The sequence below is a fragment of the Tursiops truncatus genome, chromosome 1, assembly GCF_011762595.2.
Source record: "Tursiops truncatus isolate mTurTru1 chromosome 1, mTurTru1.mat.Y, whole genome shotgun sequence".
In the NCBI taxonomy this organism is placed as follows: Eukaryota; Metazoa; Chordata; class Mammalia; order Artiodactyla; family Delphinidae; genus Tursiops; species Tursiops truncatus.
The window spans coordinates 153,813,744-153,883,916 of record NC_047034.1 but is presented as its reverse complement, the minus strand read 5'-3'; the positions used below and the strand labels follow the sequence as shown (position 1 = coordinate 153,883,916).

General features: G+C 48.9%; 2 protein-coding genes, 1 long non-coding RNA gene and 1 pseudogene across 12 annotated transcripts; 2 read left to right on the top strand and 2 right to left on the bottom strand.

The window, feature by feature from the left end:
* LOC117307713 (histone H3.3A-like) overlaps positions 1 to 294 on the top strand; it is a 412-nt pseudogene extending 118 nt beyond the window's left edge.
* A 6,636-nt stretch (positions 295 to 6,930) lies between these two features.
* On the bottom strand, positions 6,931 to 12,538 carry LOC141276448 (uncharacterized). Its single transcript, XR_012325967.1, has 3 exons — positions 11,799 to 12,538; positions 11,310 to 11,351; positions 6,931 to 10,306 (listed from the first exon to the last, which is right to left on the bottom strand). It is a non-coding gene; the product is annotated as an uncharacterized lncRNA (long non-coding RNA).
* A 13,357-nt stretch (positions 12,539 to 25,895) lies between these two features.
* Positions 25,896 to 37,207, top strand: ZC3H12A (zinc finger CCCH-type containing 12A). Of its 3 annotated transcripts, none has more exons than XM_033837885.2 (6): positions 25,896 to 26,890; positions 28,616 to 29,091; positions 33,428 to 33,567; positions 34,559 to 34,793; positions 35,289 to 35,395; positions 35,589 to 37,207. In XM_033837885.2, the coding sequence occupies exons 2-6, from the start codon at positions 28,697 to 28,699 to the stop codon at positions 36,461 to 36,463; spliced, it is 1,752 nt and encodes a 583-aa protein (XP_033693776.1). In that variant the 5' UTR covers positions 25,896 to 26,890; positions 28,616 to 28,696; the 3' UTR covers positions 36,464 to 37,207. The 3 variants fall into 3 exon arrangements, with proteins under 3 accessions (XP_033693776.1, XP_033693758.1, XP_033693767.1); XM_033837867.2 differs by lacking the exon at positions 25,896 to 26,890 and adding an exon at positions 27,628 to 27,760; XM_033837876.2 differs by lacking the exon at positions 25,896 to 26,890 and adding an exon at positions 27,926 to 28,055.
* Positions 37,208 to 38,015: 808 nt separating this feature from the next.
* Positions 38,016 to 69,721, bottom strand: MEAF6 (MYST/Esa1 associated factor 6). 8 transcript variants are annotated; one of them, XR_004521608.2, is made up of 8 exons: positions 69,573 to 69,720; positions 68,258 to 68,373; positions 64,759 to 64,846; positions 64,535 to 64,580; positions 52,246 to 52,438; positions 48,276 to 48,333; positions 47,615 to 47,648; positions 45,580 to 47,127 (listed from the first exon to the last, which is right to left on the bottom strand). XR_004521608.2 is itself a non-coding variant. In XM_073791881.1 (7 exons), exons 1-6 carry the CDS (start codon positions 69,660 to 69,662, stop codon positions 48,321 to 48,323), a joined length of 546 nt encoding a protein of 181 aa, XP_073647982.1. In that variant the 5' UTR covers positions 69,663 to 69,720; the 3' UTR covers positions 45,580 to 47,648; positions 48,276 to 48,320. The 8 variants fall into 8 exon arrangements, 6 of the variants coding, with proteins under 6 accessions (XP_073647955.1, XP_073647982.1, XP_033693741.1 ...); XR_012325962.1 differs by having other exon boundaries at positions 47,615 to 48,333; XM_073791881.1 differs by having other exon boundaries at positions 45,580 to 47,648.
* Between the last annotated feature and the right edge of the window lie 452 nt (positions 69,722 to 70,173).

Genomic DNA, 70,173 nt, shown 5'->3' with positions numbered 1-70,173 from the left:
ATCGCTACAGGGCCGGGACCATTGCTCTTGGAGAAATCCGTCGTTACCAGAAATCCACCAAGCTTCTGATCCGGAAGCTGCGTTTCCAGAGGTTGGTGAGGGAGATCGCCCAGGATTTCAAAACCGACTTGAGGTTCCAGAGTGCCGCCATCGGTGCGCTTCAGGAGGCTAGTGAAGCGTACCTGGTGGGTTTATTTGAAGATACTAATCTGTGTGCTATCCACACAAAGAGAGTCACCATCATGCCCAGAGACATCCAGTTGGCTCGCCGCCTACGGGGAGAGAGAGCTTAAGTGAAGGAAGTTTTTATGGTGTTTTGTAGTAAATTATGTAAAATACTTTGGTTTACTTTGTGACTCTTCTGTAAGAAATTGTTTATAATATGCCGCATTTGTACTTAAGTCATTCCATCCTTCACTCAGGATGAATGCGAAAAGTGACTGACTGTTCACAGACCTCAGTGATGTGAGCACGTTGCTCAGGAGTGACAAGTTGCTAATATGCAGAAGGGATGGGTGATATTTCTTGCTTCTCATGATGCATGTTTCTGTATGTTAATGACTTGTTGGGTAGCTGTTAAGGTACTAAAATTGATAACTGTGTACAGAGTCCTTTTGCAAAAAAACTGGTTATGACTTGATCCAAGTGTTTAACGATTGGGGCTGTTAAGTCTGACCATACATCACTGTGATAGAATGTGGGCTTTTTCAAGGGTGAAGATACAAGTCTTAACCACAGTGTAACTTACAGTTTCCTTTAAAAAAAAAAAGAAAAAAAAGTAAACCTGGCAGCTATAGAATACACTATGTACATTTATAATAGCTATTTTATATATTGTAGTGTCAACATTTTTAAATTAAATGTTTTACATTCACATGTGGTGGGGAGTCTTGTCATTAAGGTGTGTGTGATATGGAGTCCGGTTGGTTTTCTCCTAATTAGACTGCACTTGTTTTTCATACGTAGTAGAATGCTTTGCACATTATACCTTGCATAAGTCCTCATTCTACCACATGTTAACTAATCCTCGAGCTGATAATGCAGACACTAACGGGGGGGATTTATTTATAAGGGCTCTAGAATACAATACAAGTTATTCACACCAGCATCATCTATTACTAATATAGTAGTTAGTGCAGCTTTTCTTTGTGTTGTGGTTGGTCTCATAACTAGGTTGAGTTTTTCTCTACCAAGAGGGAACAATACCGAACTTCTTTTCCTTGTGGAGTTTGTATTATAATAACCCTTAGGGTAAACTTGCTGTAGGGGAGGGACACACAGCTTCAGCGCATGGAACCTCTGCCAGTTAAAATGGTGTCATCTGGTATAAGGTCCTGGGAAAAATCACTTCATAGAGATGGCTTGCCAAGTGGTTTTAAAATTTATCATTCTATTGAAGTTTTTAGATCAATTATGTACATTGACTAAACTTACAAATACACTTGTTTATCCAAAAACAAAGGAATGAAGTCCTGATATATTACTACAATAGGGATAAACCTTAACATTATGCTAAGTGAAAGAAACCAGTCACAAAAAGACAAATACAGTATGGTTCCACTTATATAAGGTATCTAGAGTATTTGAATTGAGAGAGACGGAAAGTAGAATGGTCATCGCCAGGAAGTAGGAGGAAGGGGTAATGGGGATCTGGTGTTTAACAGGTACAGAGTTTCAGTTTGGGATGATGAAAAAGTTCTGGAGATGGAAGGTGGTGATGGCTGTACAACAATGTAAATATACTTAATGCCACTGACCTGTACACTTTAAAAATATTGAAATGGTAATTTTTATGTTATATAAATATATATGTATATTTTACCACAATAAAAAATTTAGTTAAAAAAACAAAGCAGGAAAAAGCCTCCAGAAAATAAAAAGGTTAGTGTAACTCTGAGTCCAAGGAGAGGTACTTCAAAACATGGCACAGGGGCTTCCCTGGTGGCGCAGTGGTTAAGCATCCGCCTGCCAATGCAGGGGACACGGGTTCGAGCCCTGGTCCGGGAAGATCCCACATGCCGCGGAGCCACTAAACCTGTGCGCCGAAACGATGGAGCCTGCGCTCTAGAGCCCGTGAGCCACAGCTACTGAGCCCACGAGCCGCAACTACTGAAGCCTGTGCGCCTAGAGCCCGTGCTCCGCAACAAGAGAAGCCACTGCAATAAGAAGCCCACGCACCGCAACGAAGAGTAGCCCCCGCTCGCTGCAACTAGAGAAAGCCCGCGCTCAGCAACGAAGACCCAATGCAGGCAAAAAAAAAAAAAAAAACATGGCACAGGGGTGGGTACAACCCATCTTCCCATCCCCACGTGGAGCCCACCAAGCCACTGGCACCAACTGACGCTTCTCTTACTTGCCCCACTTCACCCTAGTGAAAGTTGGGCTCACATTTCTTTTCGGGGTCCATCTATAATGACTCTGAGCCCCCAAAACTCAAATTCCCATTGCACATTCCTCCAGGAGATTCCTTTCCCCCAGTCCTATTCAAAACTTGGAAATCGGCAAAAAGATGGCTGTGAGTTCTCTCCCCATCCTGTGACTTGGCCGACAAGCCCACCTAGAGTCAGGTGACCCTCTAGGGCCTGCAGCTTTGTTTGACGTTCTAATTACTATTGATCAGGGCCCATGCTCTGTAAAGTTAGATGTTCACTTGTAGAAAACTGATAAGGTGCAAGTGATTTCCATCCAGAGGAGAAAATAACCCCAAAGGTTAGGGTTTTATTGCCTTATAGGATATTAACCAATTTTGTAACCAATTTAGTCATCATATTCCATCATTGTTTTTCATACGAGTTTCTCATATCCTCCTTTGAATCAGATTTGCTCAACCCTCATTGAGTTAAATAAAATTTTTTTAACATCTTTATTGGAGTATAATTGCTTTACAATGGTGTGTTAGTTTCTGCTGTATAACAAAGTGAATCAGTTATACATATACATATGTTCCCATATGTCTTCCCCCCTGCGTCTCCCTCCCTCCCACCCTCCCTATCCCACCCCTCCAGGCTGTCACAAACCACCGAGCCAATATCCCTGTGCCATGCGGCTGCTTCCCACTAGCTATCTACCTTACGTTTGTTAGTGTGCATACGTCCATGACTCTCTCTCGCCCTGTCACAGCTCACCCTTCCCCCTCCCCATATCCTCAAGTCCGTTCTCCAGTAGGTCTGCGTCTTTATTCCTGTCTTACCCCTAGGTTCTTCACGACATTTTTTTTTTCTTAAATTCCATATGTATGTGTTAGCATACGGTATTTGTCTTTGTCTTTCTGACTTACTTCACTCTGTATGACAGACTCTAGGTCCATCCATCTCATTACAAATAGCTCAATTTCGTTTCTTTTTAAGGCTGAGTAATATTCCATTGTATATATGTGCCACATCTTCTTTATCCATTCATCCGATGATGGGCACTTAGGTTGTTTCCATCTCCGGGCTATTGTAAATAGAGCTGCAATGAACATTTTGGTACATGACTCTTTTTGAATTTTGGTTTTCTCAGGGTATATGCCCAGTAGTGGGATTGCTGGGTCATATGGTAATTCTATTTGTAGTTTTTTAAGGAACCTCCATACTGTTCTCCATAGTGGCTGAACCAATTCACATTCCCACCAGCAGTGCAAGAGTGTTCCCTTTTCTCCACACCCTCTCCAGCATTTATTGTTTCTAGATTTTTTGATGATGGCCATTCTGACTGGTGTGAGATGATATCTCATTGTAGTTTTGATCTGCATTTCCCTAATGATTAATGATGTCGAGCATTCTTTCATGTGTTTGTTGGCAGTCTGTGTATCTTCTTTGGAGAAATGTCTATTTAGGTCTTCTGCCCATTTTTGGATTGGGTTTTTGTTTTTTTGTTATTGAGCTGCATGAGCTGCTTGTAAATTTTGGAGATTAATCCTTTGTCAGTTGCTTCATTTGCAAATATTTTCTCCCATTCTGAGGGTTGTCTTTTGGTCTTGTTTATGGTTTCCTTTGCTGTGCAAAAGCTTTGACGTTTCATTAGGTCCCATTTGTTTATTTTTGTTTTTATTTCCATTACTCTAGGAGGTGGGTCAGAAAGGATCTTGCTGTGATTTATGTCATAGAGTGTTCTGCCTATGTTTTCCTCTAAGAGTTTGATAGTTTCTGGCCTTACGTTTAGGTCTTTAATCCATTTTGAGCTTATTTTTGTGTATGGTGTTAGGGAGTGATCTAATCTCATACTTTTACATGTAGCTGTCCAGTTTTCCCAGCACCATTTATTGAAGAGGCTGTCCTTTCTCCACTGTACATTCCTGCCACCTTTATCAAAGATAAGGTGTCCATATGTGCGTGGGTTTATCTCTGGGCTTTCTATCCTGTTCCATTGATCTATCTTTCTGTTTTTGTGCCAGTACCATACTGTCTTGATTACTGTAGCTTTGTAGTATAGTCTGAAGTCAGGGAGCCTGATTCCTCCAGCTTCTTTTTTCGTTCTCAAGATTGCTTTGGCTATTCGGGGTCTTTTGTGTTTCCATACAAATTGCGAAATTTTTTGTTCTAGTTCTGTGAAAAATGCCAGTGGTAGTTTGATAGGAATTGCATTGAATCTATCGATTGCTTTGGGTAGTAGAGTCATTTTCACAATGTTGATTCTTCCAATCCAAGAACATGGTATATCTCTCCATCTATTTGTATCATCTTTAATTTCTTTCATCAGTGTCTTATAATTTTCTGCATATAGGTCTTTTGTCTCCTTAGGTAGGTTTATTCCTAGATATTTTATTCTTTTTGTTGCAGTGGTAAATGGGAGTGTTTTCTTGATTTCACTTTCAGATTTTTCATCATTAGTATATAGGAATGCCAGAGATTTCTGTGCATTAATTTTGTATCCTGCTACTTTACCAAATTCATTGATTAGCTCTAGTAGTTTTCTGGTAGCATCTTTAGGATTCTCTATGTATAGTATCATGTCATCTGCAAACAGTGACAGCTTTACTTCTTCTTTTCCGATTTGGATTCCTTTTATTTCCTTTTCATCTCTGATTGAGTTAAATAAAATTTTGATTGTGCTCACTCTCTATTGCCTGAGAGTTATGTTCACAATATTTTAAGAATTGTACCTTGGCACCTGGGGAGGCCAGATAGATGCTCACGTGTTCCACACACAGTCCTGGGGGACTGCTTGTCACCTCACTGGGTCCTCCTTTTCCTGGCTCCCCTCCCCCTCTTTCTTCTTCCTCTTCTTCCCCTTCTTCTCCTCCTCTTTTTTCCCGCTCCCTCTCTCCCTCCCTCTCGCTCTCTCTCCCCCCTCCTCTTCCTCTCTCTCTCTTCCTCTCTCTCTCTCTTTCCCTCTCTCTCTCTCTCCACCTGAAAATCCCTATTCCCCTCTGCTCCTAGCCCAGGCAATAAAACCAGGTCACATCTAGAGCAAACCACTTAAATGCAGTCATTACAAAACAGAATTGGGGCTTCCCTGGTGGCGCAGTGGTTGGGGGTCTGCCTGCCGGTGCAGGAGACGTGGGTTCGTGCCCCAGTCGGGGAAGATCCCACATGCCGCCGAGCGGCTGGGCCCGTGAGCCGTGGCCGCTGAGCCTGCGCGTCCGGAGCCTGTGCTTCTCAACGGGAGAGGCCACAACAGTGAGAGGCCCGCGTACCGCAAAAAAAAAAAAAAAACAGAATAATTACCATCTTGGTTTGCCTTCCTGCACCTAGATTCCTTCTTCCAGGCCTCTTCCTAGAAAAACAGGTGGTATTTGCCTTACTTGTATAAAGGATCCATCCTGGTGATATTCTTAAAAAGGGTGGGGGGAGGGGTCTAATTCAAGGTCATGTGCGTCTCCACCACTAGAAACCAACTTGATTTCCAGAAACCAACTTATCCCCAAGTGTGCTTCCTCACGAAGTTACAGGAAAAAAAAGTAAAAACCCTCTTCTCCAGGTAATCTGCTACAATATTTTTAAACTGATTATTGTTGTTATAGAAAAGAGCTTTTTTCTTATTTTGTTTCCGACATCTCACAAAACTCTTTTATTTGCCATAATTAATTGTTTTGAGCTAATTTTACTGGGTTTTCTAGTGATAAAATTGGGTCTTTGGCAAATGATCATAATTTTCCCATAGCTAAATTTTGTAATCATGCTTCCCATCTCATCACATCGGCTATAATATGTGTTCTTTTCTATGATTAAAGTTTCGGGCAGCTATCAAGAAAAATGTACTGGCAAGCAAAGAGGCTAGGGACTGAGTAAGCAGCTAAAGAAAACCCACAATGGTAGTAATTTAAATGTGGGGTCGGGCTTCCCTGGTGGCGCATTGGTTGAGAGTCCGCCTGCCGATGCAGGGGACACGGGTTCGTGCCCCAGTCCGGGAAGATCCCACATGCCGCAGAGTGGCTGGGCCCGTGAGCCATGGCCGCTGAGCCTGCGTGTCCGGAGCCTGTGCTCCGCAACGGGAGAGGCCACAACAGTGAGAGGCCCACGTACCGCAAAATAAAAATAAATGTGGGGCCATGGGACAAGGCCTGGACCAGTATCACGCCTGCAAAGGAGGAGATACAGGGAAGAGAGAGTTTAGACGCTGAACCAGCAATGAGGGCAGAAACCAACATGACTCCAGGTCTGCACGCCTGAAGCCCCGTGGTCCGCTTGAGTGCCCAGGTATGGTGGGGGTCCATTCTACCTTCTCGTGTCCCACAGTGATTGTTTTAGGGATGGACACTTGATCCAGACCTATGCCAAACAGACCCTGGCATTCCCCATCTACATGACCCAAGTTAGTCCAATCAGACATGAAGCTCAGGAACTCTGTTGGATGGTTGGCTGAAGGGACGCCCCTCTCTCTCTCCCAGCATTTGGAGGAAGAAGCCTAGGAACTGTTGGTACCCAACATGGAGAAACAAGCCTGAGCATCAGGATTAACAAATGCTGGATCAAACCCATCTTGAAGTTCATGCTACCTTTGCACTTTCACATCACATAAAAACTACACCTTCCTTTTACTGGGTAAGCCAGTGTGTGCTGGGTCTTCTGGTACTTGCTATATAAAGAGTCCCAACTGATCTACCAGGAACTTGACAGTGTTTTTAATAGCTACTATAATCCTCTCACAGCGTATTCATCTGAAAAGAGGTGTGACGGAGAAAAGTAATTATAATTCTCAGTTTACAAACATTGCCTCAAATGTGAATTCAAGAGAGAAATTAGCAGATATTTTAATTGTCTACTCCATCTCCACATTCTCACACTTAATTTCTCTGCTCTCTAAATATATTAATTAACATTTTCATGCTTTCCAGTTTACAATGCAACTTCACACACTGACTCATTCGGTTCCCGTGATAAACAAGAGAGATGGGTGGTAAGAGCAAGGCCTCATGTTGTGTAGCACTCAACAGTTTGCAAGGAGCTCTCTCTCAGTTTATTTTGTGTGATACTCGTACGCTAGCTCTTGCAAGTTCTCGACTCCAGGAAAACCGATGTAGTTCTCTTGGCTCACAGAAAACTGTTTCACATTTCCGTGTCTTCACCTGTGTCACTCAGTCGATATGGTCCTTCTCACCTTGCTCACCAGGTGAACCACTATTCATACTTAAAAACCCATTTCAGATAGGGCACATGGTGTCTCTCTCCCCTGGAAGATGGGCAGGTGGTGTGGTCCTCAAGAAGTGTATTGCCTTTGCCAGATGTGTCGAGGTCAGCCAGCTGGTTGTTGGGATAGAACGGGGTCTCTGGCCAACTGTTTTGTGGTTTGGGGTAAACGTCATCCATCACCAAAGGAAAGACAGCCTCTCCACCAGCCCCCTGGCCATAAGAACCCGCTGCAAACTTGGCCAGATTTACTCTGTTATATGGAGGGAGAAGGGTCATATCAGCCTTAGCCTTGGGACATTTTTATTGGTTTCATGCTACTGGCCCTCAGGCCAACCCAGTCCTTAGACCTTCAAACAGGCCTCAAAGATACTTGCAAATAAACCTCAGGCTTCTCAAGTTGGTCTCAAAGAGACTCTCACCTGGATCCTCAGATGCGACCCTTCGATGGGCACAGATCAGAGCACAGACCTGTATCAGGAAGCCCCTTCCTCCAACCTCAGATGTTCCCTCAAAGACACCCTCCCAAGAGAGCCAGGACCCAGCTCCCACTGCCCACATCCCAGCCGGAGGTCTGTCTGGGGCCTGCAGGACTCTGTCCAGGAGTGCATCTGTGGGTCTGAAGCCCTGACTGGGGAAGACTCTAAGGCTGCTGGTGGTGGTCATGGTGACCAGCTAGATTTCCTAACTCAGAGTAGGTGGGACACTCGGTTTTTCCCGTATTATTGCCGCTCTGGTGATCCTAGTAACCAGAGTGGTCCTCTCTGCAGAATCAGGAGTCAGAGGGCAGAAGGGATGGGGAGAAATCTGCCCCATTGTAGGATAGAAAGAGTCACTTAGGGGGTGGGGGCGGGATGGAGATGAAGGAAGCAGAAGAGGTCTCCCAGGCCCTTTCTCTGAAGCTATGAGGCCTGTTTTCCCAGGGCTGTGGCACCAGGCCCAGTACTTACAGGATCAGGTTGTAAATGTCAGTGTGAAATCCACTTCCTGTGTCGTCAGCACAGGCTGGTCCACACCTGCGGGTGAGCTGGCGTTGACACACTGAATACCTCCACTTCCCCAACTTGCTCCTCCTCCAGGGCTCCCTGGCTCACAGGAGGGTCCCACATCCCCTTGACCACCCAGCCTGAGGCCCTCAGCTCAGCCTGGACCAATGCCACCCCAACCAGGCTGGACTCTTCCTTTCCCTCCTACCAGCCTCCAGAACCAGTCTCCCAGAAACCACCTCTGAGCATATCAATCTGCTTTGGAACTTGCCGTGGGTCTCCACTGCCCATGAGATAAAGTCCAACGAAGCTCCTCATCCCACACTTTACAACCTGGCTGCCTCTGACCTCTCCAGAGTCCTCTGCTTGCACACACCGTACTTTCTGGCCAGATTCAGCCACGTCCACCTCTCACCTCCAGGCCTTTACTCCTGCCAGACCCCTGGGCTGGCTGCCTTTTCACTCTGCCTTTGCTGGGTTCACAAAGCCCTTCTCTGATGGTGATCCCACCACGACTGCCCCTCCCTCCTTGGATCCTGTAGCATTTTCACCATTTCTACCAAAAAAAAAAAAAAAAACAGGGTCCTATGGTTGGTGATAAGGACTCTGAGCGATCCACTGCTGAGTTCCCCCGAACGAAGTCATTCGTTGGGTCATCGCGTGTTTGTGGAGCGCCTACCACACTCCTGGTTCTGTCTGAGGCCTGGGGCACAGCCGTGATCAAGACAGGATGGGACTCATACTGTACCGGGGGCGTTAATTCCTGAGTGAATCCTGGCTTTTGCAGAGACCTTAGCTTCTTTCACGGATACCTCTCCAGACTCGGTGTCCAGCACCCCAGGACTCCAAAGCCATTCCCTACCCCTGTTTGCTCATCCACACAATCGCCTGCCATCTGAAGGTACAGAGCAGGTGTGCACACAGGCACCTGGGCATGGGGTCCTGGGGGCAGGGGATGGGGTGGTGAGGGCTGCGTGTAAACGTGTGCAGGGCCGTCCGGGGTGCACAGTGGTGCTGGGCGGCCGCCGCCCTCCACGTCGCCTGTCTGCGCATCTCGCCCAGCCCCCCGGAGCTAGCGGCTCCCAGCACACTGTGCTCCTGCTGCTTCATTTTGCTGAACACCGAGTCCCAACCCCGTGTTAACTGGTTTTGCTCCAGCCTTTTGTGCCTCCCATTAAATGAGGAAATGCCACCCATAAAATTTTAATTTTAAAAGCCAACTTGTTTGTTTTATGTTGAAATTCCCCAGGCAGCTCCAGCAGAGGGAAACAGACACGTTTTCGTTTCATTAAAGCAACTTGAGTGAAGATAAAAAAAGAAGCTGAAAAATTAGATTTAAAAACAGAGCAAGAAGCATTTAAAGAAAATGAATGAAAAATGAGCTGCCGCGGAGGGCGGCAGGAATCAGGCTCCACTTTTGCCCGCCTGCGCCCCTGCAGGGAGATGGCGGAGCGAAAGAGGGAGTCGGACACCCTTGGCTGGCGCCCCCAAGAGGCCAGACCGTGGACTCCCTCGTCCTTGAAAGTTGCAAAGTGCTGCTCACTTGGCTCAGGAGTACCATTAGGAAGTCAGTGACATCTGCTTCAGCCACCAAAGCAGAATTTCCAGGTTCTATGTCCTAGAGGAAGCAGGCTAGAGGGACTCCACCACTGGGCCAGCAGCATCCTCTTCCTCAAGGACAAACTGCACGATGGTGAAGCCAACTGGGTGGCCCTGGCTCTACCACTTACCAGCTGCATAATGGAGGGCAAGTGGCCTCAGTTTTCTCATCTGTAAAATGGGAATCATAATGTTACTTGGGGTTCATAGGGGTGTTGTGAGGATTAAACAGGTTAATACACTGAAAACACTTAAAACAGAGACTGGTATGCAGTAAGTGTTTAATTAATGGTAGCTTTTACTACTCTCATCCTGCCGCTACTCTTCCACTCCCTGCTCCCTTCCTCAACTACACATCCCCTCACCACTCAAAGGTCCTTTTAATGATGTCCCTGAGCTAAAGACAGCTAAGAGAGACTGGGGGGTGGGAGGAGCGGCGGGGGTGGGTGAAGAGATCTGATGAAAGATTGGGAAACCCCATTCCATGGCAATTCTTTTTTTATTTTTTTTTCAATTTATTTAATTTTGCCTGCGTTCGGTCTTCATTGTTGGATGCAGGCTTTCTCTAGTTGCGGCAAGCGGGGGCTGCTCTTCGTTGCGGTGCACGGGCTTCTCATTGCAGTGGCTTTTCTTGTTGCAGAGCACAGGCTCTAGGTGCACAGGCTTCAGTAGTTGTGGTACACAGGCTCAGTAGTTGTGGCTCGCGGGCTCTAGAGCGCAAGCTCAGTAGTTGTGGCATGTGGGCTTAGTTGCTCCACAGCATGTGGGATCTTCTCAGACCAGGACTCAAACCCGTGTCCCCTATATTGGCAGGCAGATTCTTAACCACTGCGCCTCTAGGGAAGCCCCCATGGCAATTCTTGCAGGCCAAACAAATTCATTAAAATGTTATTATAGGGCTTCCCTGGTGGCGCAGTGGTTGACAACCCGCCTGCTGATGCAGGGGATGCGGGTTCGTGCCCCGGTCCGGGAAGATCCCACATGCTGCCGAGCGGCTGGGCCCGTGAGCCATGGCTGCTGAGCCTGCACGTCCGGAGCCTGTGCTCCGCAATGGGAGAGTGGGAGAGGCCACAACAGTGAGAGGCCCGCGTACTGCAAAAAAAAAATGTTATTATAATCCTATCAAGGGAAGCCAGGCTCCCTGGGTTCAAAGAAGTCCAGCTCCACCACTTACCAGCTGTGTGTTCTTGGGCAAGAGTCTTCTGGGCCTCAGTCTCTGTATTAATAAAATGGGAACAATAAGTGGATCAGCCACACGTTGTCATGGAAATCTAATACAACAAGCTCTACGGAGTGTCCAGCACTGCTAAATGCCCAGTAAATGGCCGATGTTCTGCATCAGGTCTGGGGGTCCGAGGCTGTGGAGGTGGAGAAGGGCTGGCAGGTGATATCATAATAGTGACCTCACCTCCCTGTTCACGGCTGTAGCCATGGAGTCATTACTAATAGCGCTCCCTTTCATTCTCTAAAGTGTTCTAATCTGGATGACTAATTATATGGTCATCCTACTCCAAATCCCCCACACCAGTGAGGGGGGCTCAGAGCTTGCCCCCCGGGGTTCTGGGGAAAAAGTCCTGACCCTTGACCTGTTTTCTGCCTGACTACAGAGTCCTATCCTGGAGGCCTAACCTCACACTTGGCTCGGGCTAAAGGAGCTCATTACCTCAATCAGCGAGATGAAGAGTCCGGGTGGGGAGAGGCTGGGGAAAGGCCAAGGGTGCCCGGAAGGCACTGGAAATGGAGTCTGGGACTCCGGCCTCCTCTCGCCGCTGAGGGCAATTTACGCAACTCCTGATGCTCGACTTCCTCTTCTCTCCAGGCAGTTGGGGGTGGAGGGATTAGCCACAGCGCTATCCTTACCAACAGTTGCAAAGATCAAATCAAACCAGGGAATGGATGTGAAACTGCTTTATAAACTGTAAAGTGTTGCTCACTTTTGACCATCGGGAGGTCAGTGACATCTACTTCAGCCACCGAAGCAGAATTTCCAGGTTCTCTTCCTGGAGGTGACCAGAGATTGGGACAGAGAGGGTCACAAAGGGGCACAAATGGGGAAGGGGCGATCTGGCCCAGTGCCTTGGCACGCAGAAGTCCTGTAACTCACAGCACTGTGTCCTGCAGAGCCTGACCTACTACCCACAGGCCCCCAGCACCTGCCCAGGGCCCCCTGGCCCCTCAGAGACCCATCCTCCAGGCAGCAGCAATGGCTGCCAGCAACCTCCATCCCTCTGACTGCAGGAGCTGCCTTCTCAGAAAAGCTCAGAGAGGACATCTTAGTGGCTGCAAAGTGGCACCAAGGAGCACCTCCCTACTCCCACTTGCCACCCCCGGCAGGATTTAATGACGGTTCTGAGAGAGTGGGACCCAGTGGGTGGGGCTCCAGGCTCACTCTTGCCCCCTCCCCTTCCCCTCCTCCCCCCTCCCCTTTCCCCTCCTCCCCCCTCCCCTTCCCCTCCTCCCCGCTTCCCCCTTCTCGCTCTCTTTAACCAGAGTAGCTCTATTTTATATATTCTTTCCAAGGTTTTGCTTGCACAGAAATTTCCACCGTTAAAATACTCTTTCTGCTCCTCCTCTTCTCTTCCTTCCTTCCGGAACCATTCAGTCCTAAAACCATCAGGGGCAGCAGAGCAAGGGAGACATCTGCATGGGGGTAGGGGAACCACGGCAGACAGGAGGGAGGTGTCACAGCAGGGTGAGGAGGGGTCCACGTTGGGGGAGGCAGCCTCGCACAGGGTGTCAGAGCCCCAGCAGGGTGGGGAGAGTGTCTATCCCAAAGGGACAGCCTGGCCTGGAGTGTCAGAACACAAAGGGGTTAAGGGGGCAGCCACACATGGGGGCAGCTCGGGGTGAGTAGGGCAGCCACGTGGGGGGCATGGGCCCAGCGTGGGAAATCAGAGGCCAAGCTGGATGAGGAGAGGGACAGTCTGGGATCCTAAGGCAGTGGGAGGAGGGGGTCTAAATGGAGGGGGCAGTAACCCTCCCTGGGGACTCAGAGTCTGAAACAGGGCAGTTCAGAGAGAGGAGGGACAACCCAGGTCACCACCACTCAAGCCTCCCTCTCCCCCTGTCCAAATCTATTCTAAAGCCAAGGTGGACCTGGAGCCCTTCCCAAATCAACTGAAGTCATCACATATTCACTGAGCACTGGTGATGTGCTGGACAGCATGCTGGGTGCTGGAGGAGAGAGCCGGGATGGAGCACGACAGCCCAGAGGGCAGGATGCCTTGGAGCCCACCATCATAGGACAGGAGTGATGGGAGCACCTGGGGGACAGGGGGGCAGCGGGACCTCTCAGGGGCATCAGGAACTGTCCAGAGAAGAGGCAAGCTGAGCGGTGAAAGAAGATGACTTTGCCAAGTGGGCCGGGATGGGGGCAGCAATGACTCTGGACCTCGATTTCTCCCCCTGCCCATCCTCACCTGCCCAGGTTCACCCCATCCCCAAGGGCCAGAGCCACCAAGAACCTCACAAGAGGTCTTTCCATCCTGGGCCCCCAAGGACTCACCCTAGGCACAGGCCCTTCGGGATAGACAGGGAGCTTCCGGAGCCGCCTCACTTTTGTCCACACCCCATTCACCTGGGGGCTCGTCTCAATGGGAAAGTCCCCCCTCTGCTTTCTTTTCTGAGGTTCAACATCTCTCATCATTGAGACATTCTGCCTGGTGCTTTAACTTGAGTCCCTCTTGCTTTCTTTATTAAGAAAAATGGCTCGCTGAGGCCCTTCCCCGATACTGCTGAAACACTGATAAAATCTGTCCCAGGAGAAGGTCGGGGGAAGCTGACCAGGTCAGTGAGTTGGGGGATACACCAAAACCCTCCCTCAGGCACAGGCTCCGCTCCCAGTCCTTATTTTTTTCTCAAAAACCCTAAGCTACGATCCTTCCTTTGGGGGCCCCTCTGTCCTTCCCACACCTAGGTGAGATCCCCACTCATGCACCCCCAGCACAACAGTCCTTAGCCTGACTCCTCAAAGGGCCCTTTCGGCAGGGAAATGCTGGCAGGGTCCCACTCCAGGTGGTCCCTTCCATTTGGGTCTCAAGGTGGCCCGGCCCAGCCTCGAAAAGGAACGGTTGGACTCCATATGACCTGACTTTCAGGCTTCAAACGGCCCCAGGAGAGGTCGAGGCTGGACCCCATAAAGGACTTCCTTTGGTTGAGATGCGGCAATGACGTTCTCGTGCCCCGCCTCCCTGCGGTCACCACGAGGGGGCGCCACAGCCCTGCCCACGGGCTGTGTTATCAGAGGCCCGGCGCTGTCGCCGAGGAGCCAGGGAGGGTCTGGCGGGCCCCGGGGGCTCTGGGGTGCGGGGCCGTAGAGAAGCTGCTGAAGGAGCCCGAACCACCTGGCCGGAGGTGATACGCCCGCGCCACGCGGCCGGGACTCGGGAAAGGGAGTGGCAACGGGTTTTGCCTAGTCATCGCCTGCGAAGACTCGCGTCACCTCTGATGTCAGGACTTCCAGAGGCTTCGTTCCAGTTCCGGGCTCCAGGAAAGAGCGTCGCGGGGCGCAGAGGTTACACAACTTCCCCCAAGGTCGCGTCGGAAAGGACCCGCAGGGCCGGAATTCGAACCCGCCTCAGCGGGCATGTACCCGCCTGCACGGTCCGCAGGTGGCCGGGCTCCGCGTAGCATCCTTTCCAAACCCACTGCACAGCCCGCGCCGGCCTTGGCCTGGCTTCCTTCTTTCTCGTCTCTCAAATGGTCTTTCATGGTAAGATCTCCTTGGCAGCCTTATAATAAAAAAGAGCCTCCTGAAACCACAAGTGTTTTTAAATGAATTCAGGTCCCAGATTCCTGGAGTACGGCGGGGAGGCGGAAGGTGACGGAAAGTCTTTCAGCGTGAAAGTTAGACGTCAAGGGCGCGGAGCCCTCCCCCAACCTCCAGAGCTGGCGCTGCGGAGACACGAGGGCCCTCATGAGTCTCAGGAAGTGTCTCCTTTTGAGAACGCACCGGTCCTTGTGCTCTGTTTGGAGTCCGGTCCATTATGAGAAATCTCCTTTTGAGGATGGACATAGTCAAATCCAGATGTTGGCCTCGCAGAACAAAAAGCTCCCTCCAAACTCTCCTTATGAAGAAACAGGTTCTCATCCTTTGAAGGAATAACATCTCTTGATAAGTGGAATTTTTTTCCCCCAGCCAACAACCTTCTGCTCTGAATTTGTTAAAACCGCTTTAATAGCCCGTCTCTGTTCCATTTCTGATGCCAGGATGGCAGTGACAAGGTGGAATGTCACCAGCCGCTGGATTCAATAGATTGAGTATGGCTTCACTAAGAAGAGAAGGCTGGATTTTTTTTTTAATATACATCATTTATTTAGATAGATTTCTTTTAGTTCAAGACATACATTCTAATAGGGCAAATGTAAGATGAAATACAGATTGTCAGAACAACTTCCCAAATTGTACACTTCATTTTGCTGATTCAAAAATGCTTGAATAACAACTTTTCAGAAAGAAGGATGCATTATTCACTAAGTGTACACACTGATTGTAAGACAATCCCAGTAATACTCATTTCTTAAAAGTACATCTTAAAATAGAGGAAATATGGACTACAGATTTGTTGACTAAATATGTGTATATATAGCCAACAAGGATGTTTTATCAGTAAGGTCTAGTATTTTTGCTGAAACTGAGAGCTCAAAGCAGGAATCCTTTCCTAATTCTTCTTGCATACAACCAGTGATGGGATGCTCACTAGCTATGAACACAATCCTTTTCATTGTGGGACAGTTCTGTCAGAGTCGGTTCTCAGTGCCTTGTCATCTCCGCGTTCTGCCCTTGGAGCAGGCAGGGTTACTGGTGCTCCCATCTCTGCCCCCTGAGTCTCTCTTCTCTGAAGTCAGGATCCCCGATTCCTCACTATCCTTTGCCCTCCACAAATTGGCCTCTGGTCTCTCCCTGTCCGCTCAAAGGTATGGCAACCAGAATTGAACCCAACCTTCCAGCTATCACCTCCCTCATCCTCAATCTATACCGCCAAAGATGCAGCCTGAGATCACATTCGTTTGGGGGCAGCCATCTTAACATGGGATTACATTGAACCTTCAGCCAAAACCTTTTTCACGAAAAATCTTTTCATTTTACATCCATCCCCATTCCATTTTACTCCAGGGGGTTTAGTCTATCATTTCGTCTGCTTTAGGTGCTTTCGAACCCTGGTTTGCATTTAAAATACCAGCCGCTATACCTAGTTTTAGGTCATCTGCAAATTGAATAAGCATGCTTCCTGCACCTTTACCCCAGGTATTTACATAATGTTGTGTGGTAACCTCACCCAGCCAGCCAGTGTATCTAGGACTGAGTTTCCCCGTCTAATAATGAAAGGTGAAGAGATGAACTCTAGTACTAGAGCTTGTGTACTACGTGTCAGACACTACACCAAGCCCTTTGCAAATACCTCGATGTCAGTCACACCAGTTCTATGAGAGAGGCATTATCCTCCCCATTCTGCAGATGAGGAAAACAAGGCTTTGCAGGATTAGAATCCAGTTCTGTGTGGCACCCAATCCGATGCTTTTAGCCACAGCGGCTCATTGCCTCCCTCAGATATGATCTGGAATAGAGCCGTTGGGCCCCCAACAGCAGTCTTCTTACAAGTTGCTAAACAGCACTCCTGGGGCACCCCTCAAAGATCCCCAAGTGCCACGCATGGGTCACAAACAGTACAGAGCTGCAAGTTGAAGGGGAGTTCAGAAAGGAATACCAGATGCTTCAATTATGACGTGTGTGTGTCTGTGTGTCTGTATAGGTGTCTGTGTGGGTACAGATGATCAAAGACAGATGATGATCACAGAAAAGCGGACCTCTGCCCCCCGCCATGCCTTCAGAGCAAAGTGGATTAAAAACTTCAAGAATGACTGAAGTGAAGGTGTTTGCCAGCTCTGTGGAATTGGGGGTTTGGCGTCAGAACTTCAGGTAGGTTTCTATACATAAAGAAAGTGATGTTTCTTACACACCTGATTAGTAGTCTGGGAGTCAGGCCCACCACACACCAGAGCCAGATGATTCAGCCACATGGCCTCACTCCGTATTCCCAACAGCCCTTGAAAAAGACGCTATTTTCAGAGCTTCGTCTGTGGGAAAGCTAATGAGGTTTAATCTTGCAAGTGAGAGGCTCTCCCCAGATCCTACAGGGATAGTGCTTCACTTCACATTTGTCATTTTTAAGATCCCCCCCCCCCAACAAACTGCAGAAACTTCAGGCCCTACAGAACCTTCTCTTATTGCTTTCCCCATTTTATAGATGAAGAAAAATGCGGCACAGAGATGTCAAGCAAGTTACCCAAGGTGGCAGGGCCAGGAGGTGGTGAAGTTGGGATTCAAACTCTTAACCCCCTCAGATGAACCAACAAGGGCTTGAGGAGTTTTCCCAGGGGATTCATGTCTTTAAATGCAGCACTGGGTTATGTTTCAATTTCTGTATTTTAATCAGTTAAGAAATACTTTGTATTGGGATTCCTCTGGCAGTCCAGTGGTTAGGACTCTGAACTTCCACTGCCGGGGGCACAGGCTGGATCCCTGGTCCAGGTACTAAGATCCCACATGCAATGCAGCCCTGCCCCCCAAAAAAATACATTGTATTAATTGTTTAAAGGGCATTGCTTGATTGACTGAGTGCTTGTCAAACGCAGTTACTCAGCCCTTTTATCACTTAGCTGAACACTGCCAGCCCCTGGCGTAGCTTTGCCTATGAAACAATTTAAAATTATTTTTAGTATAATAACAAATTTTTAGACTATACCCATCATAGATCACTGGTTAAAGACAAAAATCCTTAAAAACAAAATTTGATGCTGAAATACAAGTTAATTGGGAAAAAAGTTAATGAACATATTTCTGTAAATTCCTCCTATCTACACACTGCTTACATCTGATCATAATTTTCACACGTTATTTGATAAATACTGTTGGACCGCCAAGAATCCACCAGGATAACTAAATTGGGTCCCTACCTTATACCTGTGCCAAAATTAATTCCAACCTATTTTATTTTATTTGTTTTTTTTGGCTGTGCCACTCAGCTTACAGGATCTCACTTCCCCGAACCGAGGGACTAAACCCAGGCCATGGCAGTGAAAGCTGGAATCCTAACCACTAGGCCACCAGGGAACTCCTTCCAACAGATTTTTTTTTTTAAACTATACATAAAAAAAAAAAAGAAACCATCGGGCTTCCCTGGTGGCACAGTGGTTGAGAGTCCGCCTGCCGACGCAGGGGACACGGGTTCGTGCCCCGGTCCAGGAAGATCCCACATGCTGCGGAGCGGCTGGGCCTGTGAGCCATGGCCGCTGAGCCTGTGCGTCCGGAGCCTGTGCTCCACAACGGGAGAGGCCACAACAGTAAGAGGCCCGCGTACCGAAAAAAAAAAAAAAAGAAACCATAAATGTGTCAGAAAAAAAATGGGCATATTTGTGTCATAATCTTAAGAATGGAGGCCTTCTTACATATCACAGAAAAACCCCAAACCATATAAGAAAATGACCTGTTTCTCTACATAAAATTGAAACTTTTTCCTGAGTTAAGAAAAAAGAAACACACATACAAAGTCAAATGACAGCTGAATAGGAAAGGAAAATATTTGAAATCTATCACAAAGAGCTAATTTCCCTTATCTTTAAAAAACTCCTATGAATCAGTAAGGATAAAAGGCCAATAATTCGGGGCTTCCCTGGTGGCACAGTGGTTGAGAGTCCGCCTGCCAATACAGGGGAAACAGGTTCGTGCCCCGGTCCGGGAAGATCCCACATGCCGCGGAGCGACTGGGTCCGTGAGCCATGGCCGCTGAGGCTGCGTGACTGGAACCTGTGCTCCGCAACGGGAGAAGCCACAACAGTGAGAGGCCTGCGTACCGCAAAAAAAAAAAAAAAAAAAAAAAAAGACCAATAATTCAATAGAAAAATAGGCAAAGGACGTAAACAACTAGTCAGCCCCCAAAATGGAAATTGGTCTCAAATGTAAGAAGAAAGAAACTTCATCCTCACTTGCAGTAAGTGAAATACAATGAGATACCATTTTGCATCCACTAGGTTGACAAAGATCAAAACGTCTGGTGACCATGGTGGGGCAAGGATATGGTGACATGGGCCGTTTTCATCATTACTGGTGGGAAGGTAATGGTACAATTTCTACGAAGAGCAATTTAGCATATTCTTCTAAAGGTCAGCACTCACAAACCCTTTGTTATGGGTCGAATTGTGTCCCCCCACCAAATTCACATGTTGAAGTCCTAATCCCCAGTACCTCGGAATGTGACCCTATTTGGAAATCAGGACATTACGGATGGAATTAGTTAAGATGAGGTCACACTGGAGTGGAGAGGGGTCCTCATCCAACATGACTGTTATCCTTATAAAAAGGAGAAATGTGGACACAGACACACATACACACAAGGAGAACGCCATGTGAACATCATAGACACACACACACAAGGAGAACGCCATGTGAACATCAAGGCTGAGATGAGGTGATGCAGCTAAAAGCCAAGGGACACCAAAAGTGCCAGCAAAGCACCAGGAGCCACGGAAGAGACCTGGAACAGATCCTCCCCGACAGCTCTCAGAAGGAGCCAACCCGGCCCCACCTGATCTCAGACTTCCAGCCTCCAGAACCGTGACATAATAAATTTCTGTTGCTCAACCATTCAGTTTGTAGTACGTTGTTACAGCAGCCCTAGCAAACTAAGACACTCTTTGACCCAGCAAGATGAAGTCATCCTACTATGTATTTGTGCAGTTGCAAAGTGGTAAGCAGATGGGGGTCTACTTGCAGTGTTGTTTGTAATAGCTAAAGGTCAGAAACAACCTAAATGTCTTGTCAGTCACAAACTGCCTAAATAATGGAATTATCTCAAAGGTCTATTAGGAAGTGAGAAAAGCAAGGTGTAGCTGGTTGTAGAGAGCGCCTCGTTTGTATAAAAACAAAGAGAAACAAAGCAGAATGTATGTAAGCAAATATTTGCTTGTAGCTGCATAGATTCTATCTGGAAAGATACACAAGAAATTGCTAACTTCAGTTGTTCCTGGAGAACAGAAACACTTTAAGGACCATGGAAAGGAGATTTTGGTTCTACTCAAAATACACCTGTACCTTTTGAACCTTTTACATTGTTTATGTAACACCTGTTCAAAAAAAAAAAAATCTGTGTATAACATCAAGATGCCTCTAGTACTTCAAAAACCAACTGGAGAAAGAAAATATAGCCATTATAGCTTTTCATCTTTTGGAAATAACAGCTATTCATACCTGAAATGGGTTATTTGAGGAGATACCTTCTCTCTTACCTCTTCGTTTAGAAACAAAGCACAAAATGTGTTTTGAAAATAACCAAATACATCACAAAAATGAAGCACAAGATGCCAAAATTCTAAACTCCCATGTATTGAAAGCAAATCTATTTTTTAATTCATAGCATGTAGGAAAATTTCAATCTATAACAACAATTTCAGCATACGTTCAGTCTCCAAATCAAGCCTAACAAGATATTTTCAATTCATTTGTCTATAAATCTTAATTTTCCTCATAAAATTAATTTAAATTCTGTTAAACAGTTGGCATCACTTATTAAATAGGAAAGGGTCAAAAGTAGCCTTTAAAATAACAAATCTTACAAAATATACACTTTCTAATACAACCTTTGGAATCAGACTGATCTAAAATAAAATAAATTTTCTCAAAATATCTTCTTACCTTGCAAAAAAAAGAAATTATCTTATTTATTCGAAAAAGGGTTTGTGAGGTCATTGATCGCTGTGAAAACAATTGGAGTGTTCAAACATGTTGAGAAATACAACCTGGGCTCATCCTGTATGTTTGTGCAAGCTGTGAACTCTACAACTCCAGGGGGCGCCATTGAGATCATAATCCAAATTGTGCAGTGCACTGCCTGTGCAACCGGGCATATCAATCCCTTGCCTACTGAAAATGTTGGGGGTCGTGGAAGGCTTCTGGGGAGGAGAGGGTAGGTGTCAGAGGTGGGGTCACATAGATTGGGAGGCCAGAATCTCATGCATATAGCCTCCCATCTCTCCAGGTTGACCTCCCTTGTGGGGGCACTGGCAACAGAAATATCCTGAGTTTTCTCTGAGCCTTACAGCCTTGGTTTTCCTAAGGTTGGTGGCGGGAGGACCATCTGCCAGGGCCTACAATCATCTCCTTGGCCTGTACAACTCAAAGTCCTCTTTAATCACTTAGCAGCTGAGAAGCAAGGCCAGAAGAAGGGACCCCACCATACCCTTCATTTTATTCCTACCAGAAAGGAGGCAGAGGTGGCTAGCGCAAGAGGAGAGGTGGAGGCAGCTGAACCTGAAATGACGTTCAGGATATTTGGCCTCCGGGACCAGCTCTACCACTGCCTTTCGGTGTGATCTTGGCAAACCTGTAAGCCTTTCTGGGCTTCTGCCTCGCTGTTTGCAAAATGAAGAGGATTATTGCCATTCTTTCTCTGTCTCTTGGAAAAACACACAAAAGAAGACAGAAAAACACAAAGCTGTGATTTCACAGGGAATGCATAGAAATTCAAGCATTCCTATTATTATCATTAAACATCAAGAATTTGTCAGGAGGCTCTGAGCAGCTATAAAACCTCAAGCAAATCTCATAACCTCCCCGGGCCTTCATTTTACCGTGTGCCAAATGGCAAAGCTTGAATTAGATCAGCAGTTTGCTGACCTTTTCACCACTAAGAGTCTATTTTATTATTTCCAAACCACCCCACAGACCTCACATTTTGTAAGATTTTATCCCCTAAGCTGTATTTAGGTAATTATTGTATAATTAAGAAATATTAAGTAATTATTGTTATCATTATAAAGGATACTTTTGGTTGTGAGTGACAGAATTTATGGGCTTACATAGGCAGAGTCTAGAACTAGGAATAGCTTCAGGCAAGGCTCGATCCAGCAGCTGTTACCGAGGACCAATGTCCTTCTAGTCTCTTGGCTCTGCCTCCTCTGAAGTGTCACAAGGTGGCTTCCAGAAACTCTTGGGACTCCTTGCTTTTCTCCCTTGTGATTGGCAAGAAACAGAGATATTGCTGCCCGGTCAACATAAAGAAAAGACACAGAATTGAGACTCATTACCTTTTCCTGACCAATTACCAAACCTGAAGGATAAGATGTATTGATTAGCTTAAGCCAGTTAGCCCCCACTGCTGTAATGGGGTCATTTCTGACCAGATCACATGGCTGGGAAATTCCCAGCACTATTAGGAAGGGGGAATTGGACGAAGGGTGCTGGGGAGACACCAGCAAGTTTCCTGTGGTGTGTTTATCAACCAGTGATATCTCTGATGGATATCTGATATCCATCAGAACTTCTGGCCAGCATGTGAGCTGCACATTAGTGACCTCCAGGATCTTGTGAACTGGTCTCAACGACAACCTCATCTGTGGATGGCCACACTGACCACGTGAGTCGACGTCAGCCCAGCTGTGGTTAGACTTGGCCCAGATGCAAGTTCACCCATGAAGCTTCTAGTTCTCTACTCCCACCCAGCCTTTCAGACATGGCTCAGCTGGAGGCCCAGGTGAACCTCAGACTCCGCAGTTCCCAGGCCTACGCCTGCCCTTTTCAGATACAAGAGGACATCTGTGAGCTGGATTTGGCAAAGAGGAAGCAACAGACATGTCCACAGCAAAACATACCTGGAACCCCGGCTGTCTCGTTCACTGACTCACCACAGATTTACCAACATCTGTGCCAGGTCATGTCCCAGCGACCCGTCTTCAAGGAGTCACAGTGAGGTGGGGAGGCAGTGGTACCCCAGACCATTACAGTTCAGTGTAGAAACACAGTGAGGCGGGCAGCAGCGGGACAGTGGCAGGCCCCTCCCCATCTCGGGCCAGAGGGCATGAATGTCCACCCCAGCACGACCAGCAGCAGGACCACTTCAGCCCAGCCTGCACTCTCCTGGCCCGAGGGAAGCTATCTCTGGTAGCTTCAAGGATCTCACCAAACTTGTGCACCCCCAGTACAGATTGGGAAGTGTTCAACCCCAGGACTGGGGACCCAAGGTTCTGCACACCATCAGGGCCTTGCAGGATTCTCTCTGGCCCCTTCAGTGCAGTGGCTTTGGGGCTGGGGAGGAGTGGGAGTGGGGGTAGGGGGACAAAAGCCAACTCACCCTTTTGCCTGTCTTCAGACCCCGCCTCTTCCTAAATCTTCAAAACCAGGTGGGATTCACTGGTTAAGCAAGCACACAGTGAGGCCAAAGGGGTCCCCTGCCACTGCTCTCTCTAACAGACACCGGAGATTCTACTGCTCCTTTGAGTAAGGCGTTGCCCTTATCAGGTCCTCAAGTAAGTCACCAGTATTTCTGAGCACCTGTGTGGGTCTGATCTCCCTGTCTCTGGCAAATGGGACCAGGGATGCCTGGGATGGAGAAAGCCTGGCTAGTCCCGTTCTCAGCTTTTCCAGTATTAACTTGCCATGTGGCCAGAGGCAAGTCCCTTTCCTGCTCTGCCTCTCCATCTATAAAATAAAGGTTCTGGTGGGCTTCCCTGGTGGCGCAGTGGTTGAGAGTCTGCCTGCCGATGCAGGGGACACGGGTTCGTGCCCCGGTCCGGAAAGATCCCACGTCCCGCAGAGCGGCTGGGCCCGTGAGCCATGGCTGCTGAGCCTGCGCGTCCAGAGCCTGTGCTCCGCAACGGGAGAGGCCACAACAGTGAGAGGCCTGCGTACCGCAAAAAAAAAAAAAAATCTTTTTTTTAAATAAAGGTTCTGGGATAATCCGTCTCTGTGGGGCTTTCCAGCTCTAACAGTCCAGAATGTGAACATTCAAGGGTCAGCAAAGAACAGGGAGCAGGGGTGGCTGAACTGGGGTAAGAGGGGGGGCCATCTGGCCAGGACCTCACAGACCAAAAGGATATATATAGCTATAGATAGAGATACATAGATATATAGGATATATAGATATATACCAATAGAAATGAACAAAGCCATCTGACCTTACACAAGGCCCATGAAATTATATACATATTTTTTCAATAAACTTTTTAATTTTGGAATTAATTTTCAATTTACAAAAGAGTTGTAAAGATAGTACAGAGAGTTCCCGCATACCCCTCACCTAGTTTCAGTTTCCCCTAATGTGATCAACTCATACCACTGTGGTACGTTTGTCAAAGCAAAAAAAAAAAAAAACCGGTACATCTCTATGAACTAAAATCCAGACCTTATTTGGATTTTACCAGCTTTTCCATTAATGATCTCTCTGTTCCAGGATCCAACCAGCAACTATAACTGCATCCACCCGGCGTGTCTCTTCGTGTCCTCTGGTCTGCTTCTGTCTTTCCGTGCTTTTCATGACCCTTTCAGTTTTGAGGAGTCCTGATCAAGTATTTTGTAGAATGTCCTTCCATGGGAGTTTGTCTGAGGCTTTTCTCTGGGGTTACGGGTTTGGGGAAGAATACCACAGGGATGAGGTACCTTCCTCATCACATAGTGTTGGGGGCACATGATGCCACTTGACTTGTCATGGGGTGGTGGTAACCTTGATCACTCGGTCAAGGTGGTGTCTGCCAGGTGTCTCCACCATACACTTCCTATTGTTCTCTTTCCCTACTCTGTTATTTAGAAGCAAGTCACTAAGCCCGGGGCACATTCAAAGGAAGAGGAGAGGATAATTAGCCTGGAGAAGGGAGAACCTACATGTGTTATTTGTAAGATTTGTCTCTACCCCGGCCCCACCCAGCTAGTTATTTATTCAACAGTTTATCTCTACCGGCACCAACTCAGGGATATGGATTTTATACTTTGGGCTACTATCTAATACTCCATTATCCATTTTATTGCTCTAATTGTTGCCGCTTTGGCCACTGGGAGCTTTTGGCTCCCGAGTCGCTTTGACACACTCCTACCCTTTTGAGTTTGGGGCACTTCCTAACTCTGGCACCACGAGACACTCCAAGCTCACATTTTTCCCTGTCCCAGCCCTAGAATCAGCCGTTTCTCCGAGGAAGTAATATATTTTTAAAACAAACCCTCCAATTATCTTGTCAATAGTCCAAATGTACTGCACTGCATTTGAATACATGATGAAACAGTTCATTTGTTCAACTGAATTTTAAAACATACTTCAATTTTTATAGCTCCTAGTGTGACAAGTCTTTTTTTTTTTTTTTTTTTGGCCATGCCATGTGACATGTGGGACCTTAGTTCCCTGACCAGGGATTGAAACCACGCCCCCTGCAGTGGAAGCACAGAGTCTTAACCTCTAGACTGCCAGGGAAGTCCGACAAGTCTTTTTAAAATATATTAGGAGCCTCAAAACATGGGGGGGATCTGGCCCTTTCTCCATTTCCAGGAGGGCTTGTGGGACTGAACCTCTGCGGCCACACTGCTAAGGCTTGGGGGCAGCCTGCCCACGCTTCCTACAGTGGTGACCTAGCTCCTGTGTCCTTCCCAGTTTGAGCTGCCTGGTGGAGCTACCGAAATCCTAGGTAATTCCTGGGACCTTTCTCTCTCCAGCCTCTCCTCGCCGCCCCCCCCCCCCGCCCCGCCCAGGGGGCAACCAGTCCCGGAGCTCTGCAGACCCCACTCAGGCTAGCCAGGTGCAAGCAGGTGGCAGGAGAGCAGGAAGGCTCCAGGAAGGAAGTTGGCAAGCCCAGCCACTGACACAGGCGTTCAAGGGAAGCGGGGGGGGGGCGGGGGGTGTGGAGCGGGTGGGCTGAGCACATTAGATCCAGAGGGCTCCTGCGGATTCGGGCCAAAGTTTGCAAAATCCAGCTAGAAGTGGAGCAGGGTTTCCCCGGAGCAGTCCTGGGTTCTGCAGAAAAGAGTCAGCTTCTCGGGAAAGAGCCGCCTTCATGAGCCGGAAGAGAGCGAGACTGCGGCTCACTCTGGGAGGACACGGAGCTGCATGACTCATTGCCCAGTCCTGCTGGCTCCCTCTGGCACAGTGCTGGGCAGCACAGGGCCTGGGAGTACGGGCGGAGTCCCAGCCCGTCCTGGCCCAGGAGGCGGTCCAGGCTGGCAATCACAATCCGGCACATAGGGACATAGACAGGGGGCTGTGGGAGCACCGAGGAGGAAGCAACTCAGCACCAAAGGAGTCTGGGCAGGCCTCACAGAGGAGGTGACAACATCAAAAAGAGGAATAGGGGGCTTCCCTGGTGGCGCAGTGGTTGAGAGTCCACCTGCCGATGCAGGGGACACGGGTTCGTGCCCCAGTCCGGGAAGATCCCACATGCTGCGGAGCGGCTGGGCCCGTGAGCCATGGCCGCTGAGCCTGCGCCCGGAGCCTGTGCTCCGCAACGGGAGAGGCCACAAGTGAGAGGCCCGCGTACCGCAAAAAAAAAAAAAAAAAAAAGAGGAATAGAATTGGCCAGGCAGCAGTAGGGAGGGAAGAAGGGGAGGGCACTCCCGGGGCTGAGATAGGAGATGCAAAGGCACGGAAGTGTCTGCAAGGCGCTGACACAGTGCCTGCTGCCCAGCGAGTACTCCATAAATGCGAGGTATTATCACTGTGGTTGACTTATCATCATTATGTTTATTAACCTGGACTCATTACTTAATATTTTTACTACCGTAAAGGTAGTTAATACAATGAATGAATGTCTAAATATACTGCACTTTTCACTGAATTTTTCCCAACTATAAAAGGGTCTGTTCTGAAGATTATGTCTACAGTACACACAGCACTGGGCAGGAGTAGTGGTGAGCACGTGTGCTGGCACACGGAAGGAGCCTCGTTTTCCCCCTCTCCTGGAGGCCAGCCCCTGGGGGTCCTGTGCCTGGAAGACGCAGAAGAAGAGGTATTTGGGGGTCTTTAAAGATGACCAGACAACAAAGCAGGGGCTTGGCTAGGTGGGATCATTGGTGGTTTCAAAAGTGACAAAGGTGGCACCTGGGGCCCTGGAATGGGAGCTCCTGGTCCTGGTTGCAAGTCTTTCCAGCTGGGACAAGGCAGGTTGTACCTGCCCTTCTATCCTGTCAAGGTCCTTATTTCAGAAAAAATTGTACCTGTCCCTGGATGGGGCCCCAGCTCTGTGTACCTGCTCCAATCACGGTGTACCTGTTGAGTATTCCTGTCTCAATGCGAAAAGTGCCTGCCTGGGTGTACTGTCTTGATAACTATGGCTCTGCCTCCAACCGTGTGTGTGGACCAACGCCTGTGTCCCGTACTGTACCTTCCGCGTACTTAGTTAGGTCTGAAAGTACGCGGCTGTACCTGTGCCTGTATCGCCGTACACTAGGTCTGCCCGAGCCTAACTCGGTGCGCATACTTGGTTCAGCCTGGGCTTACCTTACGCCTGCGGGCCGTGCACTCCTGCCCTGCAGATCTCCTCGCCGCGGGAGGCTAGAGGCTCACGGAAGAGGCAGCTCCCCGCGGCTCCAGCCCGGATTCCTGGCCAGGCCTGGCGCTCTCGGGCCGCGGGGGCGGGGCCTGAGGCCTGGGCTGTGTGGGGAGGGATGGGGCGGGGAGGGGGCGGGGAGGGGGAGGAGCAGGAAGGGGCGATGGCCGCTCCGCCCCCTGCCGCCCGGGCCGGCTCTCCCACGCCCGCCCGGCTTCCGCGTCATGGTCCCGAGTGCCGCCCACCCGCCCCGTATAAAAGCGCCGCCGGCCTTGCCCCCGGGACTCGGCCCCATGGAGATGCCGCCGGCCGCGGCAGGCGCACGGCAGGGTGAGGCGCGCGCGACGGGGATGGGGCGCGAGTGCGGGCTTAGGGGGAGGGCGGAGGAGCGGATGGGAAGGGCTTTGGCTGGGACTGACCTGAGCGGGAGGGACGTGGGGCCGGTCGGCTCCGGCCTCCCCTACCCCCAGGATCCTCCCAACTTAGTCCAAGTCGGAGGATCTTGGGGGTAGGGAGACCGAGGTCCGGAGGAGGAAGACAGCGCTCGCGAGGCTCTGGGCCGGGACACCCTAAGCGTCACCGAGCCCGGAGGCCAACCAGAGTTTCCCAGCAACTTTTCTCTCTGGTGGGTCACCCCGGAAACTTCCCCTCCCCCGGTCCGGGAGTCCGGCCACGGGCCCCGCGCCTCCTGGCCTGGGCTCCGAGCACTGGGCAGGCGGGCGGGAGGAGGCGATGGCTTCAAGGGGGAAGCCCCCCCACAACGCAGTTCCAACCCAGTGGGTTTCCATCTGAGAGCCCCGCCCCGCAGCTGTCGGGGCGCGTCGAGGTCCTCGGAGGCCTCCCAAGACTTCTGGGTCCCCTGGGTTGGCGGGGGGCTGGGGTTGGGGTGGGAGGAGGGGTCAGACTGCCTAAGTTCAAGTCCTTGCGCCATCAGCTAACAGCTGGATGACCTAGAGCAAGTTCGTAACGTCTGTGGCTCAGTTTCCTCCTTTGTATTATGGGAATGATGCTCCCTAGCTGGGAAGGCTTTTGAGAGGATAACAGAGGCAACACGGAAGATGGCTTTGCATTTTGCATACTGCCACCAGTCCGTGTGGTCTCATCCTGTTGGATGGGGCGGGGTCAGGAGAGGGGTGAGAGAGAGAGAGCCATTCCGCACCCCTAACCCTCATGGTTGTCATACAGGAGCTGTGACAAGTGCCTTCCACCAGTCTGAGCTGTGAGTGGCCGGTGGAGAGAGAGGCCCACCCAGGAAGCCACCCCACCATGAGTCTGTGGGAGCTTGAAGACGGCCACAGCTGCCGAGGGACCCCCAGGCCGGCCCAGGAGTCCACGGCTGAGGAGGCAAGGACTGCAGAGCTGCAGATGAAGGTTGACTTCTTCCGGAAGCTGGGCTACTCATCTGCTGAGATCCACAGTGTCCTGCAGAAGCTGGGGGTCCAGGCAGACACCAACACTGTGCTGGGCGAGCTGGTGAAACATGGGTCAGCGGCCGAGCGGGAGCGCCAGGCATCGCCGGACCCTTGCCCTCAGCTGCCTCTGGTCCCCCGGGGCGGGGGCAACCCCAAGGCCCCCATCCTGGAGCCCTCTCCCCCCGAGGAGGACAAGGAGGGCAGTGACCTGAGGCCTGTGGTCATCGATGGGAGCAACGTGGCCATGAGGTACATGTCACTTCTGTGGCCAAGACTGTGGCCGTGTGTCTCTGCACCTCTGGTAGAGAGGATTTCAGAAAGGAGTGTGACCTCTTCTCCAGACTGGTCTAGAGGAAGGGAAAGCCCTTTGTGGAGGCCCTACTGTGTGCCAGGAGGCTCCCTTAATCCTCATGGCTTCTTGGAAGTAGGTTTTAGGGATGTTTGAGGGAGCTCAAAGTGTTGCTCAGGGTCACACGACTGGTAAGTGCCGGAGCAAAGATTCGAACTCAGGTCCTTCTGTCTCCAGAGCTACCTTATGCTCTTCAAGAGGGACCAGACTGTGGGCTCCAGCTTACTACATAGGAGCCTTCTTTCCTCCTCCATGAGATGGGGATAACCCACCCCCTCAAGTGGTGGTTGTGAGGAGTGAATGCACAGAACCTGGAGAGAAGTAAGGGCTCATTATCAGTAGTAGTTGTTGTTATTGTTACTATTATTCAGAGTCTGGGACTGCTGAGGCCTTGTCCCAGACCTGGGCTCCCATGGAAGCGAGCCCAGCTACTGAGGCCTTTGCAGCTGTGACCAAGAGTAACCTTGAGGATCTGGCTCTACGTCAGGGGTGTGGGTGGGTAGCTTGATCCTTTGGCTCCAGGGGAGCAGTGACTTGGGTCACTTCTGCTGGAGCCACCTGTGCTGGCCTGGCCTCTGAGGGCTCCCCAGGGGCCAGAGCCAGGACTCAGGCCCATAACCATCCCACCTCTCCCCTACGCAGGCTCGGGGGGGTTGGGGGGGAGGGGAGGGGTGGCAGGAGGGCTGCCGCGGACCCCAGGGAGCCCAGACTTCCCTTCCATCCAGGCCCTGCCCTCTGGCCCTGCTTTCTCCCAGTCCTTTCAAGGCAGGCTGGTGAGTCAGGGTTGGGTGGATGGTTCACAAGGAAAGGTTCCTGTGGGTGTGGATGGGGAGATCCCATACACAGGTGTGGAGTGGGAAGGGCTCCTCCCCTGGCTTCCCTGAGGTCTCTCAGGTGGGCTGCCTAAGGCCTCTAGGCCTTTGCCCCCTCTGCCCCTCCCACACCTGGCCCACCTGGCCCAGCTCAGCTGTCTGACTGGTCCTGGCCCAGCTCAGCAGGTGTGCAGGTGGCCCTCTTCCAGCCACTTTTGGGTCAGTCAGTCTTCCCATCTCTGAAATGGATGGAGCCTAGGTGGAAATTGAGGAAAGCTGGCATCCACAAGCCAGCGGCCGCTGGTCCCGGTGTGTGCTTTGAGAGTTAGGGGATCCCTTTCAGCAGTGTTTGGCTGGGATCAGTCAGTGGCTCCCTCCTCCAGGGGCTGGGCCAGGAGCGCCGAGCCCCGGGGGCAGCCATGTGCTGTGTGTGTTTGTGTCCCGGCAGAAGGAGGAGGGGCCTAGGCGGGAGGAGGGGCAGGTGATGCAGTGGGTGGCCAGAGGCCGAGCCGCAGGGGCTTTCTGAGCTGGGGCAGTAGCAGGAGGGGAATTCCAGCCTCAAACTTCCTGTCTCAGCTGCTGCAGGGTTCCTGCCCTCCTGCCCCCTCCCGCCCAGGGCTGGCGGGCCAGCCCCTGCCATATGCAAATCGTGGGGAAATTCACCTCTGTTTCCTTCTAAGGGAATTTTTCTCCACTAGCTGGGCCCGGCCCAGGCAGATCTTTTCACCTGGGTAGCCTGCCTTTTCGCCCTGCCCTGTGCCCTAGGGCGGGAGCTGCTGAGCTGGAGTCTCCTACGGAATCGCACATCTTACCGGAGTCTCGTTAGACAGGCTGAGGGGCCCTGACCTTCTGGGCCGACAGGACTGTGGTGTGGGATGGGAGGATGTCTGGTTTTCCCGTGCCAGCACAGCTTCCTCCACAGCAGCGAAGGGGGTCTAAAGTTAGCTGTAGAGAGGCACTCCTGGCTTGGGAGGGCAGGATCTGGGCTTGACTCAAGGGACTGGAACATGTGTTCTACTTCTCCCAAGACTAAGGCTCTGACCACCTGCTTAAGGGATATTCTGGGGGCTAGGGCGGCTGAGAGCAGACTTGTCCCCAGCCAGGGTTTCTGCTGCCCAGAAGCAGTACACTGTCCTGGAAGCCCCGGTGTCCCATGAAGTCCCAGGGCTTGCAGGTGCTGGCCTGGGATGGGGCATATGCAGGTACACACGTGTGTGTAGAAGGAGGCAGGTAAATGCATGTGCAGACTGCGTACCTGAGACGGGGATCCAAGGCAGAGATGATCCCATCCCCACATTTCTGGGGAGACAGAAGGCCTAGGGCAGGGGGAAGCACTGGGCATTGCGAAGACAGACCTGGGACCTGACCCATCCTGCCAGGTCAGGGAAGGCCTCTCAGAGGCAGTGACACCTCACCTGGGTCCTGACAGAGGAGAGGAGTTTGCCAGGTGCATGGTTTTCCCTGTTCCCAGCCTGCCCCACCCTCTGAACAGTTTGTTCACACTCAACTTCGGGAGCTTTTTTCTTTCCTAAATAAACCTCAGCTCTTCTGTTAGGGGCAATCCAGTACCCCCAGATGTGGGTTCAAGTTCTGCCTCTTACCAGTAGCCAGGGGACCTTCGACGAGTCTCAGAGCCTTGTAAGGATGAAGCAAGGAGGTGTGACACGTACCTGGCCTCCAGCAGGTGCTTGGTACCCACCCATCCCCGCTCCGGGCCTGCTGTCAGGGTTGGCACTTGTCTCTGTACTGTCGTAGCATCAACACCCGTGGTGGCTATGAGCACAGCCTCTGGGTCTGCATTTCGGTTGGACCGCTGCTACTGTGTGATGCTGGCAACTGGTTGCCCTCTGTGGACCAGTTTCCACACCTGAATAAAAGGGCAAGTGGGACTTCCCTGGTGGTCCAGGGGTTAAGACTGTGCACCTCCAATGCAGGGGGCTCGGGTTCAATCCCTGGTCGGTCAACTAAGATCCCACATGACACGCAGCACAGCAAAAAAAAAAGTGGGGTGGGCCAGGGCCCTTTAATGATAGTACCCTCCTCAGAGACTTGCTGGTGATTCAGTATTGAGCATGGAGATCAGGGCCTGCCTCACAGCTCTCAGTAAATGTTAACTTTTATTATAAGCAGGCCGGCAGATGGCAGGGAGGCCCCACCTGGTGGGAATGAGCCCTGCCTTCCGGCTGGACTTTGCCTCACCTACAGTTTACGGAGACCTTCAGCCCTGGGAGCCCCCCGCCTCACTCCCAGACAGCCTCTGTGCCCGCCAGCTACCCTACCTCCCTTTCTACTTCTCTTGGGGCTCCAGCTATTACCGCCCCCAAGCCAGCCACAGGATGTGGTTGGCCATGGAGTTGCCTCTTTTGCATAACGCTTATTCTGTTTTATGTGCCAAATAATGAGAGTCTCAGTTGTTCGCTGAGGGGCAGGGACTGTCGGGGTGAGAGCCCCAGCTCACCCCTTCCAGGCCCCTAGCCTGGTCCTGGAGCCCTGCCATGACACCCAGTATTACCTGGGAGCCCCCTTCCATTCCCAGGAAGCCAGCTGGAACCTCCACTTTGTTGGACTGTCTTTGGCCTCAAGAAAACAGGAACGTTGTCACACTGACATGGGCCCTTCTTAAGGAGGCTGCAGACCACCCGGCCCATTTTTCAGACAGAGAGGCTGAGCCAGAGCAACCTCAGGGCTTGCGTCTGGGCCCAGCCGCATTTGGATGGGGTGAGGTCTGGTCCACGGCCCTGGGATGTCCCATTTCCCAGCTCTCCTGCTGGCAGAGTCCCCAGAGTCTTCCAGACCATCTTTTTGCCTCGGGTCATGCCTTCTCCAAAAGGGCAAGAAGAGAACAGGGAGTCCAGGCGTTTTGGGGAATTGGCAGTCAGAGGAAAAGCAATTCCTTTCCCTTTCAGAACGGAAGGCCTCACAGCTGCCTCCTGCCCTGTGTCCCTCGCCCTCCTCAGTCCCAGCCCCTGCGGTTTGAGCAGGACTGAACTGTAATCCAACTTTAATCCGGAGCAATCTGGTTTCTCCTTCCCAGCACCCACCCCCAGCCCTGCCGAGCCGGCGAGGGAGGGGTGGTGACTCAGTCAGCCTGTGTGTATCTGTGTCCCCATGGTCCCAGTGCCTTTCCCCCACCCCCAGGTGTGTTGTAAGCGGCCTGACCCTTCCCCATGTGGGAAGCGAGTGCTGCCAGATTCCTGGGCGTTTCCTCACTGTCAGGAGACGGAACCTCAGGGAAAGCCCCGGGTCTGGCCATCCCTGGCAGTGTGGGAACCAGCAGGGAATACAGGCCCTAGGCCCCCGGCCAGAAGGCAGGGGGCTGAGCCCAGCAGCTCCGCCGACCAGGGCAGGGGCTGGAGTGCAACCCACCTCCCTCCTGTGCGGATCTGGGAGCAGCAGGCCGACCCCGTCCTCTTCTCCTCCCCAGCCACGGGAACAAGGAGGTCTTCTCTTGTCGGGGTATCCTCCTGGCAGTGAACTGGTTTCTGGAGCGGGGCCACACAGACATCACAGTGTTTGTACCATCTTGGAGGAAGGAGCAGCCTCGGCCCGATGTGCCCATCACAGGTGAGTGGCACCTCTGAAGGGGCATGGTCTCCCTGCCCCAGGAGCCCCTGTTCTCAGTAGAGACCCTTTGGGCGTGAGCAACAGCTTCTAGATCCCAAGCAGGGACCGGCATTCTTTTCCTGGCTTTTGCTGTCCTCAGCATCCCTGCTCTGAACAGCAGCCCTTGGAGATCACCTTGGGCAACCTCTGCCTCCGGGTCCTGGGCACCTCCCTCACCTAATGGTGGCGTGCTCTTGCCATGTCCCCAACGGCACAGGGGCGGCGTGGTGTGGCGGCTAAGCCCCTGGGCTCTGGAATCCTGGCTCAGTCCCTTCTGGCTCTGAGCCACTTGCCCCTCATCTGAGACGCGGGATGGGGTGAGGATCTGATACACTCGCAGGGTTGGTTGTGAGGATCACACGGGTTAATGCACGTAGGTGCTCAGAAGAGCACCTGGCACACACACAGCAAGCGCCAGCTGCCACCATTGCTCTTACATGAGCCCCAGCCTTCGGGAGGAGAGCCTGAGTTTATTTCCCTGGAAGTCTTGAGATGTGGGGGCAGGCTGGCTGGGGCCGCCCGTTCCAAGAGAAGCAGCCCCTTCTGGGTGGGTCCTTCTGTCCTGGTTGAGACACTCCTCTGACCCCAGCTCAAGCCGCGGCTCATTCCTAGATCCCTCGAGAACAGGCTGGGCGCGACCAGGCCTGGTGTCCAGGAGCGGGAAAGAGGCAGCCCAGCTCTACTGAGGAGCCTTCCCTGAGCAGGACCTGCCAGCCTGTTCTCCGGGGTCCTTGGTCTTTGGGCAGCAAACTAGGCGCCAGGCCCAGCGAGGGGCTGGGCCTCAGCAGAGGGGCTGCGAGGCAGCGAGGGGCTGGGCCTCTGCAGAGCCTCTTCCTGTTCCCGCGACCCTGGAGTTGAGAGCCCTGTGTCCGGCAACCGGGGGTTCAGGGAGCCCTGCGAGCTGGCTCTGGGTCCAGGCTGGGCCCTGACCTGCGCCCCTGCTGCCTCCCAGACCAGCATATCCTGCGGGACCTGGAGAAGAAGAAGATCCTGGTGTTCACGCCGTCGAGGCGTGTGGGCGGCAAGCGCGTGGTCTGCTATGACGACCGCTTCATCGTGAAGCTGGCCTTCGAGTCCGATGGCATCGTGGTCTCTAATGACACTTACCGGGACCTCCAGGGCGAGCGGCAGGAGTGGAAGCGCTTCATCGAGGAGCGGCTGCTCATGTACTCCTTCGTCAACGACAAGTACGTTCCCGACAACGCCGGGAGGTGCCTGTGGGAGGGGTGGAGCTGGGGCAACTCTGCTGCAGGGCCGTGGCCTCGGGCCCAGGCAGCAGGCCCCACTAGGAAGGGTCAGGCTGGGGCCAGACTGGGGCTTTCTAATCTGGGGGATGGAGAAGGAGCATGTGGCACAGGGTGGCCAGTGCTTCCAAGAGAGCATCTCCACTCGCCAGCACCGAAGCTCTGACCAGAGGCCAGCGGATGCAGCCTTAGATTCAGATGTTCGGCCTCTGCGAGCTCCCAGCAGGAGAGTCGCCCTAAAGGCGCCCATGGCTGCGGCCTTCTGGCCTGGGACCTCCTCCACTCCCTTGGGACAGTACCCCCGAGAGCCCAGGGATGTCCTGCTGGGCAGACACCAGTTTTAGGAGCTGCCCTCCTCTCCGTGCTATCGAGGCTTCCTGTCCTGCCCCCTCGTCGGCACTGGGAAGTCCCCCTTCATGTCTCGCACCTCCTCCACAGGTTCATGCCCCCTGATGACCCCTTGGGCCGTCACGGGCCGAGCCTGGACAACTTCCTGCGTAAGAAGCCACTCATGGCCGAGCACAGGAAGCAGCCGTGTCCCTATGGTAAGACCCCCAGCTCCACCCTCCAGGGCCCTGCTCACGCCATCCCCTTCCTCTCTTGCCTGAGTCGGGCTGCGTCCCACGTTCTTTCTCTCGGGGACTCCCAACCCCATGTTTCCTGTGCTACCCACTTCCGTCTCCCACCCCCTGGTTCTAGAGCCCCCCCGGCTGAGAGCCCTCCTTAATTCTCTCCCAGGGAGGAAATGCACCTATGGGATCAAGTGCCGATTCTTCCACCCCGAGCGGCCAAGCCGGCCCCAGCGCTCTGTGGCTGACGAGCTCCGTGCCAACGCCCTCCTCTCGCCCCCCAGGCCGCCGAGCAAGGAGAAAAGTGGCCGGCGGCCTTCACCTTCCTCTCAGCCCGGCTCTCTGCCAACAGAGCACGAGCAGTGCAGCCCGGATGGGAAGAAGCTGGGGGCCCAGGCATCCCCGGGAACCCCCCGGGAAGGCCTGACACAGACCTTCAACGCAGCAGGCAGGAGCCTCCCACCTAGTGGGGGCAGTGGCAGCAGCTTTGGGCCCTCGGACTGGTTCCCGCAGACCCTGGACTCTCTCCCGTATACCTCCCAGGATTGCCTGGACTCGGGCATTGGCTCCCTGGAGAGCCAGATGTCAGAACTCTGGGGGATTCGAGGAGGCGGCCCTGTTGAGCCGGGCCCACCTCGGGGCCCTTATGCCGGCTACCGCCCCTATGGGGCCGAGCTCCCCACCACTCCGGCCTTCTCTGCCTTCGGCCGGGCCGTGGGTGCTGGCCACTTCAGCGTCCCTGCTGACTACGCACCCCCGCCAGCTGCCTTTCCACCTCGAGAGTACTGGTCTGAGCCGTACCAGCTGCCCCCAACCACCCCAGTCCTGCAGGAGCCCCGGGTGCCGGGCCCAGGGGCTGACAGGGGCCCCTGGGGCGGGGCGGGCAGCCTAGCCAAGGAGCGAGCCAGCGTGTACACCAAGCTGTGCGGCGTCTTCCCCCCGCACCTGGTGGAGGCTGTGATGGGGCGCTTCCCGCAGCTCCTGGACCCCCAGCAGCTGGCCGCCGAGATCCTCTCCTACAAGTCCCAGCACCACAGCGAGTAAGCCGGCCAGCCGCCCGGGCAGCACCTCCGGCCTCCGAGGGCTGCCGGGCTGGGCTTTGAGCCTTCGAGCAGCCCAGCCCCGGCCCCAGCCTGGAGGCTGCGCAGAGGGAGGATTCGAGTAGGGAAGAGAACCCACAAACCAAAGATACTGTAGGATTGGTTCTGGCACCTCTAGGCGTCCGCCAAGGGGTCAGGAGCGATCGCCCTGTTGATGCACATTGTGTCTGTAGTTCAAGGAGACGCTGCCGGTAACGGCTGTCAGTCCGTGGCTGAGGCCCAAACCCTCCTTCCTCTCAGAGGGCGGGGAGGGAGGCAGCGGGGAGCAGAGGCCTGGGCTGGGGGCCCTCTGCACGGCCCCCCACCTCCGCCCCGTCCCTGGGATGCCGGCCTTGGCCGGCTCGTTGGGCACCGTGTGCCCGCCCTCCGTGGGCCCTCCTCTAAGCCAATGAGGCCTCGTCCGTGCTCTAGCGGGCACGGGGCTTCATGTTAGTAAGCAAGATGCTTCTTAATAACCCACTTCCTCTTCCGTCCCACTCTGTGCTCCTATCCCATCGCTCCTGCAGGGTCAAGGGCACTCTGCCCCACCCTCTCCTCCTCCCCCCTTCCTCTGTGTTCAGAGCCATCTCGCCCTTCCCCAAGGGGGGACATGTGTATGTGTGTGTACAGGTGTAAATGTTAAATATTTTAACTGGAAAGCCCTCGCCTCTCTTCACACATCAATAAAGTACAATCTGAGCCCCTCTAAGAGGTGATGGTCTTTGTTGCTTCCGGGTGGAGCCGGCTCCTGGGTGATGGAAGGTCACAGGTGGGCACCCCGGATCTTCCTCCACACCAGCTCCCTGACCCTTCTCTGGAAGGAGGGTTTTCTGAGTTCTACCGAGAGTGCTCTGTCCCTTGGGGTAGAGGAGTCCTTCCTGGGGCCTTGGGTCAGGCCTTGAGAGGAGGCGGCTGTGGACACACGGGCAGAGTGTCAGGAAGCAGAAGCGTGAAGCTTGGAGTCCTGAGGCTGCAGCGTGGGGAAGGGGTGCTGTTGCGGGAGAGTAGGGGGATGGATCAGGCTGGCCCCTCCGTCTGCCCCGTGAGCAGAGCTGAGCGTTGCAGGAGAGCTTGTAGAGTGGGCCTAAGGGCTCAGCTCTGTCCCATCCTCCCAGATCTTACCCTGCTTCAGGCCTGGAGTGGAGTAGGGGGGCACTGGGGTGGAATCAGCCTGGAGAGGCCCTGCCAGGGTAACCTCCAAGCAGGTGGGCAGGGGTGGGGACCTCCTGGGAAGGGGTGTCCCTGGTGGGGACACCAGGGAAGTCCTACACAATTTTTTCTTTTTCAGATAAAAATGAGGTATAAATGTTAAGTATTTTAAGTGAAAAGCTGGACAGTCAGATGATCCCCAAACACCATCAGCAGTGGAAAAAATAGTTTTAAGAATTACACCTTTGGGCTTCCCTGGTGGCACAGTGGTTGAGAGTCTGCCTGCCGATACAGGAAACACGGGTTCGAGCCCTGGTCTGGGAAGATCCCACATGCCGCGGAACAACTAGGCCCGTGAGCCACAACTACTGAGCCTGCGTGTCTGGAGCCTGTGCTCCGCACCAAAAGAGGCCGAGATAGTGAGGCCCGCGCACCGTGATGAAGAGGGGCCCCCACTCGCCGCAACTAGAGAAAGCCCTCGCACAGAAACAAAGACCCAACACAGCCAAAAATAAACAAATAAATAAATAAAGGAGTTCCTTTAAAAAAAAAAGAAACGAAAAAAGAATTACATCTTTGAACATTTCACCCAATTTGTACTTTTTATTTGTGAAGCTTTTATTGTATCTATTTTTTTCTAGAAACTGCTTTCCCATAGAATGGCTGTGCAGCATGTTGTAGGAAAGGCCACCCCGGTGATCTCCCTGCACACTAGGGTCCCCCCCGCCCCCCACCAGTTGCTCTTGGCCCAGAACGCTCTGTAGAAGCCTGCACTTGAGGCGGGAATCTGCACGCGGGATGTGATAGTGACTGCAGCAAACATTACTTCCAAGCCCCCATGTCGCGCTCTACCAGGCGCTCCTTGCCTGCCGTGTCCAGCCGCCTCGGGACGCTTTACCTGCACCAGGAAATGTCGCTGCCTCGTTTATAAAATAGTTTTTCCAGTCGAGAACTGTATTCCAGATTAAAGGCTACTTATGGGCCTTTGTGTTTATAGACAGGAAGCTAAAATACCGGACTGTCCAGTTCATTATCAGCCGCTGACGAAGCTGAGTGACTTGCCCGAGGTCCCACGGAGGACAGACTCAGGCAGGGCCTCTGCTTGGGGTCCCCTGGCCCCACAAACCTGAGGAAGGGAGGGACCCAGACGCTATCGCAGTGACTCTCGGGCCCCTGAGGGGGATGGAGGTGGAGGGGGTGCCCTCAGCCCCGCCCCTCACAGCCACGTGGAGTTACATCTGCATGGGGACCCTCCAGCCGGAGGGCTGCCCTGACCACCCCACGGCCCTGCTCACGGCAGGTGCGCCAGCAGTCCCACCCACACGGCCCCCACTCTGCACACCATGGGGTGGGGAGGGTCGTGAGGCCGTGAGGCCCCAAGGGAGGCCTGGAAGGAGAAGCAGGGCGCCTTCACCCCTCTGCCCATCCCACCAGCCTGCTCTCCGTAAACGTGAAGGCTCACACTTGGTTCCTGCCCAGAGCTGAACTCTTGGTCATTCGCGGCTCCTGCTTTGTGGGGAGGGGAGGAAGAGGCAGATTCCACAGGCAGGTGGGCAGTGGACAGGCGGCAGCGGGCAGCAGGTCCGGGCTTGCTGTGGTACCGCCTGGCCTTGCTGGCTCGCCGGCAGGCACGGACAAGGGCAGCAGAGCCCACACGGCAGGTGCGAGCTGGGGCCGGGCTCGTGGAGGACTGAGTCAGTTCGGTGCCCCGTCGTCTTTGCTTTCCCGGCAGCTTCGGCCTGGCTGAGCTGGGCTGGCCATCCAAGGTTCGGAGCCTCGCCTCCAGGCCTCTTTCTCAATCTGGCTTCCGGGCAGAGCTCAGAGGCTGCCAGGCCCAATGCCCAGCATGTTTCTTTCCCAGGACTTGGGTTTTAACTGCGAAGTTTTCCTCACCACCTCCTGCCCCACCCACTGAAGCACCTTTATTCACGAGGCCTCAGCGTCCCCACCTGTGAAAGGGATATGATGGTCCCTGCTTCTCCCTAGATTTGACAAGAGGACACCTCAGTGTGGCTGGTGGCAGCACAGGAGGGAGCAGCCCTGGGTTCGGGTCCCCCTCACTGGCTGTGTGGCCCTCTCGGGGCCTGGGCTTCCTGGCCTACCTCACAATACAGTTGTAAAGTGTGAGAGAAAGACAAGTATCACGTGATATTGCTTATTTGTGGAATCTAAAAACATGGTACAAATGAACTTATTTACAGAACAGAAATAGAGTCACAGCTGTAGAAAACAAACTTATGGTTACCAAGGGGGAAGAGGTGTTGGGGAGGGATGAATTGGGAGATTGGGATGGACGTGTACACACTACTGTATATAAAACAGATAACTAATAAGAACCTGCTGTACAGCACAGGGAACTCTACTCAGTACTCTGTAATGACCTATAGGGGAAAAGAATCTAAAAAAGAATGGATATATGTATAACTGAGTCACTTTGCTGTACACCTGAAACTAACACAACATTGTAAATCAATGATACTCCAATAAAAAAAATTTTAAATAATAAAAGAAAATAGAAATACTTGGGGGAAAAAAAAGTGTGAAGGAGAGAGTGGCAGGGCCAGAACGTGACCCTGAGACAGGATCTCAAGCCACTGAGGTGCTGGAGGGGATCAAGCTCCAGCCACTGCCCTGCCAGCTCTTTCCTCCTTTTGTTTTCCTAGTTCCAGGGGATGAGAAGCCAATGGGGAGCGTCTGCAAATCCCTGCATTGGGAAATGACCCTGGGGCGCTCACAGAGGATGGCCTCCTGCCAGCCCTTCCCCCAACCCCCCTAGGCCCCTACACCCCACCCTGGGGCTCTCACCAGCAGGGGCCTGACCCTGGGTCTTCTTGCAAGTTCTGTCCTGCACTCGGGTTAACCACACTGGGGCGCAGGATGACTACGGAAACCTTGGCCTCCCTGGCAGGGAACTGGATGCAATTCCCTGCCTGGAGGTCCCCGCCCCCTCTGTCCCCATCGCACCACGCCAGCCTGACGAAGCCCTACCGTCCCTAAAGATCTGAGGGCCTAAACTAGGAGCAGGAGAGCTTTGGGGCTCCAGGAGAGCAGCTCCTGGGCAACCTCCACCCCAGTGCTGCTAACACCCCAAACAGCACTGGTCTCCTGCAGGGTGGTATGGGGGAGTGGCTGGGAGAGGCCACCAGTCACCATCCAGCTGCCACTTCCTCCCTCTTCCCACGCTCTGTGCCCTCCCTCCTCCTCCCAGTTCCCCTGGAAAAGCCAGACTGTGTCTCCCCTACACAGAAGGGCAAGCCCCCTGCCCTGAAGGAGGCGCTGGGCAGGTCTCTGTGAGAAACAGACTGAGCGAGCCACAGAGAAACTGGGATTCAAGGGGACACAAATCTAGAGTTGGGGGAGGGGTAGTGCCATCAGCCCAAGCCCTGGGCCCAGTTGGTCTCCAGGGGTTCCTGCCCCTAAAGAAGGCAGTTCCGGGATCCTAGCACTTTTGCCCCAGGGATCCTCAAACCTCTGGCTCATTTTTTTCCCCTAGACCATATAGCAGGGTGAGTAGAGGGTGGTGAGTAAGAGCCTGTTCTGGGGGCCTCCCAGGTCATGGGAAAGGTGTGGGAGATTTGGCTGAAAGGGACAGGAAGTAGGGCCCTACAATTAAGGAAAATGAAGCCTTCCCAGGCCATGGTATGTAAATCCTTCCGGCTAGTTCCTGGACGGGGAGGAGGCCCCAGGCTGTCATTCTGGGGTGTGGCCTCAAAGCCCGACTCAAGGCCGCTACTGGTGATCTTAAACTGCTCACCCATTTAAGAAATGGCTGCAGAACTAGGTGGGAGAAATGGACTGGGCAACCCACCCACCGCACAGGGTTAGGCTTGTTGCTAGGAGGCAGGTCCCTGGGAAGGGCCCAAAGGCTCTGATTCTGGCTGCTCTCCAGAGAAGAGCCTCGCTAAAGGCCAGGGGCGCTGTGGTGCTCTGCCTGCCACCTGCTGGCACCTGCTGGTAAGGACTGCCAGGGGAGCAGGGGGCCTGCTTAGCCCACAGGGCTGCCAGCCCTGGCCTGAGCACAGGGCCTAGAAACTGGAATGCTCGGCAGGATCGGAAAACACAAATCTAAAGAGAAAAGTATGGAAAGTAAGTGCTAAGCCAGAAACAGGGAATTCTCAGGGGTCTTTGCAGCTCCACCTGGAAAGCAACACCAGAGGTCACAGTCCACCCTACAAAGTTTAGAGTTCCAGAAAATTCCAACTGTTCTGGGTAACAAGTTACCCAAGAAAAATTCTCAGGAACTGGACAAATAGGGAGGAAAGGAAAAGGAGAAAGAAATACTTGTATTCTTTTTTTTTTTTTTTTTGGCTGCACTGGGTCCTTGTTGCTGAGCGCGGGCTTTCTCTAGTTGCGGAGAGCGGGGGCTCCTCTTCTTGGCGGTGCGCAGGCTTCTCACTGCGGTGGCCTCTCCTGCTGTGGAACATGGGCTCTAGGTACGCGGGCTTCAGTAGTTGCGGCGCTCGGCCTCTAGGGCGCGCAGGCTCAGTAGTTGTGGCTCGCAGACTCAGTTGCTCCGCGGCATGTGGGATCTTCCCAGACCAGGGATTGAACCTGTGTCTCCTGCATTGGCGGGCAGATTCTTAACCACTGCGCCACCAGGGAAGTCCCTGTATTCCTATTTTTAAAGTGATATGGAAGATAAAGTCACAGTGAGTTCCACGTATTTCAACCCTTTGGCTCAGCCACCCCACCGCTAAGCATTGTGTTTGCAAAATGATGTGTGTAATGCACCACAACACTGTCTGAAACAGCAAAAGATGGGAAATAACATTAACACTATCAGTAGAGGACTGGGTTAGATAGATTTTGGTAACAAATGTAATGGGAGTATCAGGTAGCCAACAGAAACGAGGCCACTGCATTGATAGAACATTTTCTAAGCTATATTACTAGCTGAAAAAAGTATGCTCCCACTTCGGTAATAGACACACATACGTGTGCATGCTGCTCATGAATGTACAAGGTTCTTCTGGAAGGACACACAGGAAACTGTCCCCGGGAAGGACAACTGGGAGCAGAGGGGCAGGTGGACTGACTTTTCATTGACCGCACTTCAGTACCACTTGAATATATGCCACTTGCATGTATTACTTACTCAGATTAGATTTTTTTTTTTTTTTTTTTTTTTTTTTTTTGGGGTACGCGGGCCTCTCACTGCTGTGGCCTCTCCCGTTGCAGAGCACAGGCTCCAGATGCGCAGGCTCAGCGGCCATGGCTCACAGGCCCAGCCGCTCTGCGGCATGTGGGATCTTCCCGGACTGGGACATGAACCCGTGTCCCCTGCATCGGCAGGCGGACTCTCAACCACTGCGCCACCAGGGAAGCCCCAGATTAGATATTTTAAAGCACCCTTGGGTAGAGAAATAAGTTATGGGGATGCAGATGGGGATCTGAGGAGGGCTGTATTGGCCAGGGGTCTCTAATGTTTATTCTGTTTTTTCTTTTTGGCACCACACCGATTATGGCATCTTCGTTCCCCAACCAGGGATCAATCCCTGGCCCACAGCAGTGCAAGTGCGGAGTCCTAAGCACGAGACCGCCAGGGAATTCCCAGCTAATGTTTATTCTTGTACACGAACGGTGAAAAGTTGGTGCACACCTGCCCCCAACATGTGTGTGTTGTTAAAACATGATAACTGCCATTTTGGAAGATCAAAATGGTTGACTGCTTGTGGTTCAACCTAATATTTATTTACAAATTATCTTACATGTACTAATGAATGAATATTTCTGCATATTATATAACACAAAGTGAGGAACTAAGTAAGGCTGAGCCAGAAAGTAAATATAAACCGAAGGCCTGCCGTGTTCTTCCCAGCCCCCAACCCCTCCCCTTGGAGACCAGCAGCCTTTGAAGTGGGGATGAGAATCAACTCCGCCACAGCCCATCTCAGTGAGGAAAACTGTTTCAAATCATGAAGCTTACCACTTATAAAATTCAGGCCTGATAATGTTAATGTGGATTAACACAGGAATGAGAACCTCAGCCCCTTCTTCTTATCTCTGCACCTTCCAGGCACAGCGCCCTCGCAGGGACTCAGTACGACCCCAGCCTGGGAGAAGTAAATGTGTGCAGAGCACAGTCCTGCTCCCCCAGTGCAGCAGCGCCAGTCGGGCTTCCGATGTGAGTTGTTTTTTTTTTTTGCGGTACACGGGCCTCTCACTGTTGTGGCCTCTCCCGTTGCAGAGCACAGGCTCCGGACGCACAGGCTCAACGGCCATGGCTCACAGGCCCAGCCGCTCCGCGGCATGTGGGATCTTCCCGGACCAGGGCACGAACCTGTGTCCCCTGCATCGGCAGGCGGACTCCCAACCACTACGCCACCAGGGGAGCCCCCGATGTGAGTTTTTTAAGTGTAATGATGCCTCAGTAATTTGGAGTAAGGCTAAGGGGCAGAGGAGTCAGAATAAAAGCAAAAACTAAGTCACACAGTGTTTCAAAACAGCATACTTACTGCTCTCAAGCTTAGGCCATTTAATTCTTGTTTCAGTTCCCTTACTTAGCACACAGGTCAAGAAGCCAAGAACACTCTCTTTAGAATATATGCTTACAGGGTACTTACATGACCCCAGCACCCAAAGGCTCAATCTTGGAGTCGGAAATAACGCTAACGCCTGCTCCCTCCTCTTTCACAGCAAGGGATTTTCTTCTAAGCAAAGAGAATAAACTCCATCGTAGGGTAAACGTTTAACCTAATTATGGATCAATTTCCTACAGCGCTCCGAAGGCCCCCAAGATGGGGACAGCAGCTTCGACAGGCCATGCTCTCAACCCTCAGTAGCCCTGTCCAAATTCACACCTCCCTCCGTCTCTCCCCTGGGCCCCAAATGGCTTCTCACCTCCTGCTTTGTGGGTTGTTCCCATTCTCTGTGTTCAACTTTTAGGGTCTGATGGTGTTTAGAGTACTTTGAGCTATTTCCTCATCTCCTGGAAGAGGGTCCTTGAGACTCCCTAGGAAGCTCTATACAGGCACCATCCTCCCAGGACAAGACATACAGTGCCTGGATTTTTTTTTAATATCTTGTAACTACCAAAAGGAGCAAAGGACAACCTATTCCCATCTTAGAGATGAGAAGGTTAAAGACCGGAAGCCAAGTACTATTCCAAACCCAACCAAGCTGGTGAAGGCGGTACCTTCTCAGTGGTCCTGGCAGCCGTTCCAGGGCAGGGGTCACTGGTGGGGGCAGCTAAGATGGGAGGACACAGGCCACCCAGCAGACCACCTCCACCAAGTGTCACAGATAGGAACTGCGAGGGCAACTGCTACCTAAATACACGTGTTCCTCTGCTAGGATGGTTGTTCCTCTAATCAATAACTTGATCAAGGTCATACCTTATCCTCTTTTAAACTCAAGCAAACTTAAGCTTAGCTGATAGTCAAAGTTGCAAATATCACAAGTACGGTAGGCAGGGATCTCCCGGCATTATTTCCTAAACCAGCCCAACACAGGGAACCTAAGTGATCTCTCAAGACTCCTGTATCTCCAGTATGTCTGGCCAACTTACAGGAAAGTTGTGAGGTCTCCTAATCAATGATTAAACTTTACAGAGAAAGTATGTATAAAGCCAGCCATGTCTCTAACCATGATTACACATACATAGAGGTATTCGTACACGTAGATATGCTTTTAATAATATATCTTTTTAAGAGTAGTCCTACTCTATCTCTAGCAAAAGTCAAACTGTGAGAGTCAGAAATATCTTCAGGTTTGCTGTGTGCTGTCCTCAGAGTTAAGGAAACCACCGGGATCCCATCCTTCCCTCCCGGGAAAGGAGACTGACGAAAAAGGATACAGAAAGCTTCTGGTTTCCATTGTCTTTAGTTTTGTTTTGTTTTTAAGGAACAATCTATATAAGAAACGAATTCCTTAAAAAACCCCTCAAGTTCTGCTACCAAAGACATAGGCAAAGACATCTGAAGAGCCACAGAGTCAAAAAAAAAAAAAAAAGTTTATTTGAGAACAAGAGGAAGCTTTTGCACATCTGACAAGGTCGACGTGTTTTGATAATAGACGCCATCCGTATTTCAGCTCTACCAACATTGCCACAAATGGAACATATTTTTTCTAACAAAGATATGGAGATAAGTATTTATGACTAAATAGAGTCAAAGGAAAGGTGAGGCCCCACAGCTTATCCCTTAGACTGATTCATGACATGGGATTGAAATCGAACAATCCAGTCTCCTAATGCAGTGGTTCTCCACTTGGTTTCCTGTCAGCATGCCAGGGACTCTTGGAACGAATATCCCCAATACTAGGCTGTAGCCGAGTCAGGGTCTTGGGGAGCGCGACCCAGGCACTGGTATTTTTTTAAGCAACCCAGGTGATTCCAATGTGCAGCCGAGGTGGAGGGCCGCTGCTCCAGAGGCAGGTAACAACCATCAACAGACTCCTCGGCCCATCCACCCTGAAAGGAAGGGGCGTTTGCTGGGCATCGCGGCCTCTCGGTGATCCTGTCATTCACTTTGCTCAAGGACTCCAGGCGTTAGCAGCTTTGGGTACAGTTTAGAGCCTTTCCATGTGCCTTAGTCATTTTTAGAGCAATATTTAATCAGGCAAATACCATCAAAGAGAGAGAAAAGATGGAGAAAGAAATTTCCGTAAGGCATGATACGAATAAGTAAGTGAAAAAACAATCTCAAGTTTAAAGGTGAAGGATGAGAAGTCAAAGCCTGTGAAATTTTATTTATACAAAAGAATAAAAATACCTATTTTAAAAGGACTCATTTAAACTCATGTGTTTCAGTTTTTCCTGTTCCTTGAACATGAAACTGCTTCCAACTCAAAAAGATTTAAGATAGGTAATTATTAAATAAACACTCTTTACCTTCCCTCTGCAAAGAAACAAAAAGCCAAGCCCCCATTTTATTTATGGTAAACCAAATTACTTTCAGTTAAGAATATTGGCAACTGCACGAAAGAGATGATCAGATATGTCAGCAGGAAGGTATGAGCTGTATAATGGCATTACAAAAAGTCCCCAAAGCAAATAAGATGGTAAAAACAATCATAGAAAAACGATAAAACACAAACAAAATAAGAAAACGCCAGATATTTACAGCCTCCCTCTGAAATGTGACTTGTTCTACGTTCAGCATAAAACAAACCTAGAGGACATTTCTCCATGCGCATCACAGATGAAGCTGGTGCCAGCCAGTTTGACGGGGGAGACATTGGTTCCAAGAACGGAGAAATGCACAGTTAGCAACTTGCTGGGATTAAAACAATGTCTTGGGTCGTCCTGCAATTGTTACTGAAAATGACACAGAATAAATGCTCCAATATGGTCTTACAGAAATGACTTGCTTGTCACCACATTTCAGAACAAACTACTCAGAGTCACAGGCACCAGGTCTGGGAAAGCAGAGATGGATGGCCACGCAGCCAGGTGAGGGGTGTTTATCTTTGTGAGGTCGGAGGAGGGAAGCAGGGCTCTATAGCCTGGACGCTTCTGCACTAATGAGTCTTCTAATAATCCTGAAGAGAGAAAAACAGAAGTCCCAACTTATTCTCAGCAGAACATTGACAAATTCTCACCAACAACCCTGCTAGGCTATTGCTCTGTAGCCAAAGATTCTATTTCAAATATGACAGACAATATTTCACATCGAAAATGGCTTGTCTTCTGAGTCCACAGAGGGACAGAAACATCAATTCTGCCTTATTAGACCTGAGAACTCACCAGTTAGAGGCATGGGGGTGGTGAGGAGGGGTAGTATTAACAGTTCATTATTTAATCAAAGGGAATTTTTCTTCAGGAAAAAATGTGTGAGCCTTTCTCTCTCCAAAATATAAAGAGAGTACACAAACCTAAAAGTCAAAGTGCATCCAGATGGATACCCCAGACTGTAAAACAAGAACTATGACCCCAGATTAGGAACACTCAAGCTCTGAAGACAAATACGTTTTTCTAACCGTCTACAAAAATCACCAGCCTCTCTGAAATGGTCTGGCTGATACTTACAGCTCGTGGTTTTTTGTTTAACTTCAGATCAATCCTGTGATAGGAAAGATAAAAGATATTTGCATTTTAATTTACAGAAAACGGGTCCAAGAATCAGCTACTGCATAGGGCACAAGCTATAACAAAGACTATTTGGTTAAGTAAAATCCACCTTCTTCATTAGACTATGTCATATTTAGTTGTTTACCCAGATATTATTAAGCAAGTATTTATTAAAAACATGAGCAGATACTCTTGCCACAAGGTAAACTTAGATGACTCAAAAAGAAATACACTACAGCAGTTATAAAAGTCGTACAATTTTTAAAAATTATTCCAAAATTACACGTTAAAGAGCTTGGGTTAAGAGGGCATGCTCTACGTTAATGTGTTAGCTCTGCAACTATGCTGCTGATAATCACTGAGACACTGAGTGATTAAGAACAGGAAAGAGACTAGGAGTTTGTATTCCTGGACATGAAACACAAAAGAAATTCAACAAATTTCCATTTTTAAATCTTTCCAGAGCAAAAGGTCTTAAACTATCAATCTCCTTATGAAGCAAAGCCAGGATATCAATTTAAATATTAATCAAAGTAAAGGTTATCTATTTTTAAAGAAATTAAAACGCATAAAAGTGAAGTTTACTTAATTTTGCTTAAGTTATTAAATAAAATGTTACCTCCATCACGTTTTTCTGTTTTTAAAAAAAACTTCCCAGCCTAACCTAATATACATACCTACAATTAAACAGATAAACTATGGGTTAGAAAGGTCTCAAAAAGGCATATTTGTCTCTACACACTAAACAACACAGCACAAATACTAATTCAAATCAAACTTACTCAAAGTCATAATCAAACATGCCAGACGGGCTGAGGGGCAGCATTTGAAAGGAAGAAAGCAATAGAAATTAATATCCTAATTGAATAAATTAGTTGATTAGCCACCCTAGCAAGATTTGTAGAAACAAAATCACTTTTAAGAATCTTAAGCCACAAAGTTTCAGACATCAAAGCACCAAAGATTCTGTGGTTGGGAGATTCCCTTCCCTCAATGGATTTCATATCAGAAGAACAGACTATAAAAAGAAAAGTTATTTCATTAGAAAACTAGACACCCGCAGGCCTTCTATTAACTACCAGATTCAGAGTTAGAACTTTTAAAATATTTAATTATAATGAAAAATAAACTGGGCATTTAGAAGAAATAGAGAACAAAGGGTTTAGTCACATAATGAAAAGTGCTTTGAAGGCCGTACCAACAACTCAGCATAATACACTTTCACTAAAATGAAAGATAAAAATATCATACAGTTTTGAAAATAAAAAACATTTTGCAATTTCTAACTCGGGTTTTATATTTAAGCATGTCCAAACATGGTACTCCTTTTCTCTGCATTCATGCTAGAAGCCAGGGGTTGAATCAGAGTCTAATTCCAAAACCCACACAGCCATATTACTCTGCCCCTGAACGGGTGAGAGCAGTTAATGGTTTACGTCAGGGCTACAATTAGGGAACGCCGAAGTCTGCAGTGCATCTATTGAAACAAAGGGAAGTTGACATCCATAAGCACCCAAGCCGTAAGGGTCCAGATGGGAGAACAGCCTAGAGGAGAAGGCCGTTTCGGGTCATCACTGCTGACAGACCATGGGCTGGGCAGACCTCCAAAGCAAATGTTAACCAGGGGCATGACACCAGTTCCTTGGCTGGCTCCAGAGCCTTTCAGACTGTAGACAGGAGGTAAAACAATACGCAAAACGGCTGTATTTCCTCCTAGCCAGTGTTTGCAAGAGTGAAGCTGGAAGAAAGCTTAACTTCAATAACCTTTATGCAACAGTTTCACTTCGGACATTTGGGAAAACTATACAGTAAGTGTACAAACCAGGAACTGTCAGAAATTTAACTTTCAGCCTAACTGAACTTTGTTCAGAAAGTAAAGAAGTAGACTGTACCTACTTCATGAAAACGTCACAAACTACCTAGAATGCTAGAGCTCGGTACAGTATCAAAAACCTGTAAGAGCAGCTATAAGGTTATACCGAGTTCAACTTTTTTCTTTAAAGACACTGGGACTTATCGTTCAGATATCACGTAAAAGATAAGACTTTAGAATCTTGTGATCATTTATGAATGCTAAAAATTATTTGATAGATTTTTATATTCCTAAAGAGAACAAATTCAAAGTTCTTCCCTTTTTGCTAGGGTACTTATTTATTTCCACTTCGCTTTACTCATCACTAAACAGTGTCTTACACATGGTGGGTATTCAGACTTTTGTTGAAATAATTTACTGTTGACTTTTATCTGACAATATGGGGTGTGGTACATTGAAGGAGAAACGACACTGTACTGGGAGCAAAGTTACAAACATGTGTAGACAAAGTGCTCCCCCGCCCCCATCCCCCAATCAGTCAGACCCACTAAGACATTAGTCAGGGGCCAGGGGTTTGGGCCAGACACAATTCCTGACTAAAGATGGCAGGAATCTGAGAAGGTATGCTAATAAACCTATTTTCTCCAGAAAGAAGGCAAATCAGCTCCAGTATCCTCCCTCAGGGCAGGTGAGGCCCTAAGGCCAACGGAGAAACCCAGCAGGATACTGAACCTGGGGAACACAAAAGGATCCTGCTTTCCAAACAGAAAGCCCCATTGTGAAGGCAATAACTAACATCAAATATCTTTTTAAATCCTAGTATTTTTCTGGAAGGAGTTAGTTCCTAGGGCCAGGAGAGGAAACGGTAGGAAATGCTGTTACTATGGAAATCTACCAGTAATCTGCAAGAAGAAAATTAAGTTCAATGTCTAATTCCCTTTTATCAGCTGATCGTATCATTAAGGAAAATAAGGTATTACCTGAAATAAACAATAGCTATCAATAGAGTCTAGTGTACCAGGAATGGAGAAAGTGTCCCAGAAACTTTCAAGGAATTTACCCCTCCTCTACTCTGAAACAGGAAAATAATTATCCCATTTAAAATGACACTGGTGTAAACTTAATGAAAGCAACACAGAGCATGACCCTTTTATCTTGACAATTTAAAAAAATATTTTTAAGAGTATGGATCTCTGCTGTTTATGATAAACTAGCGTCAGTCCTGTCACAGCGATTAAATAAGCTGTAGCCTTACCAAAAAAAAAAAAAGAGAGAGAGAGAGATGCAATTTTTGCTCTCTCTTACTGCACCTATGAGATTGGCGTGGTGATTTCTGGTGTGCAGAAAAATGTTAGGCTGCAGTCCTTAGTCACTATCTGGAGGATATACTATTTCTGGGTCTAAAAACCACCACCACCATTGACAAGAAAAACTCTTAAAAGAATTAAAGAATCAGTTGAAGCCAAGGAGGCTTAAACCCGTTAGAGTTCACTCTGTATTATCCCTGTATGCCACATCTGGCAAAGGTAACAACTGTAATATCCTGGGTGCCTGAGGGAATGTTCTGTGGGACAACCCAGCCCAGAAGCAAACTGACTGGCACAGGGAAGCCCACCCATTCCTTGCACGCCCCTTTCATCTCCTCAGCATGCAGGCTCCTAAGAGGAGTAGGACAAAAGCCAACCTGGTGGGTATCTGGTTTTCAAACCTCCCAGAAGAAGGTTTGAAGCCATCCCTTCCTCTAGAAACTACTGCATTACCCTCTCTGAGTTCAGCTGTATAATTTCCAATTATCTGAGCTAACAGGCCCCGGCATCATCATATAAACCCCAAGCAGAGTGAATGCTAAAATCCTCTCTGGGTGGCACCTGACCTCTCTGCCCACTGATGTGATTCCTATCTCATTAGGCACTGCAAAAAAACACAGTGAACAAACATTATCTAGGAAGGTGCTCTCGTATCTTATAGCCCTTATACTGTTCCTCTGATACTGAAATCAGCATTTTACAAAGATATATAAAAATAGAGAAATCATAAGCAATCAAAAAACTTGTATTTAAAAAGCATAAAGGGGGCTTCCCTGGTGGCGCAGTGGTTGGGAATCCGTCTGCCGATGCAGGGGACACGGGTTCGTGCCCTGGTCTGGGAAGATCCCACATGCCACGGAGCGGCTGGGCCCGTGAGCCATGGCCGCTGAGCCTGCGCGTCCGGAGCCTGTGCTCCGCAGCGGGAGAGGCCGCAGCAGTGAGAGGCCCGCGTACCGAAAAATAAAAATAAAAATAAAAAATAAAAAGCATAAAGGCACTATCAGATCAGTTCTGTCCATCCTCCAGGGAATAAGAACAGGCAGGATCAAGGTTAGGAGCAGAAGACTTATATCCCACTTTTCAGCTTCCCAACACGTGCTAGTGGCATTTTCCAAACACTAGTACACAGATTCCATTTCTATTTCCCTTTTTCTCTTCTGAAAGGATTTCGAATTCACTGTATTAAACAGAAGTTTTATGGAATCAAATTCTTCTACACTAGAAACACTGAGAAGGATGCCTTCCTTCACAGTTCCTCTAATGCCCACTAATTCCTCCCTTAGAGAAAAATTAGCCTGTTTCACTTGGACCAAATGAATTTCTTCCCATCAGCAACAGAAAGACCACACCAATCCTGAAGAATGTTTATTCTATTAAAGTCCCTTCACAGCAATGGTCAGGGAAGCTCTAAGTGGGTGGGGATAGGGTGGGGGCCTAGGGGGTGGGGAAAGGTGGTCCCTACCACTGACCTGTGCCGGTTTTTATTCTTTCGTTTTTTATGGCTGCTATGATGACTCCCTGAGGAAGTAGAAGAAGCAGCCTTCTGAGGTTTCACTCCCTGCACAGATCCATCCAGATCCTCAGGATCCTCCTGGCTGGGCTCATTTTCCTGATTGTGGAAGTCTGGAGAAGTATCACTTTCCGTCCCACTTCCTGGCTCCCCTGGAGGGAATAAACACAAGTCCCCCAAAGCATCATCAGTACTCCTCAGGCAGTTTGTCCATCAGTCAGGAAAGATTTTCTGAGCACTAACACATAGAAAAAGACTTGTTTCCTACCCTCAAGGACCATATGTTCTAACTGACAGGAAGATACATACAAAGTTACCAGAGTTCCTGAGAAACCTGTAATCTGAAACAATGTAACCAGAGGCAACAGACCTAAGGACGGCTGGGAGATTAGACCATACAATCAAGATAACCTCGCTACATAAAGGTTATTTAAACAAGAATATGCTAATGGGATTAATAATTACACAAGAAGCATTATCAAAAACATTACATAGGTCTTCGGGAGGTGAGAGATGACCTTGGGAAAACATCCTACAGCTGGCCTTGGTTCCTTCCCCAGACCACATGGGAACCCTGACTTTCCATCAAGAAAAAGGGCCCAGGAGGAGAAGAGCCCCATTACCTAAGTTACTCTGAGAAGCCTTAAGAACATTATTTTAAAAGTGGTAATGATACCCTTCAGCTGACAGATATTCCCAATTTTATTTATTTATTTATTTTTAACATCTTTATTGGAGTATAATTGCTTTACAATGGTGTGTTAGTTTCTGCTTTATAACAAAGTGAATCAGCTATACATATACATGTATCCCCATATCTCCTCCCTCTTGTGTCTCCCTCCCACCCTCCCTATCCCATCCCTCTAGGCGGTCACAAAGCACCGAGCTGATCTCCATGTGCTATGCAGCTATATCCCACTAGCTATCTATTTTACATTTGGTAGTGTGTATAGGTCCATGCCACTCTCTCACTTCATCCCAGCTTACCGTTCCCCCCCCCATGTCCTCAAGTCCATTCTGTACGTCTGCATCTTTAATCCTGTCCTGCCCCTAGGTTCTTCAGAACGATTTTTTTTTTTTTAGATTCCATATATATGTGTTAGCATATGGTATTTGTTTTTCTCTTTCTGAGTCACTTCACTCTGTATGACAGACTCTAGGTCCATCCACCTCACTACAGATAACTCAGTTTCGTTTCTCTTTATGGCTAAGATAACTGGATAACTGGATATCCACATGCAAAAGAATGAAATTGGAACCCTATCTCATACCATATACAAAAATTAACTCAAAATGGATCAGAGACCTAAATGTAGGAGCTATAAAACTCTTAGAATCTATTGGATTAGGCAATGGTTTCTTAGATAAGACCACAAGAGCAAGCATGACAAAAGAAAAAATATGTAAAGTGAACTATATCATGTATGTAAAACTCTTGAACTGCAAATATCACCCAAAAAGTAAAACAACCCACAGGGGTGAGGTGAGGGCAAAATGGGCAAAGGGGGTCAGCTATATGGTGACAGATGGAAACTAAACTTTCGGTGGTGAGAACACTGTAGTATATACAGAAGTCAAAGTATAATGTTGTACATATCAAACTTATATGTTATAAACCAATGCTAACTAGAAAAGAAAAAAAAATCACAACCCACAGAATGGGAGAAAATATTTGCACATCATATATCTGATAAAGACTTGTATCCAGAATACATAAAGAACTCTTAGAACTCAATAATAAAAAGACAAAAAAAAAATTAAAAAGATCAGCAATGGATTTGAATAGACATTTCTCAAAAGAAGATATACAAATGGCCAATAAGCACAGGAAAAGATGCACAACATCATTAGCCATTAGGGAAATGCAAATCAAAACTACAATGAGATAGCACTGCCTACCCACTGGGGTAACTATAATGGAAAGACAAACAGTAACAAGTGTTGGTGAAGCTGTGCAGAAACTAGAACCTTCAAACACTGCTGATGGGAATATAAATTGTACAGCTAACTTGGAAGACGCTTTGGCAGTTCCACAAAAGATTAAACATTGAGTTAACAAATCACCAGCAATTCCACTCCTGAGTATATATCCAAGAGAAATGATAACACGTTCACACAAAACTGGTCGTAAATGTTCACGGAAGTATTATTCACAGCAGCAAAATGTCCATCAACTGATGAATGCATAAATAAAATGTGGTATAACCATGCAATGGAATATAGGCACAGCTCGGAGACATTGTGGATTTGGTTCTAGACCACCACAATAAAGCGAGTATCAAAATAATGTGAGTTACACAAATTTTTTGGTTTCCCAGTGCATATAAAAGTTATGTTTACACTATACTGAGTCTATTAAGTGTGCAACAGCATTATGTCTAAAAACATGTACATACCTTAATTTAAAAATATATTATTGCTAAAAAATGCTAACCATCATCTGACAGCACAGGGTTGCCACAAACATTCAATTTGTCAAAAATGCAGTATCTGCAAAGTGCGATAAAACAAAGTATGCGTGTATTATTCAGCATTTTTAAATGTGATCATAGTGTAAAGGGCCTATCATTTATACAACTACCATATGATCCAGTAACCCTACTTATGGGTATTTATCCAAAAGAACTGAAATCAGGATCTTGAAGAGATATCTGCACTCCTATGTTCATTGCAGCATTATTCAATAGCCCAAATGTGGAAACGACTTAAATGTCTGTCAATAGATGAACAGATAAAGAAACTGTGGTAGGGCTTCCCTGGTGGCGCAGTGGTTAAGAATCTGCCTACCAAAAAAAGAATCTGCCTACCAATGCAGGGGACATGGGTTCGAGCTCTGGTCTGGGAAGATCCCACATGCTACGGAGCAACTAAGCCCGTGTGCCACAGCTGCTGAGCCCGAGTGCCACAACTACTGAGGCCCATGTGCCTAGAGCCCGTGCTCGCAACAAGAGAAGCCACTGCAATGAGAAGCCAACGCACCGCAACAAAGAGTAGCCCCTGTTCGCCGCAACTAAAAGAAAGCCCATGCGCAACAAGGACCCAACACAGCCAAAAATAAAATAAATAAATAAATTTATTTAAAAAAAAGAAAATGTGGTATATACGTAACAATGGAATATATTATTCAGCCTTAAAAAGAAGGAAACCCTGTCATATGCCACAACAATGGATGAACCTGGAGGACGTTATGCTACGTGAAATAAGCCAGTCACAGAAAAACAAATACTGCGTGATTCCACTTCTATGAGGTATCTAAAACAGTCAAACTCACAGAAGCAGAAAGTAGAATGGTGGTTGCCAGTGGCTGGGCGGGGGAGGGGGGAGTTGCTGTTTGATGAGTATAAAGTTTCAGTCATGCAAGACAATTAAGTCCTAGAGATCTGCAGTGCAACTCTGTACAGTTAAGACTATTGTACTGTGCACTTAAATATCTGTAGCGCTGGACTCCCCTGGTGGCGCAGTGGTTAAGAATCCACCTGCCAATGCAGGGGACACGGGTTCGAGCCCTGGTCTGGGAAGATCCCACATGCCGTGGAGCAACCAAGCCCGTGTGCCACAACTACTGAGCCCGCACGCTGCAACTACTGAAGCCTGCGTGCCTAGAGCCCATGTTCCGCAACAAGAGAAGCCACCGCAATGAGAAGCCCACGCACCACAATGAAGAGTAGCCCCCGCTCGCCGCAACTAGAGGAAGCCTGCACACAGCAACGAAGATCCAACGCAGCCAAAAATAAATTAAAAAGTGAAAAAAAAATCTGTAGATCTTATGTTTAGTGTTCTTGCCACAATTTAAAAACTATCATTTGGCAATACATACTGAAAGGGACTTCCCTGGTGGCACAGTGGTTGAGAATCCGCCTGCCAATACAGGGGACATGGGTTCGATCCCTGGTCCGGGAAGATCCCACATGCTGCGGAACAACTGAGCCCACGCGCCACAACTACTGAGTCTGTGCACTAGAGCCCGCGAGCCGCAACTACTGAGCCCGTGTGCTGCAACTACTGAGGCCCGCACGCCTAGAGCCCATGCTCTGCAACAAGAGAAGCCCGCGCACCACAACGAAGAGTAGCCCCTGCTCGCCGCGACTAGAGAAAGCCTGCATGCAGCAACAAAGACCCAACGCAGCCAAAAATAAATTTAAAAAATTTTTTAAAAAACCCCAACATACTAGAATATGTATACAAGAAACGGGGGTAGATTTCTGAGATTTTTCAACATAATACAGGGGGTGGAGGTGAGGGCAGGTAGGGTGTGGATAGGACAGGACTGGCCACAGTGTGATGGTTTGGGGGCAGTGTGATGGGTACACAGGGATTCATTGTTTTGTCTGTATTTGCGTAGATTAAAAATTCACTCTAATGAAAGAGTTTAAACGTAATCTTTTTCCCCCTTATTTTACCCCAATGTATCTGTAACAGGCCCTCCCAAGGTATGCTTTTAAGAATAGGAATGGCAAGGCTCTTTTTGGAAAGTCCAGGGTGTTTTCCAACACCAACAACCAATTCCCTGATTGCCCAGACACCAACACTTGAATTTAATTCTGACACTAACTACTGGAGTCAGGGCAGAACCCACAATTTAAGGGCTCAGTCCCACAAGAGTGCTCCCTACTTCAGACACCAGTCACCAGTCCTGGGCCTCCCAGACATCCAACAGACCAGTCATAAACCAGGGGTACCACAACCCCCTCCTCAGGGTCAATAATCCGCTAGGATCAGGAACACGCTTTATTGCAAAGGATACAACTCAGAAACAGGCACATGGAAGAGGCACACAGGGCAAGGTATGGGGAGGAGCGTGGAGCTGCCTTGCCTTCTCTGGGCTGGGAACCTTCCCAGCACAGCACCATGTTCACCAACAGAAACTCCATCATTTAGGGGTTTTTATGGAAGTTTCATTATGCAGGCATGACTAATTAAGTCACTAGCCATTGGTGATGAGCTCAATCTCCAGTCCCCTTCCCCTCCCTGGAGGTTTCAGGGTTAAGGCTGAAAGTTCCAAACTTCTAGTCAAGGACTGGTCTTTTGGGTGACCAGCCCCCATCTGATGCTATCTGTGGGCGAGGGAGGGGCAGTGAACACAGCCACCAGTCATCTCATTAGCGTACAAAAGACTAGTCTTTTGCATACTAGCCATTCTTTTTCTTTAAAATTTATGTATGTATTTATTTATTTATTTTTGGCTGTGTTGCGTCTTCATTGCCGTGCACGGGCTTTCTCTAGTTGCAGCGAGTGGGGTCTACTCTTCATTGCGGTGCACGGGCTTCTCATTGCGGTGGCTTCTCCTGTTGCAGAGCACAGGCTCTAGGCAAGTGGGCTTCAGTAGTGGTGGCACGTGGGCTCAGTAGTTGTGGCTCGCAGACTCTACAGCGCGGGCTCAGTAGCTGTGGCGCATGGGCTTAGTTGCTCCACGGCATGTGGGATCTTCCTGGACCAGGGCTCGAACCCGTGTCCTCTGCATTGGCAGGCGGATTCTTAACCACTGTGCCACCAGGGAAGCCCCATGCTAGTCATTCTTAATATTCTGGAGAGTCCAAGAGTTTTAGGAGCTGTGTGCCAGGAAAGGGGACAAAGACCAAATATACATTTCCCTTCATACTACAGAAGGTACTGGGCTGTATTTATGAAAATCATTCTTTGACACAGTAGTGCCACTTCTGGGATACTGTCATACAGAAATTAAAACTCCACTGCAAAAAAGCCTATGGGTACAAGGATGCTTACTGTGACACTGCTCACAGTGGGGGAAAAGGGAGATGATGGGAATATTCATCAACAGAGGAGGAACAACCAGACTAGGGGGTATTTTCTGGCTTTTAAAAAGAATGCGGGACTTCATGCGGCGCAGTGGTTAAGAATCCACCTGCCAATGCAGGGGACGTGGGTTCGAGCCCTGGTCTGGGAAGACCCCACATGCCGCGAAGCAACTAAGCCCGTGAGTCACAACTACTGAGCCTGCGCCCTAGAGCCCGCAAACCACAACTACTGAGCCCGCATGCCTAGAGCCCGTGCTCCGCAACAAGAGAAGCCAACGCAGCGAGAAGCCTGCACACTGCGACCAAGAGTAGCCCCCGCTCACCGAAACTAGAGAAAGCCTGCGCACCACAATGAAGAGTCTGCGTGCCGCAACAAAAAAGATTCTGCATGCCGCAATAAAGATCTCACGTGTGGCAACTAAGACCCGACGCAGCCAAATAAAGAAAGAAAGAAATAGGGTTTCCCTGGTGGTGCAGTGGTTAAGAATCCGCCTACCAATGCAGGGGACAGGGGTTCGAGCCCTGGTCCGGGAGGATCCCACATGCTGCAGAGCAACTAAGCCCGTGCACCACAACTACTGAGCCCATGTGCCACAACTACTGAGGCCCGCATGCCTAGAGCCTGTGCTCCTCAACAAGAGAAGCCACTGCAATGAGCAGCCCGCGCACCACAACCAAGAGTAGCCCCCGCTCACCGCAACTAGAGAAAGCCCACGCGCAGCAACAAAGACCCAACGCAGCCAAAAATAAAAATAAATAAAATAAATATATTTATAAAAAATAAATAAATAAGACTGCAAGATGCTAACAAGAGCTGACACAGACAGTCCTTACCCTAAGCCAGGCACCGCTGTACACACTTCAGATATATTAATACATACAACCCTCACAAGGGTTAAAAAGTTAAAAAAGAAATCTAACGAATAAAAAGATGAGTCTAAGATACAGAAGTATGGTCAGGACAGCCTTCCTCTGCCGTACTTAATCCTATTTATTCAGATAAAAAATGTCATCTCTGAAAATGCTAATGGTGGAGGCACTGGTCGGGGAAGGAGCAGGCCAACAGGGCATGTAGCCACAAAAGCTTTGCATCACAGACAGGACTGCAGAAGGGACACAGGACTCACTGAGGAGGGGCTGGGCACAGGGGAGAGAAGGGTTAACTAAAAAGGTGGGAAACTAGTAAGGAAGGCAAGTTAGATACGGCAAATTTTCTCTATGTTGCAATAGCAGACCATTCTCATACACTGAGGAGCAAAACCAACTATTTACTCATTTGGGGCCAGCTGCTATGGGAGTTCTGAGTAAATGGATGGATGAATTGGTCATATTCTATAAAGTGGGTACACGTGTACACACGCACACATGCAAAACACAAACAAAGCAGCGGAAGTCAAATCAAAGGCCTATGAATAGAGTCCACGCAGTAGCCGACGTCCCAAAGGGCTGACATGGATACTAAGTATTATGGGAGTCAGAGAAGAAAGAGCGGATTATTCAGGAAAAGCTTCACTGAGGGAGCAGAATTTAAACTGGACCTTGAAAAATGAGAGCCAAAATAAGTACAAAAAATAGCACGTGCAAAACAGTGCAGAGGTGAGAAAACACAAGGTATTTGGGACAAATAAATCAAACAACACCTTTTAAATAGAGAGCTTGAGAAATGACAGGTGAAATGGAATGACAGGTTGAGCGGAGTCATAACTGTCCGGCTAGGGGATCTAACATGGGGGACAATACGAGGGGATGTTAAGAAAACTGACTTTTTGCTTAATCTTTCTGAGCCTGTTTCCCCGTCTGTAAAATAGGAATTCTTTCTCTCACGTCTTGAGTATCTCTTATGGACGAGATACTGGGCTAGATGCTTGGGGCTACAGCCACGTTCCCTATCCTCAAGAAGTAGCTTTAGGGATTAAATGAGATAATGTAAAGTGTTTGCTTAGTGTCCGGAACACAGTAAGTGTTCAAATCTCAACATCTTTGAGATCTACAAACACGTAAGTCAAATTCCAAGCGATCAGTCAGGGTTATTTGCAGTAAAACAGCTGCTAGCAGGACATAACAAGATGAAGGCATCCAGAGTTTCGGAACAGGGAAGTAACACCAAACAACTAACGTGTATTGAGTTCTCTGTGCAAACACGTGCTTTAAGATTAGGCTAGAAGCGGTTTATAAGAGGGACCGGAGCTGGGGAGACTAGATTAAACACTGTTAATGTACAAAGCGAGAGCACAAAGTAATAATCATTTCCTTCCTCGGCTCACGGAAGCAGAAGAGAAGTGATAGCAAGAGGACTAGGTTACAACATATCAAGGTACAGCAGCAAGTCAGTCAATCGATTGTTGCTGCCACCATGAAAAGACACACGAGTTTGCCTCTCACTGACATAAAACTGAGCAACTCATTCTTAGCGCAAATCACGTCAAATTTTAAGTTAAATACAAATGAGATGCTCTACTTAAAGGACAAGCTACTGAATAGTGCCGCAGCAGTGACTCCTGATCAGCACGAAACGTTTAAAGGCAGAAAGGAAGACACCCAGGACAACGCTCATGCAGCTGTTCACCTACCTGCGCAATGATGTAGATGCCGGAGGGGTCTGCTTTGATGAAAGCTTCAGAGAAGCCCAGGAAAACAAACAGGTGAGACTGCTGATCCTTTACAGGAGCCATGGGTTTGCGCCCTGGCCTGGGAAAATCTGCCTGCTCTGTTTTTCTTTCACTTTATCCTTTTTAGAAAAATATACAATGCCTCACTAATTAGCATAAAATTCCCCTTTGGGACCATGCCAATCTATTCTCATTCTAGTGTAGGTACCTAAGAAGCCAAAGGAAACAAAAGTAGTGCATTTTTTGAGGAAAATTTCAGAACAGTTCAAAAATAAATGCCAAAAGTGCAAAACTCCAGAATCCTTGAGATCTGAGAATATACAAGTACAAAATCTAAGAGAAAGGGTCGTTTTCTTCATTGCCACCAAAGATCAAAAACACAGGAGTCATTCCACAAGATCTGTTATACAAAACGTTCTGAGACAACGGAAAGACTCTGTACAAAGGAAGAAAGAGTGAAAGGCAAAGCAGACCATTCCTCATTCCTCTCTTGGAATTAAAGTTTGGATCTTTTGGGGACCCTCAAGCCTTGAACTTGGTCCAAGCAGTCCTAGCAGAAGCAAACATAGGTCTTCTCTGGAAGACAGCATCCCAGCCGTCAAACTATTCTACAAATACTTTTAACTACAGTGAACAGAAGTACACAGTCAAAGATAACCAACAAGCACACAGGGAAATTAATTTCATGAGCGATACAACAGCAGAAACAACAGACAGAAAGAGGTTCTTAAAGACTTCAGAAACTGAAATTAAATACAGACTACAGAAAACCTATGCTTACTATACTTAAAGAAGTAGGGACTTCACGGATGGCACGGTGGTTGAGAATCTGCCTGCCAATGCTGGGGACATGGGTTTGAGCCCCGGTCTGGGAAGATCCCACATGCCGCAGGGCAACTAAGTCCATGCGCCATAACTACTGAGCCTGTGCTCTAGAGCCTGAGAGCCCCAACTACTGAGTCCATGTGCCAAATACTGAAGCTACGCACCTAGAACCCAAGCTGTGCAACAAGAGAAGCCACTGCAATGAGAAGCCCGCGCACCACAACTAAGAGTAGCCCCCGCTCGCCGCAACTAGAGAAAGCCCGCACGCAGCAACTAAGACCCAACGACAAAGACCCAATGCAGCCAAAAATAAATTAAAAAATTTATTTATATTTTAAAAAGTAAAAGGCAAGTTTGAAAACAACTGCAAAGAAAGGTACTAAAAAACCACATAGCAGGGGCTTCCCTGGTGGTGCAGTGGTTGGGAATCCACCTGCCAATGCAGGGGACACGGGTTCGAGCCCTGGTCCAGGAAGATTCCACATGCCGTGGAGCAGCTAGGCCCATGAGCCACGGCTGCTGGGCCTGTGCTCTGGAGCCCGCAAGCGACAACTACTAAGCCCACGTGCCACAACTGCTGGGGCCCTCGCGCCTAGAGCCCATGCTCCACAACGAAGCGTGGCCCCCACTCACCACAGCTGGAGAAAGCCCACGCACAGCAACCAGGACCCAACGCAGCCAAAAATAAATTAATTAATTAAATATATATATATATATATATATATATATATATATAAAAATCACATAGCAGATTTTTTAAGTAGTTAAGTAGAATTTCTGGAAATTAAAAATGTAGTAATAGGACTTCTCTGTTGGTTCAGTGGTTAAGACTCCACACTTCTAATGCAGCGGGTGTGGGCTGATCCCCAGTTAGGGAACTAAGATCCCACATGCCATGCAGCATGGCCAAAAAAAATTTTTTTTGAGTATAATAAAAGATTTAAAAATCAAGGGAAGGTTTAACAGTAAATCAGACTCAACTGAAAAGAGAATTAGTGAATGGGTAGGCCAGAAAAAAAATTACCCATAATGCAGCACAGAGACATAAAAGAAGATATAGAAAAGATAATAAAAGACATAAAGGATGAAATGAGAGAGAAGGTTTAACTTACATTTAACCAGAGTACCAGGAGAAGAGAGAGAGCATGGAGCAAACACAGTATCTGAAGAGGTAACAGCTGGGAATTTTCCAGAACTGATAAAAAATACCAAACCATAGTTTCATGAAGTCCAATGAAACCCAAGCTACATAAATTAAAAGAATGAAATCCAATAAAATAAATTTAAAATGAGATAAGTAAAGCAAAGAGGAACAGAAGAAGAAAGTAAGCCGGATGTAGTACTAAGATTCATTCCCCAAACACATGCTGTAAGTTCCTGTTTGCTTTCTAGAGAGGAACCCCAAATTTGGCTTTAAGCATTTTAGCACCCATACAAAGAGGGAAACAGTCAATTACCAGGTTTTCAGTAAAAACCAACTAGTCGTTCAGGGAAAACAACTATTCCTAAAGGAGATAATAATTAGTAATGATCATAAACGTTTGCAACGTCCTAACAGAGTGACACATTTTACAGGACCAAAATGTTACTAAGTGCAACTAAGTGCAACAAAGCGCAACTTTATAGGGAAGACCAAGGAATACCAGTATGATATATTCCAGAAATGGGGCTCAATCCAGGGGGAAGATCTTAGGGGAATGGATGGCCTCCACATGCTCCAGAAAATCTTCAATACATCAGTATTTGTCTCAAGTCAAGCAGTGGCTTATTGAGTCTTCCTGACCAGTATCCAGGCACACCCCTTCTGTGTGGGTAATTAGATACAGAGCCATATACTAAACTATCCGCTAAGCCTGGGGCAGGATAATAGGCTCTTGTGAAAACTGAGCAGTCAGACATCATTCCATCACAGCTCACAGGAGTGAGGTCCAGAATGTTCTTAATCAGTCTTGTTACTCCACAAAGCAGATGACATGGCTCTACATTCTAGAAGTGGTATTAATGGAGAAGAAATAAGATTTAACTGACAGTCATAATGAAAGAAAAAATCAAAAGGACTTGGTCGAACTGATTAGGCTGGCAGAAAGGAGTCAAAGCTGCCTACAGAGTGTTGAAGGACGGAGAACAGAAGTACTGTGAAACAAAACAACTAGGCAGACACATTTTGAAGGAAAGAGAACAGCTCAGTTTTAGACAAAATGTTTGAGTCTGACCATCTGAGTGGAAATGTCTAGAAGACATTTTCTAGAATTTTCTAGAAATGCATGACTAAAGCTCAGGAAAGGAGTTAGGGATAGGGCTAAAGATTCAGAAATCTGTACACGGAGATAATAATTGAAGTCACTGAGTAGTTCTAATTCCCATACTACCAAAATCCCTTCTCCTCAAACCACTGCCCTGGTAATGCAAACAAGACAACTTGATCCCACGACAAGATCTGCCATGTGAAAATACCCAGCCCCAATACAAAAAGCAGGGTGTGTTTCAGAGTGACCCGACCCACAGGGAGAGCATCCAGTACAGCTACATAGAGTCTGATACAGCAAGATAAACCTGCAGTTCTAAGTCCCATCACTAGAAATTAGAAGTTAGACTGTACGGCTTACATACAGAGAATGATACAATTTCTCTACAAGTAAATACTACCTGCTCTCCATTTTAAATTTAAGAACACACAGGTACATTCTGTTCATAGGATCAGAATTTCCTAAGAATTATTAAATGGGGTACATGAGGATTTATTAGATATGTCTGAAATTTTCCATGATAAAAGGGTTTTTTTAACTTTAAAAAAGACTCAACAGGAGTGAAGACATATCTCTGTGTCTTTGAACAGGTGAAGTCAACCTTCATGTGACTGAAAAGGCAGGAAGGACACGGTAGTTTCTTCCCCCAAAGAAAGACATGATTAAGGATACCCAAAAGGGTTCCTAACTTCTAGAAAGAAGAGGCAAGAACAAGAGATGCAGTCTTCAGATACACCGTTGGATAGGAATTAAATATAGGGGCGATGGTAGCTTAAAAATAAACTGATGAAAAAGTAAAAAGATAAACTTACTCTTTTCAATGAGCTGGTCCTGAACTCCTGCCAATGCACTTACTGCCTAAAAGAAAAAACCACCAGTTACTATAAAAATTACCACAGATCTCAGGAGAGCACTCACAGACAGAAAGGAAAGAGACAACCAACTCACAGATGGACAGGAAAGAGAAAACTCACAGAAACTTAACGGAGGTCTTCCTTAACAATGGGCCACAGAAAGATCCCCCCGCCTCACTTACAGCTGCTGAAGTAACTGAGGATTTACTGAAGAGCCGCTCTGCTTCCTTAAACTTCCGGTTCCTTCTATCGTTTTTGCTATTGGAGTTTCTAAAACACACACAAGAAACTCATTATAAGCACCAAGCTATGTCTGTGGCTCAAGCTGAGGACACACCAGGACAAATGTAAGGAACTCTTTGTTTTTTAAATTACCAAGTTCCATACAGAAATGCCTCCACACCACTTGGATTGACCAAAATGACCTTCATGCTGAATGCCTATGCAGACAGCAATGTTTTCCAATGGATGGTATGTGGTCCACTGTGACACATGAGATTACTTTAGCTTTAGGTTCACAATCATTTTCATTTAATATGTATTTATTTTAATGCCTATTAATAAAAACATCTAGCACAGACTAGTGCTATGAAGTAACTCTGTTAAATAATCTTAGTTTAAAAAAACTTAAAGGGCTTCCCTGGTGGCACAGTGGATAAGAATCTGCCTGCTGATGCAGGGGACACAGGTTCGATCCCTGTTCCGGGAAGATCCCACATGCCACGGAGCAATTGAGCCGGTCCACCACAACTACTGAGCCTGCGCTCTAGAGCCTGTGAGCCACAACTACTGAAGCCCACGTGCCACAACTACTGAAGGCTGCGTGCCTAGAGCCCGTGCTCTGCAACAAGAGAAGCCACTGCAATGAGAGGCCGTGCACCGCAACAAAGAGTAGCCCCCGCTCACCGCAACTAGAGAAAGCCCGCATGCAGCAACGAAGACCCAACACAGCCAAAAATAACTAACTAACTAAATAAATAAAAAACTTAAAGAACCAGAGTTCCTTAGTGAAATGACTGATACCAGGTCTGAGACAAGAAAAGGACAAGGATGGGACCTCCTTGGTGGTGTAGTTGTTAAGAATCCACCTGCCAATGCAGGGGACACGGGTTCGAGCCCTGGTCCGGGAAGATCCCACATGCCGCAGGGCAACTAAGCCCGTGCGCCACAACTACTAAGCCTGCTCTCTAGAGCCCACGAGCCACAACTCCTGAGCCCACACGCCACAACTACCGAAACCCAAGCACCTAGAGCCCTTGCTCTGCAAGGAGAGGTGCCTCCGCAATGAGAAGCCCGCGCACCACAACAAAGAGTAGCCCCCGCTCGCAGTGACTAGAGGAAAGCCCGTGCGCAGCAACGAAGACCCAACACAGTCAAAAATAAATAAATAAAATAAAGTTACTAAAAGATTAAAAAAAAAAAAAGGACAAAGGAATCAGCCTGAGGAGGCTCCCTCTGGCCACATTTGGGACAAACTAAGCATCAAAAAGGATAATGATGGGTGTGTTAGCATTGTGAAAAGTCAGTGAGCTAAACACATGATCTGTGCACTTCTTTGCATAGATCTCAATAAATTTATACTAAAAACTAAACCTTTACAAAGTGACAGTACTAGATCCCAATACGCTGTTTTTTTTTTAAATCCATGCATCTACAGTGATTCTAAAGAGAGAGAAAGAGAGAATGAAAGGGAAAGAAGATAAAAAGGGAAGACTCTTCTTTCAGAATGCCAGTAATAAATGTAAAAGGAACAGTAAAATTAGAATCATCATTTTGCAACCTCCATTATAATAACTAATTCAGATAATCAACAATGGATACTAAAACCAATGACAAAAATTGGGGTGAGCAGTATAATCACACTGCCTAAAAAGTATAACCTCCAAGGACTTCCCTAGTGGTCCAGTAGTAAAGAATCCACCTAACAACGCAGGGGACGTGGGCTCGATCCCTGGTCAGGGAATTAAGATCCCACATGCCGTGGGGCAACTAAGCCTGCGTGCTAAAACTACTGAGCTTGCACACCTCAACTAGAGAGCCCTTATGCACCCTGGAGCCCACGTGCACCACAACTAGAAAGAGAAAAACCTGCACACCACAACTACAGAGAAGCCGGAGCGCTGCAACTAGAGAGAAGCCCACACGCTGCAACGAAGAGCCCGAGCACCGCAATGAAAGATCCCGCGTGCCACAACTAAGACCCGACACAGCCAAAGATAAATAAAATAAATAAATAAATAATAAATAAATCTTAAAAATAAATAAAATGTATAACCTCCGAAATCACTTGTTAATTACAAAGAGAAGAAAATAACTTTTACAATGGTGAAATCGTATGATCAAACTTAGCAGCACCAGTAATGGGGTAATCTGTCATTATGTGCCTCCTGATAAAACAGAGGTAAACAACAAGAGGTACACAAATCACTAATGCAACATTTTTGCCAAAAATATTTAAAGGATCTCTCACGAAGTCACTATAAGAAAAACCTGGAATTGGGACACTCTACAAGACAATGTCATAAACAACCTTCCCACCAAAAAGGGTGGGAAGCTCCTAAATTAAGAGACTAAAGGAGACACAACAGCCAAATGCAATGCACAAACACTCACTGGTTCAAAACAAGGTAGCAATGCATTTTAGGAACACTTAGGGAAATATGAATAAAGACTGTATATTACATAATACTATTAATGTAGTGCTCATTTTCCAGGCATGATAATTGTTGGTTACGTAAGAAAGATGTTCTTATTCTTAGGAGGTACCTGCTGACATAATGTGGGGCAAATGTCATGATATCTGCTTTCAACTTTTAAATGGTTTAGCAAAAAATATATATACATATAAGTATGGGAGAAAGGGGAGATATAACTACAAAGGGGTAGCATGAGGGAGATCTTTGTGATGATGGAAAAGTTCTGTATCTTGATTGCAGTGGTGGTTACAGGAATCTACCCACGTGAAAAAATGACAGAACGACCTATACACATTATACCAATGTCAATTTCCTGGTTTTGTTATTGTACTATATGGTTACATAAAACCCAACCACTGGGGAAAACTGTACTGTTTTTGCAACTCCCTATGTATCTATAATTATTTCAAATTAAAAAAAATTTTTAAGTGTAGATAGAGGTGTGTGTATTAATACATAATATAGAAAGGGAAAAAAGAGAGGAAAGCAAATGTGGTAACAAGTTAACAACTGGTAAATGCTAGTGAAGGGTATCAAGAGATCACGAACTATTCTTTCAATTTTTCTCTAGATTTGAAAATTTTCAAAAAATTTAGAAAGTTTTCAAGAATAATATTACTAAATAAACCGTGGTACAGTTGGCACACAGGTATGGCAAACCTTGCGAGGGTGTGACTCGTGACTGATTAAAATATAGAAAACACTGATAGCAGTGCTGGTGTGTAAGGTATTATATGCTGTATTTCATTTAAGCCTCACACAACCCTGTGCCACTGGCCAGATTTCCTCTACTATACAGATGGAGGATTTGTCCAGGGTTACCCAGTGAGGCAGTGGCTGAGCCAGAGTTCAAGCTCAAGTGCAGACCTCTGTCCACCCCACTTTACTACTGTCTCCCTGCCAAGTCACTACCAACAACATACATAGCCCTAAACACAAATATTACTAGGGCACCACACAAACACTACAGGCTTCTGACACTCACTTTTGGTTGGTCAGATACCGATCCCAGCCACGAATAATGTTGCCATACATCTGAGTGTCTTCCAGGTAGCTTCCTTCAAAAGCATAGATCTGTCTCTCCAAGTTTGCCAGTGTTTCCTGAGAGATGAAAAACAAGGAAGTGGTTAATGCCTTCTACATGCAAGCATTAAGCCTAACCAAACTGAAATCTTGCTATCAGACTTATAAACTCAAGTTCAACTATACAGAGCCAGCCTTGCGGAAAGAAGGATGACATGCGCAGGGGCAGGCTGTTTCAGACTAAGACAGTCTAGACCCATCTTGTTGGATCCCTTTAAGAATAAAATGGAATAGAAAGAGCCTGTCCCCATTAAAATGTACACCCATGCCAAAGTTTGCACGTACTCAGGGGCTTCGTGGAAACCCAGCTGTCAAGAACCTGGGCGGAGGAAGAACATGAGCAGTCTCTACTCCCACGCATAAAAGATACTGCTACCCGGAGAGGGAAGGGTGATCAGCCTTCCAGAGCCAACTCGCTCCCCTCCCTGCAGGCTCCGAAACGCCGCCTGCACTGGGCTGCGGTTGCTATGGAAACCTGGAAGGGCAGCTTCAGGTGAGATGGGCCTCCCGATGCCCAAGCCAAAACGCAAGGGGAGGGAGGGCTTAGCCACCAGGGTGCAAGGGGTCCCGGGTGCGTGTCACAATTCCTAATTCCCTAGACTGAGTCCGCTTCCCCTCGCCTGTCACCTTCTAAGATGTTCCCAAATACATCACAACCCTGCCCATCAAAAACCGCATCCAACTAATCTACTCCTAGTCCCCAAAAGGACATGCGCCCCTCCATCTTCCAAAGGCCTGCCCGGATGTGTGGGTCCCCCTCCCACACCTGTTTCCTACCCCACCCCCCAAAGCCCACTGGCAAGCCCGAACCAATCTCCTACAGCCTGCCGACAAGCCCGGTCCCCATCCCTCAAAGATCGTGGACCCGCCCGCCCTCGCCCACCCCGCAGAGCTCAGGGACACTCTCCTCTCCAGGGCTCCCGCACGGAAGCCCCCACCCGCTGGCGCCATCCTTCCTCCACGCCCCCACCTGCCTAGTCCCCCTCCCCCTCCCCGGCTCCGCGCCCCGCCCCCGGCCCCGGCTCCCTGCTCCGGATGCGCACGGCCGGGAGGCCGAGGCGCCGGCGGGCCGCGCAATGCGCAGCCGTCCTCAGGCCGCCGGACTCCCAGCCGCCGCGCTGCGCCGGCGGAGTAACGAGCGGCGCGGCGGGGACGGATCCTGGAGGCGGAGGCAGGCACGGGGCCCCAACCCGGGCGCCCCCGGTGCCAGCCCTCACCGCCAGCTCCTGCTTCCGCTTCACGAGCTCCGCCAGCTCCCGCCGGGTGTCCGGGATCTGCGGCGGCGCCGCCTTGTTGTGCATCGCCATGTTGTGCCGAGGCGGGCGGTGGCGGGGCCAAGCTGGGGGCGGTCCTTGCGCGCCGCCGCCCGCCAGGGGGCGCCCGCCGCCACACTGCGCCTGCGCTCGCGGCTTTCGGAGGCTCGCGGTGCCGCGCCGAGCTCCCGCCCGCGGGCTTGCGCGCGCCCTGCCAGGAGGACCTCAGTGTTGGGCTCTGCTCTTCGTCCTGGCCGAGCTTCTGCACCACAAGTTCACCGTGTCCAAAATCAGACCTCTCCGAAGTCTCCTCGGTGAATGACTTTCATTGTCCGACGAATTGCCCAAGTCAGAAACATTGGGTGCCATCCTCACCCTCCTTCATCCCCTTAATCCGATCCAAAACCAAGTCAAGCCAAGTGGACTCGACTCCGGAAGAGCCCGCAAATCTATTTTCTTTTGTCTGCCACCTCCCTCATTCATCCAGGCTCTCCTTATTTTTTGATACATTATTCCAACAGCCTCGTGTTTCCACCCTTAGCTCCATTTAATCCATTATCCACAG

Coding starts and splice junctions, on each gene's coding strand:
- ZC3H12A (XM_033837885.2), top strand. CDS start 28,697: ATGAGTCTGTGGGAGCTTGAAGACGGCCACAGCTGCCGAGGGACCCCC. Junction 29,092..33,427: donor GGGAGCAACGTGGCCATGAG/GTACATGTCACT, acceptor TCTCCTCCCCAG/CCACGGGAACAAGGAGGTCT. Junction 34,794..35,288: donor TACTCCTTCGTCAACGACAA/GTACGTTCCCGA, acceptor CCTCCTCCACAG/GTTCATGCCCCCTGATGACC.
- MEAF6 (XM_073791854.1), bottom strand. CDS start 69,662: ATGGCGATGCACAACAAGGCGGCGCCGCCGCAGATCCCGGACACCCGG. Junction 64,581..64,758: donor CCTCAGTTACTTCAGCAGCT/GTAAGTGAGGCG, acceptor TTTTTCTTTTAG/GCAGTAAGTGCATTGGCAGG. Junction 52,439..64,534: donor GGACCAGCTCATTGAAAAGA/GTAAGTTTATCT, acceptor TATTCCCTCCAG/GGGAGCCAGGAAGTGGGACG.